This window comes from Hibiscus syriacus, unplaced genomic scaffold (assembly GCF_006381635.1).
Source record: "Hibiscus syriacus cultivar Baekdansim isolate YM2019G1 unplaced genomic scaffold, ASM638163v2 tig00110597_pilon, whole genome shotgun sequence".
Lineage (NCBI taxonomy): Eukaryota > Viridiplantae > Streptophyta > Magnoliopsida > Malvales > Malvaceae > Hibiscus > Hibiscus syriacus.
Window position 1 is genome coordinate 4080062 of NW_024062795.1, and position 72089 is coordinate 4152150.

At 34.0% G+C, this 72089-nt stretch overlaps 3 protein-coding genes and 3 pseudogenes across 3 annotated transcripts; 3 read left to right on the forward strand and 3 right to left on the reverse strand.

Annotated features, from left to right (window-relative positions):
* Positions 1-478: 478 nt before the first annotated feature.
* LOC120133948 lies at positions 479-2857 on the reverse strand (annotated as a pseudogene).
* A 26869-nt stretch (positions 2858-29726) lies between these two features.
* LOC120134371 lies at positions 29727-33646 on the forward strand (annotated as a pseudogene).
* A 1818-nt stretch (positions 33647-35464) lies between these two features.
* LOC120134372 (actin-depolymerizing factor 5-like) lies at positions 35465-36580 on the forward strand. Its single transcript, XM_039150804.1, has 3 exons — positions 35465-35569; positions 35663-35922; positions 36350-36580. The coding sequence occupies exons 1-3, from the start codon at positions 35549-35551 to the stop codon at positions 36498-36500; spliced, it is 432 nt and encodes a 143-aa protein (XP_039006735.1). The 5' UTR covers positions 35465-35548; the 3' UTR covers positions 36501-36580.
* Positions 36581-42370: 5790 nt separating this feature from the next.
* Positions 42371-45025, forward strand: LOC120134369 (subtilisin-like protease SBT1.6). Its single transcript, XM_039150803.1, has one exon. The coding sequence runs from the start codon at positions 42395-42397 to the stop codon at positions 44720-44722; it is 2328 nt and encodes a 775-aa protein (XP_039006734.1). The 5' UTR covers positions 42371-42394; the 3' UTR covers positions 44723-45025.
* Positions 45026-63863: 18838 nt separating this feature from the next.
* LOC120133882 (myb-related protein 308-like) lies at positions 63864-65033 on the reverse strand. The gene is made up of 2 exons (XM_039150375.1): positions 64553-65033; positions 63864-64470 (listed from the first exon to the last, which is right to left on the reverse strand). The coding sequence occupies exons 1-2, from the start codon at positions 64813-64815 to the stop codon at positions 63969-63971; spliced, it is 765 nt and encodes a 254-aa protein (XP_039006306.1). The 5' UTR covers positions 64816-65033; the 3' UTR covers positions 63864-63968.
* A 5463-nt stretch (positions 65034-70496) lies between these two features.
* LOC120133950 lies at positions 70497-71217 on the reverse strand (annotated as a pseudogene).
* Positions 71218-72089: the final 872 nt, after the last annotated feature.

Here is a 72089-nt window from a genome sequence, read left to right on the forward strand (position 1 = left end):
AAAGTATTTGAAGTTTAAGATTGTTTGATTTCTCAAAAATAAATTAAATTTTAAATATATATATTTTTTCTGCTTGTTTCACTATTAATTCAAAGGAAAGAAAGAGAGTAAACATGTGAACCACACATTTCATAAAAAATTTCTTTAAACGGCCTAAAAATAGAAACAAAAAGAAACAGTAGATACATATTTAGACGAAAAATAATGTTAGATATTCAAAGTGAAAATAAAGTATATTTTAGACATTTATTTTTTAATTAAATTATTTTTATTAGTTTTAGATTTTTTTTAATTGTTCACTAGTGAATTTATCAACTGATCTTAAAGATAAAATTATATTATTCTTTTTTTTAAATTTGAGTTCGAATAAGTAGGTAAAACGTATGAATAGATAAACTATAATATAATATAAACGGGGAAAATTGAATTCACTCTTTATTTTATAAGATATGTGTGAATTTATTTAATATATATACGAAAAAAAAAACATAATCAGAGGTGCTACAAATGCATGGTAAAGTGTTTAGTTTCATCGCTACGACTGAGGGAGAAAGTAGAATCTGCTGTCCTGCTCCCAAATCCAACATTCGCCTTATATTCACCCAAGAATCCATAAAAACTATACGAACCATACTCATCTGTCACCCCCTTCATCTCCCCACTTTCCCATTCTTTCAATAGATTATCAACCACGTCACCAGCTGGTAAATTCTTCAAATTCTCATCAGTCAAACACATTTGGTAGCACCCTTCAGGATGAAGAGCTGTCCAAAGCATTATTCCTTTCACCGACTGATGCGAAAACCCTTCTCTCAATACCTCTTCTAGGAAAACACCCTGCAACTCTTTACCGACTTTGCTGCTAATGTCTACCTCCGTTAGCCATATGGGGAGTCTGAGTGTAGCCAACTTGTCCACCACGGCTCGCATTAGAGGAGGGTTCGGTACCGTGAAATGACTCTCCAACCCGATTCCATCCATGTACATGCCGCCACGTTCGAGATCTCTTATCCTTTCGATGAATATGTCGACTGTCAATTTAAAGTCGCTGCAGGTTTCGATGACGTTGAATTCGTTCATGAATAGGGTTGCTAGAGGGTCTGCTTGATGTGCGGTCTCGTAGAAATGCAATGTTGCATTCGAGTCCGAGTCATTGCTCGTAAAAGTCCCAGTGGAGCATCTCATTGCTGATATCCCAGTGTATGAATTCTTCCTTGTATTTTCTCATTAAAGCTTTGTATCCTAGAGTTAACTGCTGATTTTAGCTCGGGTCCAGTAAGGTTCCGAACCAATGCCGGAGTGGAGCTCTAACGAACTCCAACATATGGTCTGCTGTGGTGTAGTTGGGTCTTTCCTTGATCCGGTTCTGTTGCATCCCATTTTAGTTCATTTTTGAACACTGCCGCATTGAATCGTTCAACAAACCAGTTCTGCATCGTCGAAGAAGGGTATTCATTAATTATCGATGTTATACGAAAAAGTATCACCTTCCAACATGTATTAAGACATGAATACGAACCTGATAGGGCAAATTTCCAAGAATGGTGCTTGCTATTTCAGAACCAAATGGAAAATCCTTTGAGACTTGCTCTATAGTTATTGCTGCACCTTGCAGCCTATTTCCTTGTTGGTCTGAGACATATATTGTTACGGCACGCTTCCTTTGCTGCAAAAATCCATCGGAAAGAGGAACATAAGAATATTTAGTATCGTAGATTAAGTACTAGAAAAGTGTCTGAAGAGTAATTACAGTATTAATTATATATTGCTGGTTGATCCTCCATTCCTCATCAGTAAATGGCTGCAACGAAGCGCTAGCAACCGTTATATCGATGTCTTTACCATCTGAATTCTGCATATCCAAGACAGAAGAAAAAATGAATCTTACAAGCAAAATCAGTGAAAACATTCATGAGCTAATCTTCTACTTTTGAAAGCCTTACGTATATTGTTTTGAATGCAGGTTCACCTGGAATACTAGTAATGACAAACTCGAAGGCGAACCAAGAACGAATCCACCTTTGAGAAACGACCAACATCCATCCTTAGCCAAAACAGTCCCTATGCAATCGTCTCTCTGTTTTCAAGCTTGCCCTAATCAGAGCTGAATTTGAACCTCGTATTCTGATCCAAGCTGTTATGCATCAAAACATACTAAGCTGGGGTCAGATCTAGAGTAATGTTGAGAAACATGTAGGGTGACACTTACATGTGCCAAAAATCCAAACCTTAAACATTGCCACTTGTAGTGGCACGGGCGTTACAGTGTGACAAACCAGTAAGTCACTAACAGATACATAACAGTTCACCTTTGTTGTCGAATACATATTCGTATTCGATATTCATTTGGTAACATAGGTTGAGACCGTGGTATAACGAGAGGGAATGGAGAAACAGACTCGAAATTGAAGTGGAGAAATTAACTGGAGAAACAGTAAGTGTTGCCCGCAATGAGATTGTTCAAGACAAAAGCTGGGGTGTAAAAACCAGTGGCAGTTTCTCCGATAATGCTCGGTCAGATTATCGGAGGCTCATTTTTCAGTATCCCTCCTTAGTATAATGGCTCCTCCGGCTGTGCCTTACACTGCAAACCAACAATAATCAATACACAATGGTCTCTTTGAACAAACAATTTCAGTATATCCATAGTTTACCTCAGAGTAAGCAGTAAAATCATATAATGGCCCATCTGTAGCAACAAAAAGAAAAAGAACCAACTTAAGTTTTCTAAAAACCCCATTAGAATGGTTTGAACAATGAAAAAAAGAGAGAGATAACCATATGAAGCAGCCAAGAAACAACAACTAAGAAGAAAGAAGAAAGCCCAAAAGCCACCAAAAACAGGAGAATCTTTCATGTTTCCTATCTTAAAGCATGAAACAGAAACAGCTATTGCAAAAGCATTGCCATTGAACAAATGTCGAAGCTTATATTATATCGTAAAAGTAGTTCTCTTCAATGCAAACCTAAAGAATTAAGGAGATTTTAAAGACGACGGAGAGTGTACTTAATTAAAAGGTTGTGGTGGGGACCACAAGGGAACAGTGACAGGCCTTGAATAGGATTTAAAAAACATTCCGAAAACGTGATTTCTTCTGCGATATAACGGTTTCGTCGCCGTTCGAGTTACCTGTTACACCTGTAATAGTGCCCAATAGCGTCCGTTACGGCCGAAATAGCGCCCGCAACGACCACAATCACGGTAAAACCCAAAAATGACCGAAAACGTGATCGCAATCACGATTTGAAACCCCGGCCTTGAACACTCCCGTGCCTAGCTCATATGTTTTACTCAAAAAACAAAATAGGGTTTCATTTGATGTGGAGTTATATAAATAGACCAAAAGTTGAGAATTCGTTTCACTTTCACAGGCTTGGACTCAACGTGAAATAGTGGGAGGAGTGGTTGGCTCTTGGCTTAATCTTTAGTTTCTTATGCATTATTGAAGATTTGGATTGTTGTTAAGAACTAAATGATGAGACAAATTTCAATCTAAGATTTTGGTTGGGTGCAAACTCTGGTTTTTGTCTGCAAACTCAAACTCTGTGGTGTTACCGTAACATGGGTTGCTTTGGGTTTCCAAATATGGTGCACAAATTTAGTGTTTTGTCTGCATGGATCTTTTCCTTTTTAAGATTTGTGTTGAACACGTTTTATAATGTTGGAAAAAATAATTTGGTTTTAGAAAATTGTTAAAATGATAAAATTAGTTCTAATAATTTTTACAAATAATTCATTGTTTTTATTTTTATTTTGAGCATTTCAACTCTAATATTTTAATTTTGGTCAAAATAGTCTTATATTAGATGAAAATTTTTAGTTGACTAACGATAAACATTGATGACGTAAATTTTTTATATATGTTTACTTGATGACATGATATATGTCACGTCACTACAGTGATGATATGATATGTATTATATCACCCAAAGCGATAATAAATCACATCACTTAGTAATGAAATGTCACTTCACTTAACGTGATGATGTAACACATACCACGTCATCAATTAACACACATATGAAAATGTAACATCAACAATATATATTGATCGTTAGTCAAGTTTTTATCCGATAGAGTCTATTTTGACAAAAAGTTTAATTGTTGGGAGCTAAAATATTATAGAAAAATAATATGAAATGAAATGATCATTTGTACAAATGTTCTAATTTTATCATTATATCAAATAACAAAAACATTATCTATGGTTTTAGATTAGATACTTGGGAAATGACTACCAAAATTTAAGGGTTTGATCGGGTTCAGATGGCGGCGGTATTGGCTTTTTGGATTTAGATTCAAGTTCATTAGGGTTGGGGTTGGATCTGGTTTTGGACCTGAATTCAAATATTGGGATATGCTTGTGGGTTTAATTTGAGCCAAGTTTTGGGGTGGATGAGTCGGTTTAGTTTCCGGCTTAATTAGACCTAAGCAAAAAGCATAGTGGTCACAACTCACAATTTGGAGACGGGGTAGTTTTTTTTGTATGATAATGGAGAATGGAGAACACAATTTTATCCGAGGATTGAAGATGGTAACTAAAGGAAAGTGACATGGAAATAGTTGTGGACAGCGATACCTAAAGGCCAGTCAGTAAGGCTGTTCATTCGATTAATTCGGTGGTCGAACTGATCGAACTAACATTAACCGAATTAATTGAACTTTTTTTTTCTTTAACCATTAATCGAACCGAACTTTTTTTTCAAAAATATTAACCGAACCGAATAAATTTCGGTTTCGAATTAACTGAAATTTTTTAGAATTTTCGAATTTAATACTTTTTTAATTTTCGAACAGATAATTAATTAGATTTCATATCGAACATATGAACACAAACCCAATCAGCTACCTTTTAGGTTCAAATCGAAAATGCCAATAGAAACTAATCTAAAGAAAATCAAAATAACTTAATCCCATCATTCGTTTGCCTTGCCCTTGTTCCAAGCAAACATTAACCCAGAAAACAAAGGCGGGTGATTCAGAACAAACAAAGATCCACATCTAATTGCCACAATGAAAACAGAGTTATCTCAGGGAACACGAAAGAACATTCAAAACCAACCATTCATGAAAACACCCAAGAAGGAAAACCACCCAAATCGCATGGAAAAAAATAAAGACCCATTAGTTTATTCATCTTGAAAGACAGCACAAAAGGAATAATTAACCCAAAAATCTTACCTCTCAATAGCCAGATTATTTCAAGCAAAGAACTCTTATTCTTTTCTTAAAAACGTGGGAGGTTGTTTGCTTTAACTAGAAAGATAAAAAGAAGACAATAAATAACAAGGCACATTGCTTCCTGTTTATTACTTTCTGTATTTGTTAGCTATAAACTTGTGAAACCACGTACTGCAAGTTCCTATGCTGTCAAACGCGTGCTCCACCTGCCCATGCTCGAGTCAAAAAATCCGGAATGCTCGTGCTCCACATTCAAGAAATGGCTGTAAGTTACACAAATCAAGGCATAAAATAATTGATAATCGAGTAGAAGGAAGTGGGGGCAGCATGGAGTGAAAAAAATAATAAAAAATATTTAAGGATTAATTCGGTTAATTAACCGATTTTGAACCGAATTAACCGTTAACTAAATATTCAAAAAATCATTAACCGTTAACCGACCGAACTAATTCAGTGACCAACAGAATTAATCGAACTAATTTAGTTCGATCGGTTAACCGAATCAGTTCAAAAATTTGAACACCCATACCAATCAGTCCTCCATTGTCAGACCATTTATTGCAACAGATTGCTCAATTGTTGCATTAACAATTTAATTGACACCAACAAAAGAAATGTCTTCCAATAGATCAATGAAAGACATCGGAAGAATTTGAACAAAATTCTCAACTTATCATCATACATCTTTCCAGAGAGAAAAATCATAAAATCAGACTATTCATACATATAACGAAATTATATCAGACCACAAAGTGTTCTTGAATCACTGATTACCTAATAAAATGATGAATCAGATAGCAGTGTGTATCACTCTAAAAAATATTTGTCACTGTTGTAGATACTCGATTTGTCCGGGGTTTTGTCTGGAGTTATGTCGGAACAGACTCGAAGCAATGGCAACTTAACCCGACCCCAAACCAGTTGAAGGCCCAACTCCAACCCACGTGGCTACTCTATGGAAAACAAGGATAGTTATGGGGGTTAACAAATGTTATCGGGAGTTAACCAAGAGAATCGGGGTCCATGATTTTAAACAGAGAGAAAGAAAGGTGAGGGTCGGTTTTTATTGGAATTAACCGCCATAGGAAAAGGAAGTGATTAACCACTGGAAACTATCTGGAGAGGGGATGACACGCAGAAAAATAGGAGAAAACAGAGATCATAGGGGGAAAAAGTGAGGAGAACAAAAGACCATCTTGTAATCAGAGAGTAAAAGAAAAAAAAAAAATTCCTTCTTCATATAACATCCATTTTTCAGCAAATACAAAACGCAAATTTCAGAAGCAATTGAACACCATTACGAAAACCAGAGAGCATTTTTTATTTTTTTATTTTACACAATAGAGCAAGAAGGAAAAACAATGTGTAATTTTTTTTCCCATAGTTAAAAATCAAACGGTGTAACAAAGGATTCGTCCTTCTTTTCCGAAAAGTATTAGATGCAATCTTGGAAAGTAAACAGGGGCTTCCATTTTGATATACAGAGCATACAAGGGAATATTCTTCGAGAGGTATTCAACCATTTCCATACTTCAGTAACTATTTTCCATTATTATTAAAAGCATGTTCGAGCCAAACAAAATGAAGAAGTAGAGAGATTACTTACCCTTAGTCTTAGAGACCATCCGTTCGTGTCGTCGGGATTGAGAGATGAGTAATTGAGATTTCTGTTTTGAGTGGTCAGAGTAGAAGGCCGTGTTGAATGGAGAGTGGCCATCGGCGAACGGTGGCCGGTGTGAAGAACTTGAAGCTTTCGTAGGAATAGAGGGAAGTTTGAGAGAAGGAGAGCGGCTGAAGGTTCTTTTTTTGCGTGAGATTAGCTTAGGTTTACTTTAGTTTAGGTTTTATATTATAACTTTAGGGTAATTTTCTCTCATGCCCCTATGCTTTAGCCGAATATTTCTACTTTAGTCACTTTAGGACTGCTTTTGAATTTACCTTTTTGTTATTTGTCCTGATTTTGATGTTTTCCCAAATTTAGGTTGTAGTTATAATTTTCGGGTTATTTAGGTTTAAGTCATTCATAGTTTTTTTAATCCTTGTTTTAATTCGATTGATATGTCTAATTATCATTTTATTTTAATTTATTCCTTAATTGAATTTGTGAATAATTTGAATCTAACCCCTGATTATTTTGTTATTATGATTTAGTTTCCTTTTTAGATCTATTTAGCCAAACTTTAAATTTTTATTATTATTATACTGTACATACAGCAACAGTACATTACTTACATGTCATAATGCATGTGTTTATTACACGTGTCGCTTTATATTATATATTATGTATATATTTTTTATAACTTATGCATATTGTTTAATATAGAAAACTATTGTGTTATAAAAAACGTGGGTGCATTTGCTTTGAAAGTAGTCATTTAATGCTATAATATATATATATAAATACTCATATTTTACAAAGACTTGATTGCTTGCATCTAGACGTGGCCATGATATTTTATTAGTATAGTAACATCATTTGCATAACTCGACATATTACATAATTGTATTAAGTGTAATACACTTTTAATTTAAAATTATTTTAAGTGGGTTGTCATAACGCATTTGAGGTCCGCTTTTAATGATTTTAAAATAAAAGTGTATCCCATTAGTGACGCCTAAAAATTGATCAATCACTTTAAAATTTGGGAATTGAAGAAAAAGAAATGTTCGGCTATTTAAATTTATCGAGAAAATGTTGTTATAGCTTTTAAGATCTGGTATCGATATTTGTAAATAATTGAACATTCTTTATTTTTCTAAAATGACTTGGTAATTTTAATTTAATTTATTTGAGTGTTTTTGAATATTATTAAATTCATATCTTTGTTTTATGGGATCAAACGTCAAATTAAGTTCGAATTTGTAAAGTTTATCGCAAAGACGTTAATTAATCGACGAGGTACCGATTTAGGGCATTGTGGGGGTGCTAATCCTTCCTCACACATAACCGACTCCCGAACTCGAATTTTGGTAACGCAGACAACTATTTGTCGTTTTAATTAAAATTATTTTTTTATTTAAAATGGCAATACGTTTTTGGGTGCTCAATCACACCCTAATCAAAGATTGGTGACGACTCCTCGAACCGTACGTTTTCTTTTAAAAAGGAATCCCAAATTGTTCGAAACAAGAGGTTTTCTAAAATCACATTTGTTTTTAAATTAAAAATCAATTGAAAGAGGATAAGTTAAAAATTGATGTGGTTTTCAAAATCTCACCTTTTAAGGAAAAATCGTTTCGACAGCTTGGCGACTCCGCTGGAGACTTTTTTTTAGAGAGTCACGCCGATAGTCGATTAATTAATTGTCTTTACAATTGAAAATTATAAATTCATTTTAATTTGGTTTTGATCCCTTGTTTGGTTTTTAATAAGTTTTGTTTGTATTTTGATTTTTTTTTTAATTTAATTCGATTAACTAATAAATAGTTGTATTGATTTGTTTGCTAATGGTTTCAGATTAATTGTGTGAATTTAGGAAATTTTGAGTGTCTTTATTGTGTGTTTTTTTGCTTTTCCTCACACATTGCACAGCTGCATTTTCATTACATGAGCTAAAACCCCGCTCCGTCCTATTTAAGTAGGAGTGAGAGACTATGCCCTCGTGTGGTTTTCACCTCCGCATGGGATAGTGGATCGCTCCTGAAGCTCACGCCTTATGGTCCTCGTGATGGTAATCACCTCCGCATGGACATAAGGAGGTGTGTTCTCTCGAAATTGAACTCGATTCCCTAAAGCCTGTGATGGGCCAGGATTGAGGGTTCGATAACCCAAGAGGGCACCGATAAGGACAATTCGAGAACATATTACTTTAGAACCGAACCCAGCATATAGTGAACATAGAGCCCGAACTTAGGTCGAGCTTAACCCGAACCTTAAGAGTCCCGTGAGGAGGGTACACAAGGAAAAGCTTTTTGAGTCATTTATTTTCACTTTTCGAATAAATGCATGCGAACTAGAAATCATGCGGTTAGGTTTATTTGTCAAGCAAGCATGCGAATTAGATATTATGCGGTTAGGGTTTTAATGTTCAAAAAAAATATAGGGGTAGATATCATGTTGGGTAGGATCTATTAAAGCATGATTAGGTAGTCAGCATGTGAGGGTAGGTTTTTATTTAATGATTATGATACTTATTATTTTGTTGTTGATATTATGTGCACTAATCCATTTTTGTTCTATGTCTATTTTATTTTGATTTGATTGCATTTGCATCTTCATGTCATCCAAAGGTGTTAATTCATAATTGATTGACTAATAAGAAGGTTGTACATATTGAGACAAGAAATTCTAAATCATGTAGTCAAAACCGGGAGATCCAAAGATGTTCAAATGATCCATGAAGAAGGACATCCGATGAATGAAGAAATCTGAAGCTGATTGAAGACTTCCTTTAAAGGAGTGAAGGCCAAGATATTCCCTCAGAAGATAGATACAGTTATACCAAGGACAAGAAGACCCTTCACAAAGACATTGTTAAAAAACATTTTTGATATTTCGATATAACAAATTAGGTTAAATGAATTTTAAGATTTTTACAAATGATTTTACAATTTATATTCGATTCAATTTATCGAATATCAAATTATTACTCCAAGTCTTTGAAGATCAATTTTAATCCTTACTAAATGTGTAAAATTGTGATTTGTACTTAAACTATTTTTGAAACAATTTTCACAAAGTATTTTGAACCAAAATCAAGCCTTAAATCAATTTTTCAAAGGCATGCACCGATGCATCAATATCATGCATCGATGCATCAATGAATAAATTGAAACATCGAATGCATTCCATGCACCGATGCACTCTCCATGCATCGATGCACTCTGATTTAATTAAAACATCGAATGCATTTGATGCATCGATGCACAATCCATGCATCGATGCACCAGGCTATTTTTCAAACATCGAATGCACTTCATGCATCGATGCACTAGGAGTCCAACGGTTAAAATATTTGAAATTTTACACTGATACACCGATGCATAATGGTCATGCATCGATGCATGAGACGCTCCCACCCAGAAAATTAATTGTTTTCACACAATGACGACTCTATTGACTCCACTAATTATCACCAACGTTCAGAATTGATTCAAGGAGTATTTAAACAAGTTTAGAAGCCATTGATCAACAACAAGAAACATTAAGAAACTAGAATCAAGAGAGAATCAAAGAGAAAGCATCAAACCTCAAGTTTGAGCATTTCAAGCCTATTTTTCATTCAATATTCATTTTGCTTTCAAGAACACTTTTGTGCTCAATTGTATTTATTCTTGAGTGTTCTTTTCTTTGTTCTAGAATTGAGCAAACAATCTACCTTGTGAGGATTTCCTTATAAGTTTGCAAATTTGTATTGTTCTCTTTGGGAGAGAGTTTTTCTCAGGAATTTGGGGTATAATTCTTGAGGGTTTGTAAGGTTACTCTTTGTCATAAAAAAAGACAAATTAGTGAATTTGAGGAAAATCCTTAGTGTGGATAGCTAAGGTAGTGGACGTAGACTTTGATTGAGAAAGTCGAACCACTCTAAATCACTTTGCAAATCTTTTCAATTTTCTGCAAAAGTTTCCACCGAAATTTTTAATTGCCAATTCACCCTCCTCTTAGCCAATTCCGTCGATCGATTAACTCAATAATTGGTATCAGAGCATCACTCATTTGAAGGTTTAATCGCCTCTTGAGTCGATTCGGGAAGAGTTACATCGATTATCAAGTCATCAATGGCCTCCGCTTCAAATTTTGACTCCAGTCTCGATTCGATGCCCGTCAACAAGCCTCCTTTCTTCAATGGAGCTAACTATGCCTATTGGAAGAATAGGATGATGTACTTTATTCAAACAAGTGACATGGGAGCATGGAATTCCGTAGAAGAAGGATACATCAAACCTCTCACTCATCCAAAGTTGTGGAGTGAAGGAGAGATAAGAATGTTCCAGCTCAACTCCAAAGCCATCCATATCATTTTTTGTGCTCTTGGACCAGATGAATACGGAAGAGTTTCATCGTGTAAAACCGCCAAAGAAATATGGAACAAACTTCAAGTCACTCATGAAGGTACCGATAAGGTAAAGAAATCTAAAATTAGTATTCTAACGCATAGCTATGAAAATTTCAGGATGAAACCAAATGAAGATATCAAAGCTATGACGGATAGATTTTCAACGATTGTCAATGGTCTCAAATCATATGGAGAGATCATTTCAAATGAAAAGCTTGTGAGGAAGTTACTCTACTCCCTCCTAAAATCGTGGCAATCAAAGAAGATGGCAATCATCGAGTCTAAGGACTTAACGTCCTTAACTCTTGAAGAGCTAATTGGGTCACTCCTCACTCATGAAATGATGCTCAAAGATGAGGTGTACCTCGACAAGATTGATGAGACACCAAAGAAGAAGGAGGATGAGAAAAACATTGGAGTTTCTCTCAAATTCACAAAAGATGAGAGTGATTCGAATGACGACGAAGACGACGAGAAAATGGCATTGTTTGCCAAACGGTTCAGAAAAATGATGAGACCTTATCGAGGAAGAAAATTCAAACGAAATGAAGGCCTCAAAAATGAACCGAAAGAGAAGGACCCAATCATTTGCTATGAATGCAAAAAGTCGGGGCATGTCAAATATGATTGCCCACAATTGAAGAAAAAGGGTCAATCAAAGAATAAGCACAAGGCTCATGTGGCTACATGGAGCGATGAAGAAAGTTTCGATGAATAGGAACAAGAAGTAGCTAATTTGTGCTTGATGGCATTCGGGGAAAATTCTAAGGTAACCTCTAACTCATCCAATTTTGATGATTTATCCTATGATGAGTTATTAGAGGAATATAATGGGTTGGCTTCGGATTATGAGAAATTATTTTTAAAATATAAAAATGATGTTTCAAAATTGAAAAATGAAAACAAACTCATATCCAAAACCAACAACGATCTTGAAAGTAAAATCAAAGATTTGCAAATCAAACTAGAAGAGTTTGAAAAGAAAAATTTAGATTTGCAAAATTTACTTTCAAAGATCAATGATGATCATCAAAAGAAAATTGATGATCTTAAAATTTATTTTGATAAAGTTGGAACAAAACATTTTGAAAAAGGTGGAAATTCAAAATCCAACTTTGTTACAAAAAGTTTTAAAAACTACAATCATAGAGGTCCCCAAAGAACTTCTAATGGAAAAATCGTTAGAAGTATATGGGTTCCTAAAAAACTCATTACTACTAAAGATAAAGATATCCTACACAAATGGATATCTAAGGGGACTAGGATTTTGGAACTAATGAATATGGACCCAAAAGAATTTGGGTACCAAAAATCAAAAATTAATCTATGTTTGTAGGGAAAGGAGCATTGCTACAAGGCACGGGAAACAAATTCAAATTCATGGTACCTTGATAGTGGATGCTCAAGACACATGACCGGAGACAAAAGCCGGTTCATTGAGCTTAACGCCAAAAATGGAGGAGAAGTGACATTTGGAGACAATTCAAAAGGTCACATTGAAGGTATTGGTACAATAGGTAATACCTCTTCCATACAAATTAAAAATGTTTTATATGTGAATGGATTAAAGCATAATCTATTGAGTATTAGTCAATTATGCGATAAAGGATTCAATGTCTTATTTGAAATTTATGGTTGTAAAGTCATTGACATTGCATCTAATCGGATTATGTTTGTTGGTCATAGAATAGGAAACATATACATGGTGCATTTAGATTCTTTTGATATGACTAATTTATGCCTAGTTGCTAAGGATGAGCATGATAGTTGGTTATGGCATAGGAGACTAGGACATGCTAGTATGAGTGTTTTGCAACGATTAATTCAAGGAGACCTAGTAAGAGGGTTTCCTAAGCTTAAATTTGATAATGATAAAATATGTGATGCTTGTGCTAAAGGAAAACAAAAGCGAGTTTCTTTTAAATCCATTAATGATGTATCAACTAGTAGAGTTTTACAATTGATCCATTTAGATCTTTTTGGGCCAACTAGAACTACTAGCTTGGGTGGAAAACAATATGCATTTGTCTTAGTAGATGACTACTATAGATATACTTGGGTTCTATTCTTAAGTACAAAAGATGAAGCATTAGAACATTTCATCACATTTTTAAAAATTATCCAAAACGAAAAAGGTTACTCTATCACTAGTGTTAGAAGTGATCATGGAATTGAATTTGAAAATCTTGGATTTATTGAATTTTGTAATTCTAATGGTATTAACCATAATTTTTCAGCACCTAGAACTCCTCAATAAAATGGAGTTGTTGAGAGGAAAAATCGAACTTTAGAAGAAATGGCTAGAACCATGCTTTGTGAAAATAATTTGCCAAAATATTTTTGGGCGGAAGCCACAAATTCCGCCTGTTATGTTATAAATCGAGTAATGATTAGGCCAATTTTAAAGAAAACTCCATATGAAATTTTCAAAAATAAAAAGTCTAACATTAGTTATTTTCATCCTTTCGGATGTAAATATTTTGTTTTAAACAACGGTAAAGAAAACCTTGGCAAATTTGATGCTAAAAGTGATGAAGGAATTTTTCTGGGTTATTCCTTAAATTCTAAAGCTTATCGTTTATTTAATAAAAGAACTTTAGTTGTAGAAGAGTCTATACATGTTATTTTCGATGATAATCCCCTTCCGAGAAAGGATTCTTGTGTTAATGATGATGTAGGAATTGTAAATACAAATGACGTTAGACATGACGTTGGAGAATCATCATCAAAGGAAGAAATAAAGGATGAGGAAACTCATGATCCCCTCGAGAATCCAACCATTGAAGAAAAGGAAGTATCTTATCCAAGAGAGTACAACTATGTCAAGGATGGTGAAGTTATAGGTGATCCATCTAAAGCGGTAACTACTTGATCTTCTCTTAGAAATATTTGTAATTATATTGCATTTATTTCATGCATAGAGCCTAATAACATCAAAGAAGCATTAAAAGATGAACATTGGATTATGGCTATGCAAGAAGAATTAAATCAATTTGAGAGAAGTAAAGTATGGACATTAGTTGAAAGGCCTAGTAATAAAACTACTGTAGGTACTATATAGGTATTTAGAAATAAGCTTGATGAAAGTGGTAATATAGTGAGGAACAAGGCTAGACTTGTTGCTCAAGGCTATACTCAAGAAGAAGGCATAGACTATGATGAAACATACGCTCCCATAGCTAGGATGGAAGCAATTAGAATGTTATTAGCATTTGCATGTTTCAATGAATTTAAATTATATCAAATGGATGTTAAAAGTGCATTTTTAAATGGTTTTATAAAACAAGAAGTGTATGTGGAACAACCTCCAGGTTTTGAAGATTCAAATTTTCCGGATCATGTTTTAAAATTGACAAAAGCTCTTTATGGTTTAAAACAAGATCCTAGAGCTTGGTATGAAAGATTGTCAAATTTTTTAATTGAAAAAGTTTTTTCAAAAGGAAAGGTTGACAATACATTGTTTTTAAAGAGAAAATGTAAAGATTTATTAGTAGTTCAAATTTATGTTGATGATATAATATTTGACTCTACTAATGATGTTCTTTGCCAAGAATTTTCTAAGCTAATGCAAAGTGAGTTCGAGATGAGCATGATGAGGGAGCTCTCATATTTCTTGGGACTCCAAATCAAGCAAAGAAAAGATGAAATCTTCATCAATCAAGCTAAGTACATCAAGGATATGCTCAAGAAATTTGGATTGGAAAATGGGAAACCCTATGTCACTCCAATGAGTTCTTCTACAAAGCTTAACTTGGATGAAGGAGGTAAATGTGTGGATGTTAAATTATATAGATCCATGATTGGTTCATTGCTTTATCTAATCGCAAGTAGACCGGATATTATGTTTAGTGTTTGCTTGTATGCTAGGTTTCAATCATGTCCTAAAGAATCACATTTACTAGCTGTTAAGAGGATCTTTAGATACCTTAAGGACACTCCTAGTATAGGACTTTGGTATCATAGAGACTCTAGCTTTAGCTTGCATGCCTTCTCAGATGCGGATTATGGAGGATGCAAATTAGATAGGAAAAACACCTCCAGTACTTGCCAATTCCTTGGAAATATGCTAATTTCTTGGTTTTCAAAGAAACAAAATTGTGTTGCATTATCTACCACTGAAGCATAATACATTTCAGCTGGTAGTTGTTGTGCACAAGTTTTATGGATGAAACAACAACTTTTAGATTATGGAATTGAAGTAAGTACTATTCCTATCAAGTGTGAAAATACTAGTGCTATTTGTCTCACTAAAAATCCCATCCAACACTCTAGAACTAAACATATTGAAATTAGACATCACTTCATTAGAGACCATGTCGCTAAGGAATATGTAGCTCTAGAATTTGTTGATACTTTGCACCAATTAGCGGATATTTTTACAAAACCCTTAGATAAGGAAAGATTTTGGACACTTAGGAGAGAATTAGGTTTAACTGACCTATCTTCACTTAGTGTTTAAAATAATTTTAGCACTTTTAATAAATATTGAAAATTGCTTATAATAATAATCTTTGATTACATTCTTGCTATCAGTTAGGGGAGTTTATGATTCTTAGTAAAAATTAAAATTATGTTCAAACAAAGTTTAAAGATTAATTTGATAGATTGAACATAATTAATTTTGATATATGAGTTGTCAATACCACTAGAGCCAAATAATTTAGCATTTTAAGTGTTTAAAATGGATTTTTGACATTTTTGTGCTTAATGCACCGATGCACTTAACAATGCATCGATGCATCCCTTTGAATGTGCATCGATGCATCCGCATGATGCACCGATGCATGCCTTGAATGTGCATCGATGCACAAGACCATGCATCGATGCATCCGTCGGGTTTTTGGTTAAAAACCCTGATTCTCTTTATTTTTCTTAAAACCCTTTAAACACTCCCTCAGCCGTTCGTCCCTCTCTATCTAAAAACTCCATTCTTGCTCAAAATCAACAATTTCTCATCGGATTCTTCAAGTTTTTCATCTCCCAAATATGCTTTTATCATCAAATCGTGCAAAACATCTCTTCATCCCTCTCAATCTGAAATTTTCAAGGTAATATTTCAAAAACCTCTACTTTATTGATTTTTGATTTTAGAACTAGTTTTGATTAGTTCTAGGATGAACATTATATCGGGCATCGATTGTTTGATGATTAGAAACTCAATTTTACAACTAATTTCATCAAAAACTCACAAATTTTCAAGATTTTTTTAATTTTCGAAAAAAAAATTGAAATTCTGAAATTAATTTTTAAATTTGATGTTTTTGATACATCTTATAATTTTACAAACATTATTTTCAAATAGTTTTTCAAAACCTTGCCCATTAGGATTCGGTTTAGAGAACCTTGAATTATTAAGGACTCAATTGAGTTTTGGGATTGATTATTGCACATACATGTGTTTTCAATTTGCAGGTTATATTTTTTATTCCGACTCCTTTACCATGTCTAATCCTAAACGTCCTAGGACTTCCTCTAGTCGTTCACATCGTCCTTCTGTTCCTCTACCTCCTAATCTCGTTCCTCAAACTTCCAGTGGCCTATTGAGTTCCTGTTTCAATATGCCAGAGCGTCGTAGAAATGACCTTTACAATAGATACATTGAGTCATTCCAATCCTATAGAATTTGGGAAGAACATATTCCCTCACTTCAAGCCATGAACAAAATTGACTTTGAATACCTCCCAATTCTTAAACAATGGAAGTTTGATAAACTTTTTTCGATTCAACCTATTGTCTTCCACCAATTAGTCCACATTTTATATTCCAATGCGGTCTGTATTCAAAATCAAACCCAATGTGGAACCATCGAAATTAGATCCTATCTTCTAGGACAGTACATTGTTGTTGATTCCGTAATTATTGCTTCTCATTTCGGGTTAGATGATGATGATGTGTTTGACGAAAAAGAATCTGTGGCTTATCCCTATACTCCTAATGCTAGTGTCAGTACCCTTCGAACCCATCACGACCGTTTCCTTCATTTTATTATTTCTTGGTGGTTTCGTCCTTCTACTGGTAGGTACTCCACTCTACGTGCTAGGGATTTATGGTGGATATATTGTATTAAAAATAAAATCAAAATAAATCTTCCACAGGTCATTTTTAGTCAACTAGTAGACATCATAAACATTGTTCCTTCTAAACATGTTGAAACATTAGCATACGGATGTCTACTTAGTAACATGTTTATCAAATTTGGTCTAGACGTTTCTCTCGACACTCCTATTCCTCTCCAAAATCAAATCAATCTCACTTCTTTAAAGAAAGCGGATTGGGTTCAAGATGAACGCACCGACCAAATAAACAAACTCCGGGAGCTAGTTCTTCTCGTGCTCCTCCTCCTCTTCCAGCTGCGGATGTTGATCCCGAGCTTCAAGGGATATTTCAAGATATTGATGATCCAACTAATGCACCGGAACCCGCTCGGCAAGAAGATCAAACACCACCTTATTTCCGATCTTTTTTAGAGGTATTTGATCTACGATTTGCTTCCATAGAGTCTCAGATTACTGAGTTTCAGAGGGAGATGCGTGATCGTATGGTTGCTCTGACTCTTGAAGTTCGAGCTCATTATCCTTCTCCTCCCGATCCGCCGATGGAGTAGATTTGTATTTCTTGTCATGCTTTCTTAAATTTAAAACTTGGATTGATTTTGATATTTCTGGTTTGTTTGTTTTTGGATACTTTGACTTTGATTGGTTGTTGAATGTTTGGACTTATTTTATATTTATGGATGCTTGAACTTAATATATATATTTGGTTTGGTTAAATTTTCTTATTTTTGCATTATTAGACATATATGACCAATTATCCATTGCATGTTATATGAATATTGATTTATGAAACTAATGGCTAACCTCTCTTTTGATTGTGATCTTAGCAGCTTATAATTAATAAATCAATTGGCTTAAGTTTTTCAAAACATTATTGTTTAAAATGTTTTATAGAGTCTTTTTGATTTAACAAAAAGGGGGAGAAGATGTGTGTCATAGTAAGGGGGAGTAATTTTTCAAAAGTTGATTTCAAAAATAATTTTCTAAATCTTAAAATTTCCCAAGTGTTTTGTTATATCAAAAAGGGGGAGATTGTTAAAAATATTTTTGATATTTCGATATAACAAATTAAGTTAAATGAATTTTAAGATTTTTACAAATGATTTTACAATTTATATTCGATTTAATTTATCGAATATCAAATTATTACTCCAAGTCTTTGAAGATCAATTTTAATCTTTACTAAATGTGTAAAATTGTGATTTGTACTTAAACTATTTTTGAAATAATTTTCACAAAGTATTTTGAACCAAAATCAAGCCTTAAATCAATTTTTCAAATGCATGCACCGATGCATCAATATCATGCATCGATGCATCAATGAGTAAATTGAAACATCGAATGAACTCCATGCACCGATGCACTCTCCATACATCGATGCACTCTGATTTAATTAAAAACATCGAATGTATTTGATGCATCGATGCACAATCCATGCATCGATGCACCAGGCTATTTTTTAAACATCGAATGCACTTCATGCATCGTTGCACTCTTAGTGCACCGATGCACTAGGAGTCCAACGGTCAAAATATTTGAAATTTTACACTGATGCACCGATGCATAATGGTCATGCATCGATGCATGAGACGCTCCCACCTAGAAAATTAATTGTTTTCACACAATAACGGTTCTATCGACTCCACTAATTATCACCAACGTTCAGAATTGATTCAAGGAGTATTTAAACAAGTTTAGAAGCTATTGATCAACAACAAGAAACATCAAGCAACTAGAATCAAGAGAGAATCAAAGAGAAAGCATCAAACCTCAAGTTTGAGCATTTCAAGCCTATTTTTCATTCAATATTCATTTTGCTTTCAAGAACACTTTTGTGCTCAATTGTATTTATTCTTGAGTGTTCTTTTCTTTGTTCTAGAATTATGCAAACAATCTACCTTGTGAGGATTTCCTTGTAAGTTTGCAAATTTGTATTGTTCTCTTTGGGAGAGAGTTTTTCTCAAGAATTTGGGGTATAATTCTTGAGGGTTTGTAAGGTTACTCTTTGTCCTCAAAAGAAAGACAAATTAGTGAATTTGTGGAAAATCCTTAGTGTGGATAGCTAAGGTAGTGGACGTAGACTTTGATTGAGAAAGTCGAACCACTCTAAATCACTGTGCAAATCTTTTCAATTTTCTGCAAAAGCTTCCACCGAAATTTTTAATTGCCAATTCACCCCCCTCTTGGCCGATTCCGTCGATCGATTAACTCAACAGACATGAAGATCACTTCGTATTGAAAGTAAAATGGAGACCTAAAGATTCAATTTAAGGACATATGGCTTCATAAAAGGTGATAAAGTACGCCGACAACTTTGGGTGCAATATTAGATTCCATGAAGAGTACGGCTCAAGGAAATGAAGAAATGAAGAATCACATTTATACTTTGACTACATGGTGTACTGAATTCTTGTTGTCTAAATGAAGGTTGTTCTATGGTGGTCACTTTTAGAATTAACACCTTGTGCATTTGCATTTGCATTCTTATTAGCATTAATTTCTTTAGTTTGCTATTGTTGTTTTTTTGTCATTTTGTTACCTCATTTGTACTAACCTGTTTCTATATTGTTTTTTCTTTTTGTCCACATTGCATGATCATGACATATTCAAAAGGTGTTGATTTGTGAGTGGTCATCATAGTAAAAGGTTTTCATGACGGACAAGGGGTTTCATGATAAAACAAACTATAACACAGTCAAGAAATGACATCCTGAGAAAGCTTCGAAAATAGTGGAGAGTTGCACACATAAAGATCATATGTCTGACGAAGAGCACAATGAGATAAGAGAGATAAAAGAGAAGATGTCCAAAATGATGGATAGAATAGATGTTTTGTCCAAAGAAAGAGAGACTTTTACAAAAGAAAAGAAATAACTCAATGAAAACAATCTCAAGGTGTCAGATAAACAAGTGAGTACTTTGGAACCTGTTGATTCTAGTCAATATGAGAAATCACACAAAATCATTGTTCGTATCAATAAGTTGTTTGGAAATGCCAAGGAAATAGTGGCAACTATAGAAGTTTAGAATGATGAAAAGAATCCATGCAGTCAGAACTCGTTGGTATTTGATAGTTTACTTCCAACATCAGGGGAAATAAAACTGGAAACTCCAATTCAACCCAAGTTGAGAGGTGGCTCTCGTTGTGATTCCATCCCAATATCATATAAGGAATTGTATGATGAACTGTTAGAAGCCCGAGAACTGGCCTCACATTATGTGAAACCTTTGCAGCCTCCATATCCAAGTTGGTATGACGTCAACGTTCGTTGTGAATATCATGCTGGGATTCAAGGACATTCTATTGAGATTTATTCTACCTTCAAATATTGAGTCCAACTTCTTCTAGATCATAGAGTATTGGAGTTTGAATTGAAAGGATAACCCAGTTTGAAAATGGATTATCCTGTTGAGTTTGAACCAAAAGTGACTAAAGGTAAGGGTATCAGTGAGGACATCCAGGAAGAAAATTTTTTGTCAAAATACGAAACTCTGATTCTCCATTTAAGGAGTGAAAATGATAAATTGAGTAGAGAGATGGAAGCCATACGGGATAGTTTTCATAGGATCAATCAAGCTTTTAAATTTGTTGGTATAGGAAATGTCCCAGAGTAGTGGATAATAGGGGTCACTAAACTTAAAAATGATGTTGAACAGTTGAGAAAGAGTTGCAAGGTGCACGAAGGTCGAGCCGAGAAGTTTTCTCATGATTTACAAATTGCAGAAAAAAGACGCAATATAGCTGTTGATAATTTGGGAAGATATCAGGCCAAAAATCATATGTTGAATAGGTCCATTGCCAATATAGAAATTTCATATCAACGCCATAAGCGGGAGAATGATGCTGAGTTAGAAGCCACTAGAGCCAAGAACAAGAAGTTAATGAAGATTGTGGATGATTGTAGTGATCTTATGCAAGAGCTTCATAACCACAATGACTTTATTGCAAAGAAGATTCAACAGCAGTGTCTACAGCTCCGGGAATCGACACTCAAGATAGAGAAAAGGGACAAAGTCATGAAAGAAGTTATGACCCAATCAAGTGATGTGGCTCAGAAATGGGTTGATTTAGCTGGCTTTGCAAGAGAATTGAAGTAGATTGATAACTCGACCCCCGAGCATGAGTGGAAATTAAATTGGCTTTTGAAGGAGATAGAAAAATTTTGATTGAAAGCAATCTGTTATATGTAAAGTTTGTTTGATGTATCGAGACCTTTGTGTTCAATGAAAGTTGTTTTAAGATGGTCACTCTGGAATAAAACCTTTTGTATTTGCATTTGGCATTTGCATTTGCATTACATTTATTTATTTAAGCATTTTACATGCATTAATTATAAAAACACAGAAATAATTTATAGAATGATATGTGACAGTAATCACAAGATCATTCATTCATACTACTTCCTCATCATCATGAATAAGCAAATGGAAACAATGGAGCAATCTCATAAGGGATCACAAGATCAGTTGCAAGAGCAGTTAGTCGGGTCACAACAAGATACGAGGAATCAAGCATCGGGTTCTTTGCAAGGTGTATCGAATCAAATGATCCATGTACTGGTACCACAGGCTGTTGGTAAAGAGAAAATGGAGGATAAAGGAAATCAATCTCATCAGATTGGTACATTAAGAGTGATAATTTGCCCTGTAGCATCTAACTCAGACCTAGGGATGAGCCTCGTCAATTTTGAGCAATTTGAAGACAAATTCAGGTGGTTGAATTAAGCCATTGAAGATATAAAGATTGTTAATGCCCCTCACAAGGAGTTAGAAGCTAGAGAACTCAGTTTGGTCCCTGATTTGGTCATCCCACATGAATTTAGGGTGCCTAATTTTGAGAAATATGATGGCACTAGTTGTCCCATAATTCATCTGAAGATGTTTTGTAGAAAGATGGAAGGGTACCTAAATAATGACAACCTGTTGATTCATTACTTCCATGATAGTCTTGCTGTGCCAGCTGTAGTATGGTATAACCGTTTGAACAAAGAACAGATCAAGACATGGGTTAACTTAGCTGATGCTTTTATGGGGCAATATCAATATATTAAAGGCTTAGCCCCAAAACGTCATGACCTTCAAAGGATAAGAATGAAAGCTACTGAGTGCTTTAAAGAATATGTCCTAAGATAGAGATGAGTGACAACACAAGTTCAGCCTCCTTTGTTAGAAGAATAAATATCATATATGTTTCACGATTCTCTTCCAGCTCCTTTCTTTGAGTTAATGCTGGGAAAGTCGATGAATAACTTCAAGGATCTTATGACAGCTGGGGAGTTAATTGAGGATGCAATCAGCAAAGGAAACTTGAAAGTCACTTCTAAACGTCCAAATGATCAAAAGGAACAAGATGATGAGGTGAATGAATGTTAAATCCAGAGCTCTCACAACCGCAAACGAAAAGGGGCAGCAGGTCACTCGAGACGTCCAAAGAAAGTCCCAAGATCGAAAAATGCTTTGAAAGTATTACAAACTCCTATCTCAGATCTGTATCCCCATTTGATTGAAGGTCAATACCTCACACCGAGGCCAATGAAAGTGTAACCAGACTGTTCTGCTCATAGCTATGATCAAGATAGTGTCTGTGATTTCCACTTGGGGGAATTGGGACATTCTACGGGAAACTGTAGGCCGCTGTTAAAGGAGATAGAGATGCTTATGGAAAATGGGACGTTAACAGAGGAATTGGTGGAACAGTGGATGACGAGCTCGAGTGGGGCATCAAAGAGCAATATGTAACATCCGTTTGAGTTAAGTGCCACGACATTAGATGGGTAATAGGGAATCCTAGGTAGGAAGAGATCATTTCATTCTATCATAAAGCTTTATTCCATTTGCAACATCATGTTTGAACTTATTTTTCATCATTTCTCAGTTTTTTTGTAATGATGTTTAAATAAATTCATGTTACTTTAACGATGGCGAGCATTGAATCAAATTTGCAACTTGATATTCTTTGAATATCAACTAAATTAAAAAACTCTGTAAATGGTCAGAGTTATTGTTCTTTGACAAAGTGACATGATTGAAACCTGATAAAACAAGGACCTTGACCTTATCCCCAGAAGATACAATCGAACACTATATTATTTTCTTGCAGGGACCGGTATAGCCTTATTCTATCATAAGGAGACGAGCAAGAGGCTTGGTATTCAGGTATGTATAGGAACGGGTAACATGGGGCATCTTTTGTGTATGATGTTACAAAACCAACTAGATTTCACTTTTGTTGATGATGTTCAAGGATGATTATGATCTATACATATGGAATAGTCGAGTAGGTGAATCTAGTTTAGTTCAGTTGCTTGGAAATTGAACTCTAACGATGAGATTTTCTGACTTTCAACAACACCTAGACTATGACAGGTTTTTCTTGACAAGCTTAGGAAATTGGATCCGTATACCCAGATTATAATATTACATGTTTATAATAAAGCTTGAGCTGTCCCTCTAGAGCAATTGGTTAAAAGCCCCGACTTTATGGACATAATTCAGCTAGCCTAATAAAGGTGATGATATTATATATATACAATAAAGCTAAGCTATTCCGCTAAAGCAATTGGTTATAGAGGAAACTCGAAAGCCTTGGCTTTATGAATATATTATATTCAAACCATGACCTTGATTGGATACTTAGCAATTCAGTGTATGCTCCACTGTGATTGTCAAGTCAAAGACTTTGTGATGAGATAAACCCTTCAGCTAGCCCGATAAAGGCAAATTACAATAAAGCTGATTTCAGCTAGCCAGGCAATGGCAAATTAAATCAATTTTATAAATAAGGAGTTTCAGTAAAGATGGACTAAGGGAGTCAAATAACACATGTTATAGTCAATTTCACATGAGCACTCAGAAATTTCATTTTTAGATCGATATTTCTGCAGTGCCTTGGTTAGAGGATTCTACGAAGCTGGAACAAATGGAAGATTTCAGAGAACTGAAATAGAAGTGTTCTAGAAAGTATAGTAATTGATTATGCTAGTTGCATCATTTTGTCCGCATCTGTTTAAAATACCAAGCCAAAAAAGAGGTGCATGTTAAAATGTTCATGAAGACTGAGAAAGAAGTGAAATTTTGGTGATCGAAACCTTAAAAAAAAGGAAGGAAGCCAACCTGAAGCCAACTCATCAATTTCGGCACTTGTCAAAGAGCTATAACTTTGAAAACATTAAAGAAGCTATTGATTCTTTTGATATTATGTGAACTCATGTTTGTGATTTGATTCGATTGTGGGCCTGAATTGAGGGGTAATGTTTTATAAAATTCTTTCATTCTTTGATCCCTATAATAAAAGAAAGGGGAAAAACATTTTCAAACAGGGCAATTTCAAGTGTGAAAGGTTCTTAAAGCTTGTGAGACTCATTCTGCCTCTGTTGAAGAAAGAATAAACGATGTCAGAGTCATGAAGCATTTCACAGTATTGAAAGCAAGTGGTATGAGAGATTAGAATGAATGAAGAATAGAACTTATTACATTTCCTTGTGACGTTGTCAATTACCCATCAAGAGGAAGATGATCTCATTATTCAGAAGGGGCACATATTACAGCTTGTATAAAATGCAAGACATTTTGTTAGAAGAATTGGTCAATTCTTAAGTGTTTGTGACAATGTGAAGAGACGCCTTCAAACTACTTGGCAATAATACTGTGTAGTGACACCAGAATGAGAACATTCAAGTTAGGATATGTTGGGCACGAAGAAATCCATGAGTACCCACTTTGGGGCATGACCAGAAACCTAGATCATGTCGGGATGACAAGATTCAGACCAAGAAGATATTAAGAATGAGTCTCACAACTTGAAGTGTCAGGGGCAAACTGTGAATTTGAGCAGAGCTTACCTTGTAAAGCAAACCAACCGAGCATCAATCAATGGCAGAGTCTTGAAAGAACAACTCAGAAAGCGTAATTGAGCCAAGGTCAGAAATAGGGCAACTTAGTGGTATTTCTGATCACAACAAGAAGTTGAGAGAGAAAACAATTTCTCTGAAATGAAGATAGAAAACGAAGACAATAAGAAGATAGAAGAAGATCAAAAGGCTCTTCAAAAATGCAAGTTGGAAATTATGAGTTGTTATACGGATATTTAAAGTAAACCCTAGAGAGAAATGATCAAGTAGAAGAAGACTAAGTTCGCCACTTTGAAGTCAAATGAAGATTGAATCGATATTCATGCATTCATGAGAACATCATTTGCATAAAAGAAAATGCATTACACTGATACATTTCATTACAGTCGTGTTTCATGCATAAACACATGGTTTTGACAGATCTTCCAGTGAAAAGATAAGATGCATGATGTTCAAATCCCGATAATTGAAAGGTAGAAGTTAAACATCAAATACAGGGAATCATGTTTAGAGAGGCAGAACCTGAGGAACGCAGGGGTAAATCCGTAAAGGAAGCATTACTTTGAAGCGGGGAACGAGGCCCGACCTTTAAGTCATTTTATGAAGTGAAATGAGAAGGATTTCTCATTAAAATATGAAATTTGAGATTTTGAAAAATAAGAAAGGTTTCTTATCCAGTAAACAATTTAAGTCATTTGGGACCATCAGTAAGTCTTTCGAGCATGATGATTAAAAATCCTTCGGGTCATCTATAAGCCTTTAAAGCAAGATGATAAGTCCTTAAGATGATAAGTCCTTCGGGCCATCCATAAGACCTTTGGGTAGGATGTTTTCACATGATTTTGAAAAATAATATAAAGTGATGTTTTAAGAAAATGAAACCTTTGAAAACTAAAAAGGATTTTCCCCAAAATTTCGCACTTAGTAAGTCCCTCGGGCCATCAATAAGTCTTTTGAGCATGATGCTTAAATCCTTAGGGCCATCAGTAAGTCTTTCGAGCATGATGATTAAATCCTTAGGGTAATTTATAAGCCTTCACAGAAGAGTAGTGAAGCAAACCCATCAGTAAGTGTCATCAGTAAGTCTTTCGAGCATGATAATGAAGTCCTTCAGGCCATCAGTAAGTCTTTCGAGCATGATGATGAAATCCTTCGGGCCATCAATAAGTCTTTCGAGCATGATGATTAAATTCTTCGGGTAATTTGTAAGCCTTCACCGAAGAGTAGTGAAGCAAATCCATCAATAAGTCTTTCGAGCATGATGATGAAATCCTTCGGGTCATTTGTAAGTCTTTCGAGCAAGATGATAAGTCCTTCGGGCCATTTTAAGCATTCTCGGAAGAGTGTTAGAGCAAACATCAGATTATTAAATGTGAGAGGAAAGCGAAGGTTCTCGAGTACAAAGAAGCGTATCAATTGATTAAAAGGAAATGCGCATGAGGAGTCATTAACTAATTCAAATTCCCAGGAAGAGAGAGAAGTTCAGATGGCAGTTGATTCTATGAAGATTCTCATATCTAGTTGTTGCGAGACAAGCTCCTGCAAAAGAAATAGATTCTCAAAGATTCTCTTAAATTTTAAATTTTTCGAGTATAATGTTTTTCAAATCTTCAAGCATACATTAATGAGTGGCAACATTTCATTTTCAGGTTTAACCTTCGAAGTTGAGCCTTCATGGGAGAATAGTGTAGCAGAATCACACCAGAAGATTGTTCGAGTTTTACTCCCTGAAGCAAAAGGGGGGATTGTAGGCAGAAGATTTTCCGAGTTCTACTCCTTGAAGCAAGAGGAAACGAACACATAGGTAGAAGATTGTTCGAGTTCTACTCCCTGAAGCAAGAGGGAATGAACCCGTAGGCAGAAGATTGTTCGAGTTCTACTCCCTGAAGCAAGAGGGAGTGAACCCGTAGGTAGAAGATTGTTCGAGTTCTACTCCTTGAAGCAAGAGGGAGCGAACCCGTAAGCAGAAGATTATTCGAGTTCTACTCCCTGAAGCAATAGGGAACGAACCCATTTTTAGAAGTTTGTTCGAGTTCCTTAATCCCTGAACAAGAGGGAGTGAACCTATCATTTGAAGATTTTTCAAGTCTAATTTATCCCGAAGTAACAAGTAACAGTGGAGTGGAGTGGATTAACTTCTTGAGGTTTTCGTGACCAGACAAATTCGATCATCTTTTGATCTTTGTCTTATTCTCGTTACACGACAATGAGCAAAGAGGGGCAGTTGTAGATACTCGATTTGTCCGAGGTTATGTCGGAACAGACTCGAAGCAATGGCAATTTAACCCGACCCCAAACCAGTTGAAGGCCCAACTCCAACCCACGTGACTACTCTTTGGAAAATAAGGATAGTTATGGGGGTTAACAAATGTTATCGGGAGTTAACCAAGAGAATCAGGGTCTATGATTTTAAACAGAGAGAAAGAAACTGTAAATGGGGTGAGGGTCGGTTTTTATTGGAATTAACCGCCATAGGAAAATGAAGGGATTAACCACTGGAAACTATCTGGAGAGGGGATGACACGCAGAAAAATAGGAGAAAACAGAGATCATAGGGGGAAAAAGAGAGGAGAACAAAAGTCTATCTTGTAATCAGAGAGTAAAAGAAAAATAAAAAAAGCAATTCTTTCTTCATATTACATCCATTTTTCAGCAAATACAAAACGCAAATTTCAGAAGCAATTGAGCACCATTACAAAAACCAGAGAGCATTTTTTATTTTTTTATTTTACACAATAGAGCAAGAAGGAAAAACAGTGTGTAATTTTTTCCCATAGTAAAAAATCAAACGGTGTAACAAAGGATTCGACCTTCTTTTCTGAAAAGTATTAGAAGCAATCTTGGAAAGTAAACAGGGGCTTCTATTTTGATATACAGAGCATACAAGGGAATATTCTTCGAGAGGTATTCAACCATTTCCATATTTCAGTAACTATTTTCCATTATTATTAAAAGCATGTTCGAACCAAACAAAATGAAGAAGTAGAGAGATTACTTACCCTTAGTCTTAGAGACCATCTGTTCGTGTCATCGGGATTGAGAGATGAGTAGTTGAGATTTCTATTTTAGGTGGTCAGAGTAGAAGGCCGTGTTGAATGGAGAGTGGCCATCAACGAACGGTGGCCGGTGTGAAGAACTTGAAGCTTTCGTAGGAGTAAAGGGAAGTTTGAGAGAAGAAAAGCGGCTGAAGGTTCTTTTTTTGCGTGAGATTAGCTTAGGTTTACTTTAGTTTAGGTTTTATATTATAACTTTAGGGGAATTTGCTCTCATGCCCCTATGCTTTAGCCGAATATTTCTACTTTAGTCACCTTTAGGACTGTTTTTGAATTTACCTTTTTGTTGTTTGTCCTGATTTTGATGTTTTCCCAAATTTAGGTTGTAGTTATAATTTTTGGGTTATTTAGGTTTAAGTCCTTCATAGTTTTTTTTAATCCTTGTTTTAATTCGATTTATATGTCTAATTTTCATTTTATTTTAATTTAGTCCTTAATTGAATTTGTGAATAATTTTAATCTAACCCCTGATTATTTTGTTATTCTGATTTAGTTTCCTTTTTAGATCTATTTAGCCAAACTTTAATTTTTATTATTATTATTATACTGTACATACAGCAGCAATACATTACTTACATGTCATAATGCATGTGTTTATTGCACATGTCGCTTTATATATATATATTATGTATATATTTTTTATAACTTATGCATATTGTTTAATATAGAAAATTATTGTGTTATAAAAAACGTGGGTGCATGTGCTTTGAAAGTAGTCATTTAATGCTATAATATATATATAAATACTCATATTTTACAAAGATTTGATTGCTGGCATCTAGACGTGGCCATGATATTTTATTAGTATAGTAATCTCATTTGCATAACTCGATATATTACATAATTGTATTAAGGGTAATACACTTTTAATTTAAAATTGTTTTAAGTGAGTTGTCATAACGCATTTGATGTCCGCTTTTAATGATTTTAAAATAAAAGTGTATCGTATTAGTGACGCCTAAAAATTGATCAATCACTTTAAAATTTAGGAATTGAAGAAAAAGAAATGTTCGGCTATTTAAATTTATCGAGAAAAAGTTGTTATAGCTTTTAAGATCTGGTCTCGATATTTGTAAATAATCGAACATTCTTTATCTTTCTAAAATGACTTGGTAATTTTAATTTAATTTATTTGAGTATTTTTTAATATTATTAAATTCATATCTTTGTTTTATGAGATCAAACATCAAATTAAGTTCGAATTTGTAAAGTTCATTGCAAAGACGTTAATTAATCGACGAGGTACTGATTTAGGGCGCTGTGGGGTGCTAATCCTTCCTCACACATAACCGACTCCCGAACTTGAATTTTGGTAACACAGACATCTATTTGTCGTTTTAATTAAAATTATTTTTTTATTTAATATGACAATACGTTTTTAGGTGTCCAATCATACCCTAATTAAAAATTAATGACGACTCCTTAAATCATACGTTTTCTTTTAAAAAGAAATCACAAATTATTCGAAACAATAGATTTTCTAACATCACATTTATTTTTAAATTAAAAATAAATTGAAAGAGGATATATTAAAATCGTTTCCACAACTGTGTTATCTAGGATATCACTTAGCATAAAGCTAATCAACCCTTTGCTGCAAAATTATCTGAATCTGAAGAAAATAACAATTCCAGGTGGTATTTCAATCTTCCCTATCCTACCACGACCGAAACCAACTCTTCTTCTTCTTCAACTCTCTGTTTGCTTCACTGAACAAACAGTCACACAAAACCAAAAAGAAAAAATAACCCAAGAAAACAAATTTAAATCCAAGAAAGTATATATCTAAAGAGGTCCAAAAATTCTTTCTATTAAATTACAATCCTTTTTCTCTAAAGTCGTCTTTGATACGTCGCTGCAAATGAGTAGCACGGAAGAAGAAACCGGCAGCACAACCAAACCCATATCTCTATACGACGCCGCTTTACCAACCGAACCTCTCCTCTTCAAACCCTCCACCAGCTCCACCTACCCATCTCCTCCAATCGAAGAACCATCTCAATTCGACCCGACCCAGTTCATCCAGATCACTTTCAATTCCGGACCCAGACCTTTCAAAGATCTCCCTCTTCCTTGTCTCAGTACTCTGCACTTACGCTTTCGGTATTTTTTCAATCTTCCATCGAAACGACAACTACTCCAGCGTTTCAACCTTCACCTACGATTCTAATTCCATTTCTTGCGTTCAAGACACTTACTTTTCATCAAACTCACTATGGGTAATTGAAAGTTCATTCTTTTCGTTGTCAAGCTCGAGTCTTTGGACGTATGTAGTATGGACGCTTGTCATAACTTTAGTTTTAAGTGTACCCATTTGTTTCCTTTTGCTTGTTTTACTCAAACACTACACCAAGCAGATCGTTTATGTCCTGCTTCCTTTCTATGTAATCGTCCCGATTTTCTTCGATGTTTATTGGTTCGTTGCTTGTACCTTGAGCTCTTCTTGTAGCAATACCTTCCCTTTGGTCTATAGGATCTTGGTGCTTGTTTTTGTTTTATTGGGAGTTGGGGTTATCGTTTGGATTATCGTGGCTAATTGGCATCGGATCGATTTGACCGTGAGGATAATTGGGGTTGCTTCCGATGCGCTTTCGAGGAACTTAGGTTCTTTCTCTCTGTTTAAAATCATAGACCCATTATGCCCCAATTGTTGTGTTCTTGGTGTTTTCTAGGTATAATGGAAAAATTGTAGCTAAAGCATCGAATGGGGAGTATACTTGTGTTTGGAAACAAGATAGCTGGGTGCCTGCATATTTTACATTGGCGATTTTGACAATGTTGTGGTCATTAACCACAATGGTGGAAGCTCAGGTTTATGTTCAGTGGCACCATTGCTCAATGGTACTTCTCAAAGGATGATGAGAAACCTCACCGAAGTATAAGATCTTTAAGGTAACATCCAGCTGTTTCAGCTTTTCTGAATAAAATCTATAACTTTTAATGTACTATGAATATAGACTCGATGTTTTGAACTTTGGGTGATGCTTAGATTACGCATACCGAATTGTATTTGATTAATTGTTGAAGATTATGACCTTGGTGATGAGCTTAGGATAATAGTAATGGTACATAGTTGATAACATCGATTTTAGTATGGTTTTTAGCTGCATGATGTATTCAATTATAGTGTTTGTACTTCAAGTATGGACGATCATTGTCGTGGTATTTCACTTTGGTTTGGATTTATGGATTCAGTTTGACGTTGTTTTGTGTTTGCTTGAATGGACTGAAGAATGTATTCATGATCTGGTGCGTAACGACTCTTCGAGAGTGTGCTCCTCTCTCCAATGGTGTTTCTTTGTTACGTTTTCTGGTGACTGACTTTTATCGTAGTATATGAAATTCATTCGGTTCCGGAATGCATCTCTATATTGGGTTAGATTGCCATGAGAAGAGAACCACTTCTCTAGTTTCTTTGCTGAAGTTGCCATGTTGAATACAGCATGTTAACTTTTTTTTTGTAGAATTGTTGAACTCTGTCGAGTAGGCAGAATACTATTCTTAGTGCTGGTAAGGTAGTTTCTTAAGTATATCTTAATGAAATATCTACAACACCACGAAGCAAATTGGACATGCTTTCGAGGCATCACTCATGTTGACTTTAAACCGTTAGATTTAACCTTTCTAACCCTTTTGTTCTATACACTTGCAGAAATGCATTTGGTCCTTCTTCTGGCACCATCTGTTTATCTGGACTACTTATCTGTGTTGTTCGAGTGGTGTGTGCTGCTGTCGATAGTGAGAGAGAAGATGGGCCTGGGGTAGTGAATCTTGTCCTGCGGTGTTATGTTAATGCCCTATTGTCTGCGATAGAGTTTCTTAACAAGTTCACCATCAACTTTGCCGCAATAACTGGCGTAACCTGCTCTCTGCCACTTTTGTGGAGACCGTATCAACTCGTTTGTTAGCAGGAGTTATTTTCGTCTTCTTAGCAGTTTACACAATTGTGGTGAGTCTCCCGATGCACTTCTTTGTTATCCTCCTACCTCTTCATTTCCTTGAATTACCCGACAACCGCCTGATAATCCAACACCCAACACGTATAATGCAGGCATGTGCTATCTTAAAGGGTGTTACTGATCTAGGGGATAATGCATACATTGTCGCCGTTCTTGTCTTGGTGCTGCTAATCGCAGTTCTGGGTTTCTTCGTACATGTGTTAGACAACGTGATCGACACTGTTTATATCTGCTACGCGATCGGTAGAGATAGAGGGGAAGTGTATAAGCAGGAGGTTTATGATGTATATGTTCAATTACCAATCACTAGATCATCCTTCCCTTCTAGAACACTTGGTGTATAGACATGTCTTGTCGGTATGTCATTTGGTTATGATGTCTGTATGTGGATGTTGACTGCTTTATTGTGCATGCCAATACCATCGTCACATTCAAACTGTGCATATTGTACACTTGTTTTAGGCTTGTTCAATAAAGGAACCAACCGTTTTAAAACGATGGAGAAAACATTTTCTCATATAAACATGTATTTTTTCACCCTTTGTCGTCATACAATAGTATGTCTTTGAATTTAAACTTTGTACAGAGAAAATATAGAGAAAAATAGGATGTAAATGAATTGAATTTGAACAAAGTTGTATTTATATTTGTTTGTTTGAATTAAAACTTTGAATTAAATCGTTTTAAGTTCGTTTAACGTTTACAAATATGTTTTGATTAATGCTCATGAACATATTTATTTATATGTTTGCAAATATATTTGTTTATATATTCAAAAATAATGAAATTATACTACTAGGCCTTAAACTCCTTAGGCTTCATAGTTTAAACTCTAAAATTTATCTTGTGTTTAATTTAATACCTACCTTCACTAATATTACCAACATTTAAAATGTACAAAAAGAGAGTAAATGAGTTTATAAATAAATTGATAAACGAGATTATAAATGATATTGTTCATGAACATAAATGAATCAAACACATTTTTATTTGTGTTCGTTCGTTTATTAAATGAACATAAATTTTTTATTCATACTCATTTATTTAACTTTAATAAATAAACATAAACAAACATAATTCATGAACAATTCATCGACTTTCTATTCATTAAACTCCTAAAATAAGAAAGCGTAAAAAGTCGAACAAATAGGGAGTAGTCCTAACTAGGTTGGGGCCAGCATTTATTTTGATGAGTGGCTGTAAATCAACACCAAAAACAAAACATTTCCTTGACTAGTTTGAGGCAGATTATTAAGCTCTGCGACATCAAATCGAAGGACAGTAATTCCATCAAGAAGAAGCTGATCACAAAGGGCCAAAAGCACCCACGGTGCATGTTTAATCACTCTCTCCATCATCCTTGGCAAAAGAACTATTATGGGTGTTGTTAGTTAGCATTTATAATTTTGTACTACATCCCAAAACTCGTATAGGATCGGATTAAGACCGAATCGTCTTTTCATTAACAAGAAAAGTCCATTGGCAAATGGACATTCACTAGTTTATGAAGAAATGAATGTTGAGTTGTCTGCACATTCTTTAGTCAAGTTTGTTGAACAACTCCAACCCTGGGGATGTGAAACCTTCGAATGGTGGCCGTGGGGGTTAAAAATATCTGCTTTGGATAAATATATTCATTCAATTTTTATTTATTTTTTCACTGGGGGGGGGGGGTGGCTCGTCTTCTTGGCTTTTACGCAAAGACCCCTTTTGAGGAATACAAAGAGAGAGGGCGTGTGCGATCCGACATGGGACCATCCTTTTTTTTTCTACTTGGATTATGTTTTCATTTTATAGTAATTGGAATCATCAAAAGTTAAGGGAGCAAAAATGAATTTTTCATTTTATTCACTAATTTTTTTCAAATTTAAGGATTAAATGATTAATTTTATCAAAATTGTATTGATAATTTTTGTTGAGCATCAGTACTCAAATATAATACAAGTGTGATAGTATTATTATTAAATTGATAATTTAAAAATAATTAATAATTTGAACATTTAAATATCGATACCCCTATAATATTTAAAGAAAAATCATTTGCAAATAGTTTAAAGAATCCACTAAAACTCGTATAAACTCAATATTTTTTTAATATAAACTCAATATCTCAAACATCAATATTTGAACATATTTGCATATACAAATAATTTGCATATACAAACATGTGTAATTACATGTACTTCCAAAACATGCATAATATGTTTAATTCAGAAACCGCTTACCAATCTGAAAACATCTTTGTATTAAGCTTTTAGAAGAAGCTCAAATGGAAAAAGAAAAAAAATATTTCTCTACCGAATAATATATGTTTAAAGATATCTTTCAATTATTAAACATTGAACACTCATACCCTCACATTCATAATGCTTAAACCCGAAACATCAATAAATAATAACAATTCATTTATCACCGAGATTACTTGATTTTTGTTATTTTGCTCTCTACCGAGTAAGTTTAATAGAAAAGTTTGAAGATTTATCAATAATTTTGTCGCTGGACCACACATATAAGCTACGAAATAATTCATATTCCATGTTGATAAGATCATTGAATTTCTTTTCAGTATTTCTAGGATTTTTCTCTTTAGCTTAAACGAATCAATAAGCCTTTTTTATTTGAATAATAAATATCTAATTTATTTATTAACATTTTTATTTAAAATTACATTCATTATTTGCTTCGAATGGACTCATTCCATCAAATTATTCAAAATTCATATTTATGAAAATTTGATATAAAATACTTATTTATTAAAAGATTTTCCACTTAACAACTATTTTTTTTTAAAAATTAACATGTTAAATAAATATATAATATATGGCTGTCCCTTTTTCCCATATGTATGGGGTAAGAGGGAGGTAAGATAGTAGGCTACCCCCAACACCAGGTTGAGAGCAGCTTCCGTAAGAGACCTCCGAATTATGAAATGCCTTCCATGGGACTCGATCCCACGACCTCAAGGTTAAGAACCTTGTGCTCTACCAACTGAGCTGGATGGTCATTTCTTAAATAAATATATAATAACTTCCTTAATCCTTATAGAAAAACATTCATTAGGAAACTCATTTTTTAATTAATCACACTGATATTCAATCTATTAACTGACTAATCTAGATTGAGTACTGCAAAGGTAAAGGTGACCCTCCAAATTCAGTTTTCTCTATTCATAAATGCCAAGATTAGAACCCCTGACCTTACTTAAGGGATTTAGTCATCATCCTACTAAACCAACTAGTTGTTGGTTTAGTAAACTCATTTTAATTAATAATAATTTGCACACATTTTCCACTGCAAAACCTAATCTACTAGTTGTAATTATTAATGAACTTTAGGGGCAATTTCTCTCCTCTTTCTTTATATAAAGCCCATCGTCATTCATTTCTCATTACCTTCAGTTTCAAGTTTCTGTAACAACAGAAGAAAACTGAGTTCTCTCAACAAACTCAACAACAATGGCGATGGCTTTCAAAATGGTACATCCCCTTTCTTCTCTTCTTCTTTTCATCTCATTTATAGCCTTAATTGAACGTAATTCAGTGTGTTTGGGGTGTTGTATTACACAACAGGCTACAACTGGGATGTTGGTCACCGATGAGTGCAAGAACTCATTCATGGATATGAAATGGAAGAAAGACCACAGATATATAATGTTCAAGATCGACGATAAATCGAGGTTAGTGAACGTGGAAAAAGTCGGCGGCCCTGGTGAAAGCTATGACGATCTTGCCGCTTCGTTGCCTACCGATGACTGCCGATATGCGGTCTTTGATTTTGATTTCGTCACCGTCGATAATTGTCGGAAAAGCAAGATCTTCTTCATTGCTTGGTCCGTCGCCTTTTCCATTTTTTTCGCCACTAATATTTAATTGCTCGCATTATGAACGCCACTAAAGTTTCATATCATAACACTAGCAAACAGAAAAGACCATATTTTATATCATAATACATGGCATAAGGTATACATACGAACAATAATTAGAGTATTATTTTTCTCTAGTGGGGTTAATAATAAGAAAATAATTGAGATGTTGATTAGTATTTTTTTAGAACATGTATTAATAATGCTACATAATTTATGAAATGGAATCTAAGAATCTCATTACTTTAAGAATATAATATTATTCATAAAAATAAACAAATTGAATCTCATAATTAGATAAATTATCCGAATTAATCTTAGATTCGAGTATTTTAATTTTTTATTTGATTTAAGTAATTAACCATGATCCGTTTTAATTAATGGTGGATTATAGGTCCCCAACGGCATCAAGAATTAGAGCAAAAATGTTGTATGCAACATCCAAAGATGGGCTGAGGAGAGTGCTAGATGGCATCAGCTATGAAGTTCAAGCAACTGACCCAACTGAGATGGGGATTGATGTGATTAAAGACAAAGCTAATTAGGGTTTTAATTACATATAATTATGTTTATCAGCATCTTTTATTTTAAATAATTACAACAACATGTGCCTTATTTTTTCTTGTTGTTACCTTTTTTCTTTTTCTTTCTAGACTTTTAGCATTAATATGTAAGTTAATCTTCTAATTTATACTAATCTTTTTTATGCCCCATGCTTGCTTATTTGAGAACAAATCATCCATTAATTTCATTTTCTTTTATCAATTTCCATGTGACACGTTAATAAAGTATATGATTCTCATTTTTAAATTAGGATGAAACCCAAGATAATAAAACATGATATTCATATTATTTTTCAATACGTTAGTTATATGACAAGTGGATCTTTGTATGAGATAACTCTATCTTCGAACTTGAAATTTTAATCTTTTTTTTGGTAGTTTCTTTATTTATTACAACTTGAATAATGAATAAACTTATTTAATTGAAATTCCTATCACGACGAGCATTTACTGCTGTAAAATAAATCAAATTTAAAGTAGGATAACATGCCGTATAATACATGAATTCTAATATAATAAATCAAATCTTTTCATCAGAACGCCAGTAAATCTAATCAATTATTTTTCATGCTTTGTGAGCAACCATACATATATGTTGACCTAAACATATACTTTATATATTGTTTAACTAATTCGAATTCAGGTATTATAAAAACTTATATGGATTGTTTCAAATTAATTTATTTCATTCATAATATTAGAGTTCAAACTTTGAAATTTAAATGTTGTTTAATAAATCTAATATCTCATTCCATCAAATTGACTGATATTTAGTGTAATTATTATTATTATTATATTTTGAATATAAACCATAGCTTCATTCATTAAAAGTAGCATCAGTAGTTACAATGGAAGAAGTAGAGAAGGAACAAGATTAAGAGAAATAAAACTAGCTAATCCTTTAGCGGCACCATTAGAAGCACGGCGCACATAGTGATCAGCGACGATGGGATGAGAGTCAAGTAAACAAGGATGAATCCAAGAACAGAATGGTCCGTGTGAGGATGTGCCAACTGCTGTTAAAAATTGAATACATGATAACACAACTTATTTCTTAGAAAGTTAAAGGTTGTACAAATAACCCAAAAATCAAAATGAATCCAGTCTTAACTTTCCATCTGGTACCTGTCCCGAAGGAAATGAATATCCTGAGCCATAGTTTACCACAAATAATCATTGGTTTGGCACCAAACTTCTACAGCACATTGTACAAATCTGTGTGGCTGTGTTTGCAGTCTCCTGTTTCTTTACCATTTTGTCTAATCAAGCAGTTTGGTAGCCCTTGACTTTAGGCTTCTGCTAATTAACCACAGATAAAAGGTTTGTGAATTCAATGATAGAGTTTGGCTTTGGTTTGCATTAACCATTATCATCTTCCACTAAAGAGACTTTGCCAGTAATTAACCCCTAATGCTTTAATCAGAGTTATAGTTTTAGGGTAATATTCCTTTTGACATCATCTGCCCCATGTCAAGTTTATGGTGCAATAATCATGCATAATCATTTGAGTTTGTTCCAAACTCCACTGCTTCGGCCAGGCCTTGTGCCTAAGGGATTTGACCAGCAAGATGAACCCTGCAATATATTGGGCCAAAAGTTTTTGTTCTTCGGCAACAGGTCAAGGTACCAGTGGCTTTATACATGCTCCTGTGGATCAAACTCTTCGTCTGTTCAATGTAGGGGTGTGCAAATCGGGTATCCGGATTTTTAGGTATTCGATTACCGGGTACCCGTAACATCTAGATCAATGATTTCTTGGCCCGTGTCTCAATCCGGATTTTGCGGGTACCCGTTTTTTTTTCATTTTCAAATTATTAATTTAAAAAAATATACATAAATTTAAATGTTCAAAATTTCGAATTACATACTCTAACATCCGAATATAAAATTTAAAAGTCCGAAATATAAAATCTAATAATTCATAATATAAATAATCTATTATATTATATATATATATAACAATAAAAATAAAAACTAATCGGATACTCGGGTAACCGAGCCGGATACCCGAAAAAACTCAATTTTGTGACCCATACCTGACCCTGGAGATGTCGGGCCGGGTACCCGACCCTGTCGGATACTTTTTTAAAAAAAATACTCAATTTTTTTAAGTTCAGATCGGCGAATCAAATTAATCGGGTCGAATATTTTTACACACCCCTTAATTCAATAATTGTCTTGTCACAGAATCTAACCATCTCTTTTCCCATGAAATCAGTCTCGTAATGGAATTCGATTCTCATGATGGAATATACACTAAAATGAGTGGGATTATCAGAAACTTGGTCCTTCCATGTGCCGATTCGACAACTACTCAAGGGTACTGTATGTAAGAATAGATTTATCCAATGTATTAAAATCCCATTGAAACAGTAACATCTCTCAACATCCCCCTAAATTGTACAGAAAGTCGGAGGTCAAGATATTATATATACTATTTTTGAATATAAGAGAATGTTTGTTTGGTTGCAATTAATTTTATAGAGATTGAATTCTGAAAAATAAATTGATTTTATAGAGATTGAATTCTGAAAAACATTTAAAAAATATTTTACGATATTTGGAAAATGTTGTTTAAATATTTTTTTCCACTAATTTATTAGTTTTTTAAAAATTATTTATTATAAATATTAAATATAATAAATAATATTATTTATCATAAAACTTAATATTATTATTTTTAAAATATTTTATTTATTATTAAATATTATTTTTATAATTTTATTAATAAAAATATTAATATTGGTATATTCTATTGAAATGAAAATATTATAAATGATATTAATTATTTATTAAAGTAATAGTGTTACATTATATTTTAAAAATATTAAGTATTATATTTTAAATATATTTATTAAAATATTATTAGATTATTATATTAATATTAAATATATAAATAATATTATTTATTATTAATAATTTAATATTCTATGAAATTAATAAATAATATAATTTTTTTAATAATTTATTATATATTATTAAAATAAAAATATAATATAATATATTATTATAATATAATTGATTATTTTTATTATATTATTAAAAATATAATATTATATTATTAGAAATATTAATAAATATATTTTAAATATTTTAATTAAAATGATATTAAAATATTTTATTAATATTAAATTCATAAAATAAAATTATTTTGAGTATTTATTCTTTAAAGTGAAAAGTTCGGAAAATGACTTAGGGAAAATCTTCCAGAAAACACAAAGGAAATTCTGTTGACCAGGAAAATATTTTACGTTGACCAACCAGTTTTCTACCAACCAAACACTGGAAAATATTTTTCGAAAAATAAATTACGTAAAACAAACATGAGAAAATATTTTTAAAAAAACGAATTACGTGAAACAAAAATAAAATTTCGATAAAAATTAATTCTGTAATTAGTTTTCCCCTAAACAAATACAACCTAAGCCTTCAATCCGAAATCAACAAGCTCTCGTAGCTTAGTTGGTTAGAGCATCCGTTTAGTAAGCAGAAGGTCTTAAGTTTTATTCTCAACGAGAGCATGCAACGTGGGACCCCATCTCAGAGGCAAAATGCAGAGTCAGCAGATTGGAACGAGAGCCACTGTACACAACTCATCCAGCTGAAAGCGGGCAAACAACGTGGAACCTACTTCATTGAAAATTAACCTGTCGGTAGATTTCCCATCAAATCCCCACACTTTATGTTAAAAAACAAATTAAACTACGTACCTTTTTCTTTTTTCATCTTTGAACAAAATTAAATGCCCCCTTGGCGCAACAACCGCTTAGGTGCCCATCAATACCTTTGACCTTGGACCTTTTCGTTGCCCTTTAACATAATAGGACTAAAATCATAGTTATACTTGTTATACCTTCGAACCATCATCTTTGTAAACTATCACCTCTTTGTCAATCACTAGAGCCTACAAAGAAACCTTCGAACATAAGCCTTTAAACAGTTATAGACTTACAGTTTATAGACAGTATTTACGAATAAAACATTTCAATCACGTAATTCGTCAAAATAAAATTTAAGAAATAATTAATAATAGTTTTATTTAATTTATCGATTTAAAAAATAGTTATAATGATCATAAGATTAATATGAATACACTAAAATTATTATAAATACTTTCAATCTATATTAAAATAAGAGAATAACTATACATAATCGATCGATCTTTCTTCTCATCATGATAATTCACTTTCTTCTTTTTCCAAATGTCAACCCATAACTGTTTTTTCACGTATTACGATTCTCTACCTAATCTTTGATCGTATACATTTTGTAAAATTATTTATTAATTTATAGAATGTATAACACATAGCATGTAATTGCAACTCCGAAGAGCCTGAAATTCATGTAAAGGGAAATCAACATTGGCGCAGTTAATCTGATGCGAAATCACTCCTTGGTATTCAAATTCACATTGTTAGTGTCGGTTGAGTGTTCATATTTGTATGATTTTCCTTTCCCAACCAGTCTTATTCAGTTCGGTATGCCTCTCATAAATTGTGTATTTCAATCCACTCATTCCTTTTTATTTTTAATCATTGTGTTTTAATTTAATCGATTCTTTTAAAAATTATTTTTTTACATAAATTTATTCAAGTAGTTTATTCTTTTGAAATTTTGTTTTATTAATTTAATTACCCTTTTTGAAAATATTTCTAGATTTAATAACGAAGGGGAGACCATTAATCCGACGGTCATCATTAATCATCATATGCCTTAAACGGTGAGAAATTATTCCGTCTCATTATAATACCATAAGCCCTCAACTACTCCGTTCCTCTCCTCGAAATCATAGAAAGCAACTCCCACCATTGCTTTTAATTATTAAAAATGAAAAGGAAAAGGAAAAATCTCACTTATATGATTTATAAACAGTCAAAGTTTCTATTTGGCCCTTTAAATACGATTCAATTTGAGATTTAGACCTTATTCTTTTTTTTAATGAGAAAGAAAAGGCCCAAGGACCAGTACAACCTATAAAGAACTAAGCAGAGGTAACGCCACGATATGGAAGGCCATGTCCCTCTTATAAAAGGTGAACAAAATTGTAGATTCGTACAAATAATTTTTTAACTCGATTTAATATTAAAATATTTAATTTAATTTGATTTTATTTGTAATTTCATAAATTTAATTTGAGAAGTTTTTAAATAAAATTTGAGTTATAAAAAAAGATTTAAATAATTCAAATTTTGAGTTATAAAATAAGATTTAAATAATTCAAAATTTGAGTTATAAAAAATATGGAGATATATATATGATTATAAAAAGTCAAGTTAAAATGAATTAGTATCATAATATTATAAATATTTATAATTAAATTTAAACAAAAAATTAAACAATTCGACTCGAAAAAATTCAAATAAAATTTGAGTTATAAAATAAAACCCGTCAACTTGACTAACTCAAAATTTTTAACCGGACTAGACTCAATCAAATGCTTATCCCTATCTCTTATCATACAGTTTATTAGATATAATTTGATCTATCTATTTTTGTAAATATCATTAATTAGTTTAATTAATTATTCTGTTTAAAATATTGACACATATTTTTTCTTTGAAAAACACTCGTTCTTAAGAAAAACAGTATCAACATTCTAGTCAAAATAAATTACGATATTAACTATTTAAATTAATTAACAAGATTATAAAAGTAAAGAGACTGGATTGGAAATTTGAGCATAGTAGAGGGACACAAATCAAATTGGAACCTTTTTAAACAGTCAAATGAAGCCGTTTTGTCGTTGATTAATTGGGGTTGAGGGATTAACTGCTGTTTTAATTTATTAAAAAAGTAAATAATATAATTAAATAATTAAATAATTTCTTATAACACTCTCTTCTCCGTGAACTCACTCACTTCACTCCACTCTTTCAATGGCGACGTTAATCTCCAGTTTTGTTCCTCTGTTTCTTCTTCTTTCGATTTCCTCTAGTTTCTGGATATCGTTTTCCAGTGATGAAACTATTAAAACCTTCATCTTTCGTGTAGATTCTCATTCAAAGCCGTCCATTTTCCCCACACACTACCACTGGTACACTTCCGAGTTCGCCGAGCCAACTCGCATCCTCCATACATACGACACCGTCTTCCATGGCTTCTCGGCGTCTTTAACGGAAACCCATGCTGCTTCCCTCAGTAACCATCCTTCGGTTCTTGCTGTTTTCGAAGATCGGCGCCGAGAACTTCACACAACTCGCTCCCCTCAGTTCCTCGGCCTCCGGAACCAGCACGGGCTTTGGTCGGACTCCGATTATGGATCCGATGTCATAATCGGAGTGTTCGACACTGGGGTCTGGCCCGAACGACGGAGCTTCTCGGACACGAATCTCGGTCCGGTTCCTGCTCGCTGGAAAGGGGTGTGTCAAACCGGAGCCAGATTTGTTGCTAAAAACTGTAACCGAAAACTAATCGGTGCGAGATTCTTCTCTAAAGGTCATGAAGCGGCCGCTGGACCGGGTGGTCCGATTGCTGGAATTAACCAAACGATCGAGTTTATGTCGCCGAGAGATGCTGACGGTCACGGAACTCACACGGCCTCTACGGCCGCCGGGAGAAATGCATTTCGCGCCAGCATGGGAGGTTACGCTGCCGGAATAGCAAAAGGCGTGGCTCCGAAAGCAAGACTGGCGGTTTACAAAGTCTGTTGGAAGAATTCAGGCTGTTTTGATTCTGACATTTTAGCCGCTTTCGATGCTGCCGTTAACGATGGTGTCGACGTGATTTCGATTTCGGTCGGTGGCGGAGACGGAATCTCCACTCCGTATTATCTCGATCCCATCGCAATTGGAGCATACGGCGCGGTTTCGCGAGGGGTATTTGTTTCATCCTCGGCTGGAAACGATGGGCCTAACATAATGTCGGTTACCAACCTTGCTCCTTGGTTGGTTACTGTTGGAGCTGGAACAATTGACCGGAATTTCCCGGCGGACGTTGTCCTCAGTGATGGGCGGAGGTTAAACGGCGTGTCGTTGTACTCTGGCGTGCAGTTAAAAGGAAAGATGTACCCCGTGGTTTATCCAGGAAAATCTGGGGAGCTCTCAACTTCTTTATGCATGGAGAATTCTCTTGATCCTAACGTTGTTAAGGGAAAAATCGTGATCTGTGATCGAGGGAGTAACCCAAGGGTGGCTAAAGGCATGGTTGTGAAGGAAGCCGGTGGTGTCGGCATGATTCTTGCAAACGGTGCTTCAAATGGTGAAGGTTTGGTCGGTGATGCTCATCTTTTGCCCGCTTGTGCTCTCGGGTCCGATGAAGGGGATGCGGTGAAAAAATATGTTTCGTCGTCGCCGAATCCGATAGCTACTATTGATGTTAAGGGTACTGTGATTGGCATCAAGCCAGCCCCTGTTGTGGCTTCCTTTTCTGCGAGAGGACCCAATGGGTTAAACCCTGAAATTCTTAAGCCGGATTTGATTGCTCCCGGGGTTAACATTTTGGCTGCTTGGACTGACGCTGTCGGCCCGACCGGGTTGGACACCGATCCGAGGAAAACAGAGTTTAACATTCTGTCAGGAACCTCCATGGCTTGCCCTCATGTTAGTGGTGCAGCGGCTTTGCTTAAGTCGGCACACCCTGATTGGAGTCCGGCTGCAATTCGATCCGCCATGATGACTACTGCAAGTATAACCGATAATACAAATCGGCCTATGATTGATGAAGCAACAGGGAAGCCATCCACTCCTTACGATTTCGGTGCCGGCAATCTCAATCTCAATCACGCAATGGATCCGGGACTTATTTACGACATTACTAATAGTGATTACGAGATCTTCTTGTGTGCTATCGGTTATAATCCTAAGTTAGTACAAGTTGTCACGAGGTCTCCGGTGGCTTGTCCAATGAAGAAGCCATTGCCCGAGAACCTTAACTACCCTTCAATTGCTGCATTGTTTTCAACCACATCAAGGGGTCCATCGAGCAAGACGTTTCTAAGGACCGTGACTAATGTGGGTCAGGCAAATGCCGTCTATGTCACGAAGATAGCGGCACCGAGAGGGGTTACCGTGACGGTGAAGCCGATGAAGCTGGTGTTCACACCAGCAGTGAAGAAGATAAGCTTTTTCGTGACCATAACAGCAGATAGTAAGCATCTGGTGTTGGATGATGCAGGAGCTGTTTTCGGGTCACTGACATGGACAGATGGGAATAACACGCATGTGGTGAGGATCCCCATCGTCGTTACTCAACTCGATCCTTTGTAAACCAGTAAGCTTGGGATTTCGATCGATCAATGTAGGTCTTGATCGGTATGAATGAGTGGGGTAACTGAGTTTTTAAGGTAGCACAAGTGTAGAACTTAGTGAAGCACTTTGTTCCCTTTTTGTGTGCTTTGTTTTGTTCATCTTTGGCAGGGGTAGAGGATTAGGGGAGTCCTTAAAAAAGAAAAAGAAAAAAGCAGGGTTTGAGGGGTGATTTAGTGCTGGTTTTTTACTTTAATTTCTCTTCATTATATATATTGTATTTATAAAGTTTAAGAAGATTATGCAAGACAGAATAGTTTGAAGTTATGAGAGAAAGAAGTTCCCATCAATGTTCAGTCAACTGCTCTGCTGACTTTTGTTTTGTTTTAAATCATTAACGGAAGCGGTAGTTGAAAAGGTTTTCACTATTGGTTTTCCTAGTAATTGATCGGTTCATGTATGGAAATTGGTAATGGTGGAAATCTAGCTGTTTTCTGCCTTCAGTCATTCTGTTTACTCCGCTAATTAAGGGAGGCAAGGCATTCCCCATTTCCATTGCAAACATCTGTAGATACATTTACTCGAATATGAGATTCTCTTCTAACATTAATACACGTGAATGTGTTCTTTTGTGAGAAATTATGGTTCATGGAGCAGGGGGACATTTTGAGTAAAGAGTGGGTGGAGCACATTAAATTTGTACACATCAGTCACTGTTGAGCCATGAAATAATATTAATGGAGTAGGGGCATTTTCTGTGGGACAAAATTCTCAGTTTCTATGTAATAGATAAAGTCCAACATAATAAGTGTCAGTTTGGGACACTTTTCTTACTTTTCTTTTTCAATTCCTTTGGCTGGCTGGCTGGCTGTGATGAATTAGGGGAATTTCTTGACTTTTGTTTGGAATGGAGAAGAAAGATCCTACACAAATTTGGACCCTAGCTCCTTTGTTTCCGGGGAAAAGGTTTGCTTGCAACTCACGTTCCAGCTTTTGTGTGTTTAAAATCCAACATTTGATATTCGCATGATTTAATTTATAAACTGAGATTTTTTTAATAATTTATGATATAATATCAAGAAATGACTATTTAGCTCAGTTGGTAGAGCACAAGGTTTTTAATCTTGAGGTCGTGGGATCGAGTCTCATGGAGGATATTTCAATATGGAGATCTCTCACGGAAACTGATCTCAACCTGGCATTGGGGGCAACCTATTATCTCTCCCTTATCCCATTACATATATGAATAAGGGTCAGTTAATTTTTTTTATGATATAATATCAAAATTAATCTTTAATGTTTGATTGAATACTCCTTTGGAAACTTCTTCTCCCGTAATCCTCGACCCCTTCCTTGGAGTGCAGCTGCTGAGTCATGACGCGAGGTTGTTACAGCCTCCAGCTTTCTGGTGTCCTCAGCAACTACCCCGGTCGTAACACAATATCAACCAGCGGTAAGGGATGTAAAATCGGAATCCAGTCAAAAGATTTCCGGGAGAGAGATCATCAAAGGCTGCATACCCAAAAGCAACCAGAGAGAAAGTAAAACGCAGTTGTTACAATCATGCTGAATAAAGTAGCCTTCTTCACTGTCTTGTACTCTGCTGGAGGCGATTTTACTGTATCATGCAGCAAGAACATGCCATGTTAAGTTATACGCAACATTTCTACGTTATGAAGTACGAATACCTGAGTTTCAATAAGGATTACATAGTAAGAATATGCAAAAGCAATAGCTCCAAGAGCTTGCGAAGTCCTCCATATCTTCTGCATATAAGTAACAGTTCCAGCATGTTCCGTGTTCTGCAAGGATGAATTTTGATGTTTGTTTCTCTTCAGATATCCAAAATGCTATACGGATGGCGCCGGTAAAGTACTATCCATGTTCAGTACCTGCAACTTTGCCAATGCCAAGTCCGACAACAACCATGGAATACATAAATGACATGATAGCTGCCACCATGGAGAGCCACCATGCATACTAAAGTTTGATATATGAGAAAACAGCACTTCTGCGATACCAGATTATATCATATACCAGTTACTCACACATGACACAATCTTTCCACCACTCCTGTGGAGACAGTTCGATCTCTTGATCGCCCTAAACAAGCACGGTACAAGGAATCACATCACATAGACTTGTTCTTAGTGCTTTGAAAGTAATGAAATTCTGAAAGCAGAGAAGAGTATTTGATGAATTTAGACAATATAACTCACATCATACTCACTGGTGCATCTATTGTATACCCAACTGCAGCACCAAACAAATTCAGGTACTGGATCCATTCACATGACATTCCATCTTCCAGCAATAACAAAATATACCAATAATATCGGCAGGATACAGTTATATCGTCATGATTTTTGCATGATAATAGCGCCGGGACAGTTACCTAAGTGTGCCATGACAGCTTCCATGTAGGTGTAGTTTCTTTGTGCGGTTATAGGGTCACCAAACCTATAATATTCTTGTGGAGGATGGAAGTGTAGAGATTGACAAAGGCGATAAGTACCAGGACAGTTGGTTCTGCAACCCAACCAAGCTGCATATAGGCCCAAGCGAATGGCAGAACACCAGGCCCGATGACCGCAGTTATAATGTGCGATGTTGTGGTCCAAAAAGTGTCTACATCCAGGTATTGGCAAAAGGGTTATAAGCATATTAGATTTCAAAGGAAGTGTTGGATATAAGCAGCAATTATATATATTATAGAGCTATGGTGCGTTCTGCTTGGACTTGTGCATGTAACACGTTTTCATATAAAGAAAAATCTCAGTTTTACACCCAAGTACATAACATAATAATTTTCGTATTAAGCATTTTAGCTTCCAATGTTTCAATTTTTGGTCAAAATAATTCATGTTGGATGAGAACTTTTAAATGACTAACGATCAACGCATATTACTGACGTGACATTTTCATAGGTACTTAATTGTTGACATGTCACATGCCACATCATCCAAGATAATGATGTGGCATGTTCTATGTCACCCAAGGTGATTATGTATCATTGACGTGTCAGTAATTAAGCACGTATGAGAATATCACGTTAGCAACATGCGTTAACTATTAGTCAATTAACGATTTTAATCTAATATGAGTCATTTAGACCAAAAATTGAAATGTTAAATTTAAAATGCTAAAGAAATTCTAAATTATTCATTTAGATAAACGTTGGAAGATAATTTTGGCATTATATTATAAATAAATAAATGAAGCAATGAAACTGAATGTTAGATAGTGACAGATCCACAACATTCATAGAGTGGACATGTGTCTATCCTGAAATTCGAGTTTTCTTCGGTTAGTTACATATTTTATTGTTGTCCATACCAGATATTTTATTTATATCTACTCTATTAAAAAAAATTATGTTGTTAATATATATGTAATTATTCTTCAAAATATTTCTAAATCTGTCACTTGTATCATACAATTGAAGTCCGTGAGGATCCATTGTTGGCCTCCAACAGAAATATACGCAAAGCAGTGTTGAAGTAAGCTCTGCGTGTGCATGTTATTTGCAGGGCCAATAGTCCAATTTCTCTTGAAATTATCACTAAGAATTTGTGTTTTAGCCCTAATGCTGGAAAAAGGTGTTGGGATATTTCTCTGTCTTGGTTAGTGCAGATTCAACAACCTAAGTAGGATGAGTCGTAGGGTGGATGGAGGTAATTGTTCTCCCTTAAATTCTCTTATATTTTATATATTTTCTATTAATAATATATTTTTTTCATCTAAAATTTTATAAATTTACTCTCTAACATAATTTTTTATGTCCGTCTCCGTAAGTGGACGAAGAAATCTGCTTGCTTGTAAGGTTCCCCTTTTTACATTAAAGTTTACCAACTGGAACCCCATAGATTGAGCTAATCATATGTTAGTATTACTTTTAAATCCCATTTTGGCACATACCTAATAATTTGATGTGCAAAATCTAATACACCATCGTCACAAATCAAATCTAACACCAAACCAGATATTTGTTTGTCTCGTACGTCAATACGAAAAATAATAATTCGAGAAAAAATATTAAATATATCATCTTGAACACACGTATATAATATTGTTCGTTCTAATGCAAAATTGAAATTCTTACTTAATCAACTTAAACCTAAATTACCCTCAAACATTATTAAAAAATCAATCATTTGGATTCGTCCAACCAAAACTTGATAGGATCATACCTCAAATTATCAGAACAAGTATTTCAAAATGATTGGAACTTTTAATGATTAGAACTCAAAATATTTCATACTCGTGATGATCCCGTCCAATAAACTCGAGCCTTCGAAATTACCAAAAAAAATTATTGATTAGGGAAAGGGAAGTATGTTCAATGGGTTATGGGTTAGTATTCAAATATTGTTACTTTTATTAGTCTGCTAATTCAAAACTTTACATTTCCTTAGCCAAAACTTAGTTCAACCGTTGGAGTTAATAAAATGTCAAATAATGGTTTTAGTTTCTCTACTACGTTCAAATTCAGTTAAAATTTTAGTTTGAGTCATTACACTTTAATTTGACATAATTGATCCATTTACTTTTAAAACATCATTACTGAGTCTAGATAATCAACATTATATCCAACGTATCATGTCGATATAGATTTTTTTTGTGTTGAAAGAACACGAAAAAAAATATAATAATCCAATTAATCCATATAAGACGTGACATTTAAAAAATCGAATATTTTAAGTTTTTAAAAGAAAAAGGGTTAGATAGATAATGTTGGGCAGGTAGGGAGATTTATGTGGACAACAAAATGGGGGTGTGGGGATAGCATTAGGGAATAGTTCATGCATAAGAAGGTGATGGAATTATATAAGTATTGCTTTGGGGAACCATCGCCTTCAAAACGAAGGGTGAATGCCCTCCACCTAACCATTTCCAGCCCCTAAACATCTCTATCTGCACCCACACACTTCCATATTCATTAATTGCTCTCTCACTTATGCTTATCCTTTTATGATCATTATTATTCATGGGCTTCTCACCAAACTCTGTTAAACTTTTTTCCCCCCACCAGCTAGGGTTTTGCTATCTTCAGCCCTAAAGATGTAATCTAAGGATGCCTTAAAGATGTTGGATTTAAGAGTTATAACCAGAATTTTCAGCCCTCAAATTAATTATTGTACGATTAGTTGAATCTTTCATGAGTTAATTGCTTTAAATTATTATGTTTAGTGAATTATACGTGACATGACAAAATACTTAATTTTGACATTTCGTCTGATAAAAGTCTCATATCCATTTTTTAACAACACACCTAATATTTAAAAACTCATTTGTTGTTAATTTAAATTATCTCTAACAATAGTTTTCTTGTTTAATAATATCTTCATTTATTTTAAATTATCAATTTAAGTGATCTTTTTAAAAAAAAATTAGCCTACATACTTCGACAGTAAATAAATAAAAACCTCTTATTACCACCATATTAAAACTCATTGATTGATTAATTTAAATCAAATATTATGGAAATGAACTCAATTGGATCATTTATAATGTCAAAATTCAAACCTTTTTATATAAATATCAAACATATTATTTTATTATATTATTTGATAATTAGTTCACCTTGATAAGTGTTAAACATTCATTAATTAGATTATGATATATGGATAAACATGACAAGTTTTACATCAATTAGATAAATAAATTGATATTTGAATTTAATATTGATTCATCGATGTTTTATTATTGAATTCCTGAGTAAAGTGGACGCATCTTACGTCTAAAATTTAATTTTTTTTATTAATTATTTATTTTAGTGATTACATTTATCTTGAAATTTTATTTATATTTTATTATATAAAAAGTTATATTATTAAAATATGTATATTTATCCTTAAAGATATTTTTGATTCACCATGCACATGAGAAGCTAATTATAAACCCCACTTGACTTGTTATATATAAAAAGTCAAATGTGTGGTCAAAGTCATATTTATCTGACAAAGCCATAACATGGTCCCTGTGATTGACTTTCATACTTAGAACCATACATTTCGACATTAAATTTGTCATTTCAAAATTTACTTTTCAATAATTAAATTTTAAAAAATAAGAACATCTTATTCCCTATTCGAAACTATCCGTTTCGAATGTAAATCAATTGAATTAGGGATGGATTTGGGCCCACCAGTGGTCCCATTCCCCATCGCCGCAACAGCGCACATTAGCCTCCATCCTGGGGCTTCCCAAACTCTATCCAACTACTGCCCAGGTTGGTACCGTTTGGGATAGAGATGTTTACCAATTCCCCCTTTTAATTACGGATTCTGCCCATTCCCCCGTTCCTTCAATTTTCTTTTTCATTTTACATAACACACAATTACTTTGCTTCACCTAAATTATTGCATGTGTGATGTATTCTCATAATAAACTAAACACTTATTAATGATCATTTCCATAATTAAACTAAACAAAATTAAATTCTCTTTTAGAGTTTCTCAATTACATTAGTGATAAAAGAAAATGTTATTTTTTTAAAAGTTTTAAGTTCGAGCAATTGCGTCTGTAAAACGTATGTACGTTATCAATTTATTAAGAAAATTCTGAACGTTCATTACCTTACAATCACTCCGTACAATTAAAAAAAATCATAACAACATTGGAATATTATAAAACTTATAAATAAAAAAATTAATATTTCTTAATAATTAAAGATCTCTTCTTCGTTATTTATTTAAAAATATTTTTAAAATCATAAGTAATTTTACTAAAAATAATAGAGAATCATTAGTTTTCTTATTAAAAGTGTTTTTGAACTTAACTGGAAAAATTCTTTTCAAAAATTAAAATTAATAATTTTTATTTTTAAATATTTTTGGATAAAATTATTTTTTTGTTTTTTATGTCATTGTTTTTATTATTAAAATAATTGAAAATTTTATCTATTTAGTTTTTTCAGATAATAAATATTAAATTTTTAATCAAACAATTCTCAAAAATAAATTATCACAATACTTTTAAAAATGACTATGTAAACTTGCGAAAATGAAAAACAATTTAATTATTCACTACAACTTATTTTGCAATTTGTACAATTTAATTATTCACTAATTGATTAATATATATCAAATACTGCAGAGATAAAGATGATCATCTCCATTCAATTTACTCTATTTACAAATATCATAATTTAAATATTTGTCATTTTTGTCTCATTTTATTAGACTAATTTTTTTGTTGGTATTATATTAATTATTTTTAACTGTGTTATCTTTTAGGAAAAAATACCCGATGGAAGCTTCTAATGACTCTACCAAACACCTTTGAAAATCAAGAAAATTAATTAATAAATAAAAAAGTAAGTCCCTTTTTCTATATAGGAAGGGCTACCAAACACCTTTGAAAATCAAGAAAATTAATTAATAAATAAAAAAGTGAGTCACTTTCCCAAATTTTATGTTCAATCTCTTTCCTCCCAATGTTGAATAATTAAATATTTATAGGTACCCATGCATAAGGATATGATTTTAATTTTTAACTAATAAAAATAATTAATTTTATTAAAAAATATAAAAAAAATAAAATTTCAAGAAAAAAATTTAAAAATTTAAAATAAACAATCAAAGAGTATGAACTAACAGTCAAATAATGGAAATAGTGCCATACAAAAAAAAAATTAAAAAAAGTAACCAAATAATTTGGAAAAATAAAAAAGTAGACAAACACCATTATCATTGATGAAAGATACATCATAAACATTAACATAAAAATGAATGTAACGATGATGTTACATTGAAAATTGACTATATCACAACTCAAGTGTAATCTAAGACATATCTTGAACAATTACGAGCACCTATTAATACAAGAGAATTAGTTAGAGGTTTCGTTTAGAGATTGATCAATAAAATAATAAAATAAACATTAATTGGAGATACAACATCAAATACAACTCTAAATAAAAGAAGAAAAAAACGTGTTTTAAGAGACGACAAAACAATTCACAATTTTCATTAGAAATGAGAGAGTTGTTAAATAAAACAACACAAAAATCTAAATACATGATCATTTTTGTGATCTTAAATTTTTTTAGAGTTTTTGTTGTAAAGATATTTATAGGGACGATATTGATACTCTCTTGATATACACCAAATTTTGGGTTATATGTTGAATGAGATATTATGTATTTATACTCTTTATGATCTCTATATTTATAAGAGATCATTCATTTTTTTATATGTAAAAGTAACTAATGTCGAACCATGTTAAATTTCATGTCTTATGCATATTCTATCTTACATTGATTATCGCTTTGATTATTTTCAAACTTATAAATTCTTAACATCATCAAGTATAAGTATATGATTTTATTAATTTAATCGAATCTATAATATAGTGATAAGGGAAGTTAAGTTGAAATTAAGTATTAACATTAGATTTGATTTAAACATAAATAATTCTCTTTTCATTTCCTTATCAAAATTTAATTAATATCCTTAAACATTTATTAATAATTATCTTTTCATTTCATTTCGATTCACATGTTAGTTTTTATTATATAAGAAGCATTATCTAGTATCTATCTTTTCATAAATTATTAGAAGTTAGATATAAAATTGGTTAAATGTTTGGTTATGTCAACACACATTTTTCGTCCTACTAGGATTGAAACTCCTAAAAATATGATAGAATTTTAGGATTCAAACTCCTAAAAATAGGATAAAATTTTGCTAGGATTCAAACTCCTAAAAATAGGATAGAGTTCTACTATTATTTAAATTCCTAAAGATAGGATCCACAAGCACTATAAATAGCCATTGTAACTCACCATTGTAGGACACGATTTACACACAAAACATAGAGGAAAGCACGAGAAGATACAAAGGCAAAGCTATTGTAAACGATTCGAAAAATAAATAAAAGGTAGTATCTTTTTTACTTTTGATTTGGTCTCTTACATTTACGTTTTAATTATTATTATTTTATTTATTTAACTTTATTTATAAGCACATTTCCCTTGTTACTCATTTTATTTAATTGTTTTGTTATTTTTCTTTTCTTTTTTTTTCATGTAATATTTTTTTTACATTTTATGTATTTCTTTTTTACTTTAGTATATATTTTTTTTTTTAGATTATATATATAAATATATTATTTTTTATCAGTTTTATTAATTTATATATATATTTACTTTTTAATTTTTTTAATTTTATATATATTATTTTTACTTTTTATTATTATTTATTTATTTGTTTTATTTCTATATTTTTTTCTTCTTTTTCTTCTTTTCTTTATTTTTATATTACTTACTATTTTATCTTTGTTTTCTTTATCTTATCTTTTATTTAATTTGTTTTCTCTTTATGTTAATTTAATTAATTTATTTATTTCTTACCTTTTTATCTATTACCTTTTTATCTAACATGGTTTTTTGACCTTCTTAAGGCCACACCTTTAAAACTATCTAAGGTAAGTAATTGTGATCGTATTTTTACCTTTTAATTTTAAATTACAATTTTCTTAATTTAAGACAACCGGCAAATTACGTAGTACCGAAAGGACGGTTCAAGGGTGCTAATCCTTCCTTGACCGTAATCGACTCCCGAATCCGACATATCTTTGGTAAGACGCAGATCAGGTAAGATATAAGGTATCCGATTAACCTATTTATTTTTTAAATAAATAATCGGTGGCGACTCCAATCACATTTTTCAAGTCGAAGCCCAATTCCGGGGCCCAACCGAAAGACGGTTACGACAGCTTGGCGACTCCGCTGGGGAACTAGGTAAGCAAGTCAGGCTAAGGTAATTTCCAGTTGTCTTTTTAACGAAAAGGGTAAGTTTAAATTTTAAGGTAACATTTCGATCCTTATTGCTTACTTTTGATTATATTTTTCGAGTAAATAGTTGTACTAATCGTTTTCTCATGATCTCAGCTTTCCAAACATTTTTCATCTAAGGCTCTAAACCCGAGCTCCGAACCCGTTTTAAGTGGGGGTGAAAGCGACGCCTTCGTGTGAATTTATTCACCGTATGGGCCTAGCAAGTAACCTTCGGGATTCATATACCTTATGCCTTCGTGTGAATTTATTCTCCGTATGGGCATAAGGGAATGTTTCCTCTCGAGTTTAACTTAGTCCACACAAGCCTGTGATGGGTTTAGGACTAAGGGTCTGGCAAGCCCAAGGGGGCACCAGCAAGGAGAACTCGGGTACCATTTTTTAGCACCTAAACCGGGAGACCATGGAGAATTAGAGCCCACCCCAAAATCTCATTCCAAACCCTAGGCTGCTTTGTTTCCTGCTTTAGTTTCTGTTCAAAGCATGCGAACTAGACACATATGCGGTTAGGATTTGTTTGAAAGTAGCATGCGGGATAGAGATCATGTCCGGGTAGGAATAATAAGCATGTGGGGTAGATATCATGTGGGGTAGGACTTTCATTTTTATGATCGTTTTTTATTTTTTTTTTCACCTCACTAACTCTTTTCATCTTTCTTTTATTTTATTTTCATCACTTGCATCATAAAAGAGGTCATTGATCCACTAAAACGTGTTTGTTAAAACTCGAATAATCAGAATCCATGGACAAAGGTGTTGTAATACAAGAGATTAAAAACCCCGAGGTACGACTATGGTCCGAGAAGACTCAGAAGGAAAAGGGAGACAGTCTTCAAGGAAGCTATGTGTCAGTGCTGGTTAGCTACGCCTCTATCAGCCTAAAACAGAACAATGTACAAGAGCTTCGAGATATCTGGGATAGTTGGAAGAATGATCGGAGACAGAAGTTCAGCCAACGGTACGGTGACATTGCACTCTTGCTTCATGTTAAGACTGATGAGCCCTTAATCAGAGTCTTGGTTCAATTTTTGAACCTGGGATACAGTTGCTTCACTTTTAACCAGGAGGACATGGTACCTACCATCGAGGAGTATACTACACTATTGCACTGTGAAAGCATTAAACTGGAGCGAGCCTACATCAAACACATCAAGAGTCAGCCTTTCAAGAACGGACTGGCTAAGATTGCAGGAGTTGATGAAAAATGGGTGACTGACCGACTCCGAAACAGAGGTAACGGGCAAGGAATTGAGTGGATCCACATAAGGGAACTAATGAAGGACCACCGTGATGAATGGAAGACTATAGACCTTTTTGCACTAGGTCTGGATGGCTTGATCATCTTTCCAAAGGTTTTGGGATGCATTGACGCAGCCGTGGTGGAACTGTTTGAGCAACTTCCGAAACGAGTCAACCCAGCACCGACCATCTCAGCCGAGACCTTTTGGTCTCTCAACCATTACCGAAGAGCTGGTGGAGGTAGATTCATTGGATGTGTTCAGTTCCTTCAAGTCTGGATTCACATCCACTTCTGGATTCACATCCACTTCTGAAAGACTAATGGGGTTGCCTATTGTAGATTTATCACTACGTATTCACCTTTGAGAGAGTTCATCACCATGACATGACATGAAGGCGCTTCAAAAGAGAAATGGATGAAAGTCTTCACTCATCTTCAGGACCGGGATATTACCTGGAGAGCCCCCTGGTTGTTCCTCAGTGATGTTCTTTTCAAGTGTGGGAATTCTGACACTATGACCCTATTTGGACTTTGAGGTGCAGTTGGGTATGCTCTGTTGTTGGCACTTAGACAGTATGGGGCACATCAGTTTGTCCCAACAACATATGGATTATCTATATCAGAGTTTATGTATCACGGTGACAGTTATAAGAAGATGATCAAAGAAGCAGTCGAGTCATGGAAGAAAGTATCTCGGATGGATGTCTAGAAGATTTAGTCCGAACATACCTTTTATTGTTTTTATATCTCTTACAAGATAAAACATTTTTGTCTGAATAAGGATTATTTATGATAATGGACACTTTTCTGGATCAATGCCTCGAACATTTCATGCATTCTTGCATTTTGCATTTTTGCCTTTTTGCATTTTCATCTACATTTTAAGCATTTTCACAAACATGAAATTAAGTTGTGAAGGGCTCGATGAAGCGAATTTAACCACATGGAAGCAAGATTGTAACAGTAGGAGCCTGATCAGCTGATTGTAGGACAAAGCTTGCCAGGATGATCTAAGAAAAAAATCCCCATATCCTAAGGGCCACGATGTTGAAGCTGCTAGCTGTTACCACGTAAGAAGCCCCAAACATTCCTCTGAAACCTGTAAGGCGCTTGCCGAAGAAGGGGGCATGGCATATACCATTTGCACTTAGAGGATTGTTTTGTTTGAACACGTCTTTGATCTTTCGCTTAATCTGTTAAATGATTGAATTTATGCTACTTTCTAAGGTAGAGCAATTGAACAAATTTTAATCTTTAGTTCTTCGAATATTAAATGAATTAAGGATTCTTTTAATTCTTCAAGAATTATAGATTTTTTGACATATGACAAGATTAGACATTTCTTATCCTCTCTCAAACCCCAGAATAAAATACCTTGATTCTTTGCCCAAAATAACTCATAGTCATTACCAAAAAGACCAAATTTTGACATTACCTCCCTTTGAAATTCTTGAACATTGCCTTTATCTTTTTGATACACCCATACCTTTCTTTGAGTCAATAAGATCACACCACTGTCTTTTTAGACTCAAAATTGACATTTTAACCCAAGGCGTTGAGTTGTTCATCTGAACATGAGCTTTATTCTAAAGACACAACTTGGGGCATCTTGCGGGGAGCTTGAACATTGAGACATCTGGGGAAAAAGAAGAATTCATCCGAAATAATTCTATCACACGTTAATTACACTGTTTTCATGTGAATAGAATTAATCCTGAAAATCTATCCCCCTGGGGATACCTTTCCTGTGAGGACTTCCATGTATGAAATGATGAACGGCTTTCTTTCTTTATCCCTTCACAACAAGAGAAAATATATATCCTTTGTGTCCCCTTTTGAGCCTATAGTATTTTTCTTCTGATTCAACCCTAACCAAGGATCACCCTCCACACTGGGGGGCAATGTGGAAGAAATCTGCTCACATGAGTGAAGACATCAATCTAAAGGAGTTACCAAAAGGTGAACCAGATGCCAAGTGCAAAGATTCAATCAGAATAAAAAAGGCAAAAAAAAAAGTAGCAAAAAACAAAAGCAAAAAAGAACAAAAAGAAAAAAGAAAAAGGGACAAAAAGCACATGCAAAGATTCCCTAAAGACAAATGGCACGTCAAGATTCAAACTACGAGATTGATCAAGCACAATCATTCCCGAATCACTTCACTCGAAGATCATAGAGCATTAAGAGAAAGAGACATTTTGAGCAAGACAAGATTGAAGGCATCAAAATGAATTGATCCTTGGTTCAACACCCTGAAACACTTGTTTGGGCCTATTTATCCTTTTCTTTCATAACCATGAACCCTGGCCTACATTACGTGCCTTAAAAGTCCTTTCTAATCATACATGGATTTCTAAACAGGAGAGGCTATCTTCAGATTTCATCCCACCCATCAGGATTATTCTTTGTTTGCAAAAAACAATGTAATTAATGTATGATAGAGAAAAATAACAAAGGGGGGTTCAAGACGTAAATCCTGAATAACATCTTGAAACCAAAGGAGTGTTCGAGTTGAAAACCTGAAAAGGCGGCTCGAATATAAAAATTGTGCAACTGAGGCGATCACACAAATTCATCGATAAGGCATCACACAATCCGAGTGTGACCATAAAAGCTGGGAGTCGGAGAACACTTCCAGTAGATGAGCATGTAAGCTACCCTATCAAACCTTTGAGCATCAAATGTCAAACCATTTAGCATCAAATGAACAAAAATGCCAAACCTTTGACCAAACACAATAACCTGAGACTTTTTATCCTTTCTTTGCTTGACCATTTCCCAGAAATAGCTTTGATCTGGGCGCATGTCAAATAGCTATAATTTATTGAAGGATTGACATTGTAATTAATTCTTTGATATCCGATGAACTCTAGTTTTATGATTCATCTCAATTGTAAAACCATGAAAGTGACAATATTTTCAAAACTTTGGATTAAACATTTTTCAAAACTCTTTATTGATATTTTCAAAAACTTTGAAAATAAAAGAGAAAGAAAAACATTTTTTTCAAACAAGACAGTCTCTCTAGAGTGGATCTTGGTAAATGACATGTGACTCTTAGACACAAAACTCATGCTCAGAATCAATGCTGAAGCAAGAAATGAGGAACATTTGGGGCATCTTTGAAGATTCAACATCAAATATTGGGGTATTTTTGGATATTGGGGCATCTTTGGGGATTCAACATCCTAATGCAAATTATCAGACCTTTTTCAGGAGATAAAACATAACCAATTCATGTTACATGCATCTTATGCATACATTTTATAACATCATATTTGTCATTTTTTTCCCACATACACAATTTTTGCAGCTTTTAGAGTCAAGTTTCGACTTCAAGACGAAGGATACTCGATTCAAAAGCACCTTTACAAATTGATATCGGTTGCTTAGCTCAGCAGCAAGAAGCTACACTTCAACCAACTCGACAGATAGAAAGATCGACATTCATTTTCAGATTCGACATTTCCAATATAAATTATGTCTCGCTTGAGACAGTCTCATTTAATGCAGATGATTATCTCACTTGAGATTGCTTTTTTAAAACAGACTTTGTCTCACTTGGGACTGTTTTACTCGAAAGAAGATTTATTTCACTCATGATTGTTTTTCTTAAAACAAGATTTGTCTCGCTTGAGACCGTTTTCACTAGAAGAGTTTTGCCCCTCTTGAGACAGTTTCCCTTGAAACAAATTTTGTCTCCCTTGAGACAGTTTCTCTTGAAACATAAACATTGAAAACATTTCCCTTGAAATAAATTTTCGTCTCTCTTGAGATAATTTCCCTTGAAATAAATTTTCGTCTCTCTTGAGATAATTTCCCTTGAAACAAAATTTTGTCTCTCTTGAGACAGTTTCCCTTGAAATAAATTTTGTCTCTCTTGAGACATTTTCCCTTGAAATAAATTTTGTCTCTCTTGAGACAGTTTCCCTTGAAACTAAATATTTAAATATGTTTTCTTTGAAACAAATTTCGTTCCCCTTGAGACAGTTTCTTTTGGAACTAAGTTTTGTCTCTCTTGAGACAGTTTCTCTTGAAACAAATTTTGTCTCCCTTGAGACAGTTACTCTTGAAACACAAAATCTTCAAATTTATTTCCCTTAAGACATAATTTTGTTTCCCTTGAGACCGTTTCTCATGAAACAACAGATATCTTTGAGATCGTTTCCCTTGAAACAAATTCTATCTCTTTCAAGACAACTTCTTTTGAAGCATCATCTGAACCGTTACACTCAGCTCAGGCACATACTTGAGATGGTCGAGAAGCATTTCTCAAATCAAAAATAGAATGTGCACATCAGATTTGAACATTTGAAGAATTCAAGATCAGGGATCAAAATTTGAAGATTCAAGAATCAAGATTCCAGACAGGCAACTGGAGATCGAGATTTCTCTCCAGAGCCCCAAGATAACATATGTTGCATATACATTTTAGGCACACCTAAGAGCATTGCATACATAGCATCACATATATGCATAACTTTTTCAGGTTTTAGCTAGAGTCAATTTCAACTTCGCGGCGAAGGATATTGAACTCAAAGCGACACAATTTGCTCGAGAGTGGATTTCAACTTCACGACGAAGGATATCTAGCTCGAAGCCAAACTTCATAATAAAGGGGTCTCCACGGTTTCAACTTCACGGCGAAGGGAATTGTGTCCACCCGCAACATAAAATACTTGGAGTTCAACTTCACGACGAAGGGTCCGCTGCTTGTCAACAACAACTTCTCAATTTCAGAGCCAATTTCAACTTCACAACGAAGGATATTGGACTCCAGACAACGCAAGTTCAACTTCACGATGAAGGGACCGCTGCTTGTCAACAACAACTTCTCAATTTCAGAGCCAATTTCAACTTCACAACGAAGGATATTGGACTTCAGACAACGCAAGTTCAACTTCATGACGAAGGGACCGCTGCTTGTCAACAACAACTTCCCAATCTCAGAGCCAATTTCAACTTCACAACGAAGGATATTGGACTCCAGACAATGCAAGTTCAACTTCACGACGAAGGGACCGCTGCTTGTCAACAACAACTTCCCAATCTCAGAACCAATTTCAACTTCACAACGAAGGATATTGGACTCTAGACAACGCAAGTTCAACTTCACGACGAAGGGACCGCTGCTTGTCAACAAAATTTCATTCAGATTCAATTTCAACTTCACAACGAAGGATATTGGACTCGAGACAACACAAGTTCAACTTCACAACGAATGGACGGCTAGTTGTCAACAAACAATTTCCCGGTTCCAGAGCCAATTTCAACTTCACGACGGAGGATATTGGACTTGGAACAATGCTACTTACTTGGATTTCAACTTCACGACGAAGGATATCCAACTCAAAGAAAGATTATCTGCCATCAAAATTGTCGAGTTCGACTCCATTCAGCTCGATGACACATCAATCGCACTACTTTCCGGTTGCAGTCGAGGTTTTCAAGTCGAGAAGAGGACCTGGGTTAGCCGTGCCTTAGTGACAAGCAACCATTTTCAAACAGCATAGCTTAAGTCAAGAAAAAGCTATCTGTCAATGAAGATTTCTGAGTTCGATTCCGATCCAAGGTCTTTAAACCGAGAAGAAGACCGAAGGGTAACGGGAAGCCACGTGCAGATTCAAATTCCGAACTACGGCTTTAATTTCATATCATTTCAAGATGAACTCGACTTCACGATGGAGGAGTCATCCGTAACTCAATTCGACAGGGAGTTATTGAAACATCAGAGTTAATTTTCAACTCCACTGAACGAAAAGTGTGTCTTTTAATCTTTGCCCTATCCCCGTTACACGACTATGGGCAAAGAGGGGCAGCTGTCAACACACATTTTTCGTCCTACTAGGATTGAAACTCCTAAAAATATGATAGAATTTTAGGATTCAAACTCCTAAAAATAGGATAAAATTTTGCTAGGATTCAAACTCCTAAAAATAGGATAGAGTTCTACTATTATTTAAATTCCTAAAGGTAGGATCCACAAGCACTATAAATAGCCATTGTAACTCACCATTGTAGGACACGATTTACACACAAAACATAGAGGAAAGCACGAGAAGATACAAAGGCAAAGCTATTGTAAACGATTCGAAAAATAAATAAAAGGTAGTATCTTTTTTACTTTTGATTTGGTCTCTTACATTTACGTTTTAATTATTATTATTTTATTTATTTAACTTTATTTATAAGCACATTTCCCTTGTTACTCATTTTATTTAATTGTTTTGTTATTTTTCTTTTTTTTTCATGTAATATTTTTTTTACATTTTATGTATTTTCTTTTTTACTTTAGTATATATTTTTATTTTTTTTAGATTATATATATAAATATATTATTTTTTATTATCAGTTTTATTAATTTATATATATATATATATATTTACTTTTTTAATTTTTTTTAATTTTATATATATATTATTTTTACTTTTTTATTATTATTTTATTTATTTGTTTTATTTCTATATTTTTTTCTTCTTTTTCTTTATTTTTTATATTACTTACTATTTTATCTTTGTTTTCTTTATCTTATCTTTTATTTAATTTGTTTTCTCTTTATGTTAATTTAATTAATTTATTTATTTCTTACCTTTTTATCTATTACCTTTTTATCTAACATGGTTTTTTGACCTTCTTAAGGCCACACCTTTAAAACTATCTAAGGTAAGTAATTGTGATCGTATTTTTACCTTTTAATTTTAAATTACAATTTTCTTAATTTAAGACAACCGGCAAATTACGTAGTACCGAAAGGACGGTTCAAGGGTGCTAATCCTTCCTTGACCGTAATCGACTCCCGAATCCGACATATCTTTGGTAAGACGCAGATCAGGTAAGATATAAGGTATCCGATTAACCTATTTATTTTTTAAATAAATAATCGGTGGCGACTCCAATCACATTTTTCAAGTCGAAGCCCAATTCCGGGGCCCAACCGAAAGACGGTTACGACAGGTTAGTATACAACATTGATGATGGACAGATTATTGCCAACTATTTGTATAATTTGGTACGTTATCCCGTTGTTCATGGAAAACCTAAGCTTAACGAGCTTTAAACCCTTTAATGGCATGACCACTGATTAATTATCATCATAACCTCTAATTTGTTCAAGTCCAATACTATGGTTAATAAAGCATTGATAATATTATGTATAAATAGATATGAAACTTGATAATCAAAATGAAGACAGTTTTTGTGTTTGGATTTAAATTTACGCATGTTTATAGATAAAGTTATTTAAATCCAAATCATTTAGAAAAAAATACTATTCATTTTGTTATTGAAACCACTCATTAGATTCAAGAACTAATTATATTTATATTTGACATTATAATATAATACTAAAACAAGATCTAAGTTAAATTTATGTCTCATAAGATATCTGTAGAACGACTGGTATTTAACTGACATTATTTCATTTATATTATAAAATTATAGCTTTTATTAGAGTGAAGATTGCAACCTTTGCCTGCCTTCATCAATGCCCCGTCTCCTCTCTACCAAATTCAACTTCATTTTCACTTGTCTTCTTCTTCTTCAATTCCCACACCAATAAAAGCTATAAGTGGATACGAATTAAATTAATGGTGGATAACATAGCTAAGCTAGTTTTGAAGAGTCGGGTTTGATCATTGATTCTCGAGTTTCAATTTCAATTATCGTTGATATTTATCGTGATTGATTATAGAACTAGAATAGTTAGGCAGGTAGGGGGATGATAAATGTTTTTAGGGGTTGGTAGGTACATGGAAGAGATGTGTGTAGTTTCTTCACGCATTTTTATTGTTGTTGTGAATGTGGAGAGTGGAAGAAATAGGTTGCCCACCACTCCCTTCTTCCTTTCTCCTCCTCTCACGGCTTATCCATTTGCCTTCCCCAATATCACAACAAGACAAAATCCTAGATTATTATTGGAAAAAAAAGTGAAATAAGAAAGAAAAAGCAGTTACATTGTCAAATGAAATGAAAAAAAAAAAAAAGTGATTGTAAAAGGTTGTACTTGTTCACTTCAAATTCACATTGAAAAGAAGAAGATGCATAAACATTCACCAACAATGATCATCTATGCTATTACTATATGTATATATTTGATATATAATGATCATACAAATTAGAGATATAAATGAAAGAGATTTAAAAACTAATAACAATCTCCATATCATTTCTCTCCAAATTTTTTTGGGGTTGTTGAACTACATAGTTAAGAATCCAAACTTCCCTGTTTTCAATTATTTCATTTCCAAGCTTCTATAATCCAATAAACCTGAATTCAACCCTAAGAAATCATAGCCACTGCTGCTGCTGTTGCTACTGCTATTGCTGGTACCAGCACTACTGTCGATGCTGCAAGCGCAGTCCTTGCTGTTTTTAGCCCCTATGCTGCAAATAAAACAAAGAGTTCTTCCTCCAGTTTTCAATGGCTCTGGTTGAGTGGTTTGATGGTAAGGAGGGCTAATTCTGAGGTCCAAATTCAAGTCTGGACAGCTTTCTTGAACTGGGATTTTCTTTTCTTCTTTGTTGATGAATCCATTAGGGTTACTAATCTTCTCTTTCTCTTCTTTGGCACCACTGAAAGATATCGTCGTTACATCCTGAGAAGCCTTATTGATCGGCCTGTGAGTCGCCGGGTCAATCCCTCGGTTCAATAACTTCCTCCTTATATGTGTGTTCCAGTAATTCTTTATCTCATTATCAGTTCTTCCTGGTAATCTCCCCGCTATGAGAGACCACCTATACAAATTCCATCAAAAACCATTCAAAAAAATTTCAAGCACTAAACATGGTAATCAAACTTGAATACATATAGACTTACTTGTTACCAAGAAGGCTGTGAAGCTTGATAATGAGCTCATCTTCTTCTTTAGTGAAATTGCCACGTTTAAGGTCAGGTCTCAAGTAGTTGATCCAACGAAGCCTACAACTTTTACCACAACGGAGAAGGCCAGCAGCTTTAGGTAGCGAACGCCAACAACCTTCACCATGGGCTCGAATGTAAGCAATGAGACGATCATCTTCTTCCTTGGTCCATGCACCTTTGTTCGTATGAGCTTTCTCACAACAAGGAGACCTCCCCATAATTCAGCAACCCAAACCCTTTTCAGCTAGTGTGGAAACTATACTACCACTATAATCTACGCTTGCTGTTCTGTTTTTATAACCTTTTGACTATTATACTCACGCACAAACACAGAGAAAGAGGGCAGTGACCCTAATTTTAGCTTCTAGATGTGAGTTGGTGAGGCAGGTTAGAAGGGAGTGGATGGTGGCATCTCTCTTTTTTTTTATATAGATATTAGCATCAATCATATATATATATATATAAAATAAAGTTAAAGGGGGGATATATATTAACTGTAGGGTAACCTTTAGGTAGGTGTAAAGTAATATTATATTAAAGTATGGGTAGGACAAAGTGTGATCTCTTCTCTCTCTTTCCCACCCCATCTTTTCCTTTTTTTCCCTCCCACCTTTGGCCACTTTGTCTAAATCTGTACTACTTTAGATTAATAGTTTAGTTAGCTTTCATAATCTATCCCAACTCATTATACTACATTTAACTGAATACATGCTCTAATTTACATATATTGATTAGTCTGATATTATTATAAGTAATATATATTTGAAAGACTTAAATATTTGACAATAAACGTTTAAATATACATGCAGATGATGTGTTCAAATCTAAAATCTCTAGAGATAATAATCATCTCTTTAATCATGAAGACCGCCTAATTTATGCTCTAACGTGTATATTTTGGATGTAATACATGATATTTTAATATATGTTCATGAATGTTGTCTAGTCGACTAGAGATCAAATCTTGAAGCAAAGTTAAAAGATGGGTATATTTGATGTGTTGATGGGGAAAAAATGTCCAAGTGGATAGGCCTATATTTGTGAATAAATCATGATAAATAGACGGTAGTTGTGGAACTTTATTCGATTGGTATACTAATACTATCATCATTCACGAGAAAGAGAGGGAGGGAAGAAGGGAGAGAGAAGAGGGTTTCTAGAAGACATGGAGGTTAGGGTTCAGGCATGATGATGATGATGATGATGAGAGAGAGAGAGGGGGGGGGGGCAGGGAAAAGATATACTCAAAATAGTCTCATATGATATGAGTGTGGTTGTGGTTGTGGTTGTGGTTGTCTTGTTTGTAGGCTTTGGGTCACCTTCCACCTTCCAATTCTCCCTTTAATATTCTTTTGGGTACTTTTAAACCTTGTGGTTTAAGTTTAGGCAACAAGATGGGCGGCAGAGGTTAGGGATGGGAAAGCTTGATTCTTTTCACCCTTTTTGTTGCTATCTTCAATCAATCTCTCCCCCCACAAATTTGCATTTAGATTTTTTTTATTTGTTGGAAATGATTACAAATAATAATTTATTTAAAAGATTTTTAGTGATTTAATAATGAATATTTTTTTTGTAAATATTATATTATGATATTTACGAATAATAATAATCTATTTAACTACTAAATTAGGTCAAAGTGTAGTAAAGGGGGGTGGTTTCACCTACTTTTTCACCTTTCTGACTGTCCTTGCAACTGGTCCTAACACTTTGATGTTGAAACTATATGGGCAGACCATTTTAAGAATTTTCAATATTGTCCCTAAATTTCTCTACTTTCATCTTTTTAACAAAAATCCAACTTTGCCTATCCATTTTGTTTTTGTTTGAACAAAAAAATTAATTAATTTACATTGGCTGAAGAGTATAAAAAAAGGATGGATCGAACATATACCTACACGCATGAATTGAATGGTGCCTAACCTGTTTCAATCAGACGGCTCAAATCATCCAAATCGGTTAGGTTGGCTTTTTAACCAAACGTCTCTTTCCCAACCCAAGTCATCCCTATTCTATTCCACAACCACATGACTCTCCTATAACACTTATAAGAGAATTCTTTGATTATTAACCGCTCAAATTATGGTTTTAGCCCTTCTATTGCACTCATATTTGAGATCTAGTGCCTGCATTTTAATTTGGTATCATTCGGACTTGTACTTTTATAATAAGGTAATCATAACAATTAGGGATGGGTATGAGTAAAGTTAGATCGGATTTTCGGTCAATCCAGCCCGACTCGAGAAAAAAACTCATTCACTTGAAATCTAACCCGAGTTAGGGGCACAAACCAAATTATCTCAGTAGTTAAAGAAAATTTTGTTGTTTCTAGAGGTCAAAGGTTCGAGCACCAGCGACTGCAAGAGTAATTAAACATTCATTGTCAAATAGTTGAGAGTATTTAGAACATATAATGCTTAATTTAATAAAACAAATAATAATAATTAAACGTGTTGTTAGTGAGAGGCTACGGGGCTGTTCGAAAATTACTGCATCTTCCACTGCTCTTGCTGCAGAGTGGGGGCTGTTATAGTTGCTTTCTTTTGATTTTCATGCTTGTTATTACGTGCTGATTTTATTTGTTTTTGGTGTTGGGTTGTACAGATTGATTCTTTTGGATGAATACAACTTTTTCATTTATCTAAAAAAGAAAAAAAACACATATAACTGTGATGAGTTAGAAAAAAAAACAGAATAATTAGCAGCGATAATTTAACCTTAATAACCCAACCAAAAGAGAATATATGAATGGGGTTTTATAACTACATGATTGATCAAGATCCTTAAAATGGGGGTAAGGGCTTAGGTTAAGGATTGCAATGATCAGGTTATGGTGACCATACAGCAGAACGTGGATATCATGTGCTTAGGTATTGAATTTGTACAAGAAGAGCTGTCCAAAAAGTGGCTCAAGATCATTACGTTACCTACCTACCTACCTTTTGGCTGCCCCCACCATGTGAGACCTTTTCTTTTTTTATCATTTTGTGGGACTCTTTTAATCTTACAGGAAGGTCTGTTTCAGATATCTAAATCCACATCATAACTCAAATTTGCTTTATTTTTCATGTAGCTTTGTTCTTCCTAGGATTCGAGTTCAGACATTATCCAATACGGTCCTGTCCTTTACAACTAGTTTGGATAGAGAGGAACTAGGATTGAACCCAAGTTCTGAAAGTTTCTTATGTGATTCTGCAGAATCACTGAAGAATGCGTCCTCATCCTTCAATGTGCATAAATTCTAAGAAAAATGTCACATGAAATAGAAAGGTATTGATGGCTTGATTAAAGAGAATATCATAACTTAACATTGGATGATGCCAACCACTTTAATCAATTTAAGCAGATACCAACCTAGGGAGTTAGGTACTTACTAGTCCAGGGAATCATAGCAGAAAAGATAACTGCATTTTGCAAAATGTCTCTGTCCACCATTGTTACTCGTTCATAGTGGTAGGCATTAGACAGTGTTTGACCCAATTTGGCTAAACGTTAGACTAGGATCACTCTGAAACATCATAGAGACACAGGCTAGTATCATGCTGGTAAGTGGTAAAGCAGAGAGGTTCTTTATTACAGCACAACCCCAGTTGAAGTAAAGGTTCCATCCAGTTAGATGAAATAATTGCTTACTGCTCATATATTGGTTCAACCTGAATCGAATTATTTCAAGTAGGTACGCAGGGTAGGCTCCAGGTAAGATTCTGACACTTATACCAGTGCAAAAGCTCAAACAGAACAGTAAAAGAAACACTCAGATCTACCAACAACAAGGTCTACCAAAAAGCAGAACAAAAAACCATATTAAATACTTAGGCAACTACATGGCATTGCAAAATAACAAAGAAGGGTGCGGAAAATATCCTTATCAAAGAGAATAATAGTTCGATATAAGTTGATAACATGTAGAAGATGATATTTGAAACTGTTCACTGAACTAATGGACTAATAACTGTAGTTTGGTTTCCACAGACACCCTATTACGTGCAAGAATTGATTATCATGATTTTCAACTCATTACCAAGAGCAAGAAATGTAGAAACTTTTGGAATTTGTCAACGAGCCAAATTGAATGGATATAAGCACCTATTAGAAACGCTAATGCATTTACAAAGTTTAATCCTACAATAGGGAGAGAATGAGATGATAGTTTATATACTATCATTCTCTCTTTTTAATAGGTTATTTTTTGTGTCTGAACATTTTTGTATCTCTTATTAAAATTATAAGAGCCTTTTGACTGCTGATTTTAAGACGTCTGAAGTATTGCAATGATCGATTTGACGGTTAATAGGATATTTTCTGGTCGTTTTTAGCTCCTTCTCTCAGTTTATAAATAGAGAGCATTTATGCTCATTTCAATTACCCAAACAAATTTTCTCTTACACACTTCTCTCTAAAGTGTCGTTCGAGTTTTCTCTTTTTCTTTCAAACAGGGTAATGGTGGAACTCCAATCATAATATATTCTATTAAGGTCATATGTAGTTCTATCTCTTCCATCTAGTTTAAAGAAACGCATAACAGAAGAATTCTAAAAGCAACAAAGATATGACAAGGATATCTAGACAGATCGTCCAAGTACAAAGTTGAGCAAATATTAAAGTTATGGATCATTTATCATCCAGCACAACCAACAAGACAACAACTTGGATTTAATCCAAGTGCAGTAATTCACATGGTGTGGCATATGAAAACATGCTGTTAAGCAGCAGAGAGTTGCCTCTTAAGTGTAATCAAACATCCTTAAAATCTACAACACCTGTCTAGTAATTTCATATGTAGCTTGGGTTTCAATTCCAACTATTTTTCTACATTCTATAAATTTAACCAGAGATACTTTTTTTTTCTTCTGCGACCATTAATATTAGCTTTCAACCAATTAACAGATTTTAGTGCCAAATTCAAAGATGTTTGAGGCTCAGAGGATATCTGGAAGAAGCGAAGGCAATGCGGCACAACAATTTCTACCCCAACCTTAATATTGTAAACAGCAGCAAATCTATGCATCTCGACACTTACCACCAACAAAAATGGATAAATGCAGGGTATGATTGTGTACTTTTGGATTACAGTAGTGACACTTGATAATTGCATCCCAAGTTTCAGTGTGTTAATGTCATATTAAAGATGCACTAATCTCCCATGGGTTCTTTTTGCGAGAATGTACCGTCCAACACTCGGTAATTGGTGAACACTCTCGTTTGGACTCTGTCGTTGAGCTACTAAACTGTTGTTTATTTTGTAAGCCGCACAAAGGATTTTACATCCGGCCTGTAATCACCATCATAGTAGAGAAAGCAACAATTAAAAATTGTATTGTTATATAAACGGAACATAAATTGCTTCCACGGACAGCTCGGAGGTTGGAATTAGAAGGGGCACACTATTGAAAGTTGTCACGGTCGGACGAGCTTCTGAAGGTGACGTTAACAGAGCATTTCGCCTCAAAAAACAAAGATGCATTACTAACAATTACTTTTATGTAAACTATAAGCTCTTTTTTGCATTGTAAAGTAATAGATTTCATGTCAATAGGAAAAATAAATCAGGTGACTGCCCCTTGTTTTGTTTCTTTCTATTCGTAATATCTTTTGGAAAGACTCCATGCTTATAATTTTATCCCTTTTATGCTTTTAATATTTTTTTTTCTTCTTATTAGCAGTTGAATTTGATTGTTAGTCGCGAGATAGAATTTCTTATCAGAAGCTATCATTAGCAGATTGGGGTGTTGATTTTCATTATTTTTAACAATTAAATATTAAATTAAAAAAATTAAAATTTTCAATTATAAATTCGTCCACTGACAAACAATTTTAAAATAAACTGGATTTACTTTGAATTTTTCAATATAATATGACAAAGTATATAACATTATGAAAATTATATGAAAGAATTGTCGACCTACAACTGAATCCCATACAATGCAAGTGCAAGCACTTGAAACCCTCCAAAAGCATTCAATTTTTTCAACTTTATGAAACATTGAAGGGTGAGTAAAGAATCAGATCATGTTTGATGGCTCGACCCAGTTAGACGAATCACATTTAACTCTCTCGTCACTTTATTCAAACTACCCAATAAGCCGAACACTTCAAATTATGTTTGAGGTCAAATATTTTGTCACCAAGAAGTCCCATAAAAGAATCAATATCATCCGGGAGTGATTGTTGAGTTAAAACCTTAACTAGAAATCCAAATAGGAACCGTGAAAGGCCGTTAAACCTCTGAAATAATTGAACAACCCCAAATTCCAGAACATCATGGCAAAATTTCTGGAATCAATACCCTTCTTTTTATTCTTTCTGAAACTCTTAAAGTTGAACTCCCATATGTAACAAAACGGCGTATCGAAGTCTGGCAGATTACCTTCATAGTCCGAAAAAGTTAAACCTAGCTGAGTCATATCCAAAATATCAATATTGGATTTCATGTACTGATAATTGATATGCTCGTCTCTTAATGCAATGATTTCTTTATCTGCTTTGAAAATAGTATTAGGATATTCAGTGTCGATTGAAACTAAAGGATACTCAAGAATCACACTTTGAATTAATCTAAATTCATATTCCAATTCATCTCGAAAGACTTGTCGAACAATCACTGGTTTTTTAGGAAGCTCCATGCCTTTGACTTGAAGGAAGAGTTGCGTTTTTGTTAGCACAGTGCGTTTCTATTAGCGGAATAAGGAGGAATTGCGTTTTTTCCTAGCAGGATGAGTTGCTTTGAAGTGATTGACTTATTTATAGAGTGCTGTAGGTGGGATTGTCTTAGGAAATGCGGATTAATATACGGCTAATATACAGTGTTACCGGATATATTAAAAGATATTTAATAAATTCGGTTTAGCGCTACCGGAAATGTTGAGTAATAATAATGTGGTAGGTCTAAATCATGAAGAAATATTAAAAAATTTGGCAACCGACAAACTTAACTTGTAGGTTTGTGTCGATCCAAATTTAAAATGTATTGATCCATATCAATATAACAGGTAAAAATATGATAAAACCGGTCACAAAAAGATAATACCAGTAAAGCCCTACCAGATATATTTAAAGTGTCAATACTTTAAAACACTAAATCGACACTTTGTGAATTTAAAAGAGAAGCAGTTTTAGCGCCTATAAAGTGTCGATACTTTATAAAAATGTATCGATCCACAACGATATAATAGGTAAAAATATGATAAAACCGGTATCAAAATGATAAAACCGGTAAAGCGCTACCGGATATATTGAAAGTGTCGATACTTTAATAAGTATGTGTAATAAATTATCGATAATTTCAAAGAAATAGGTAATTATCTTTTCGAAAGTATTGACACCTGACATAAAAGTATCAACACTTTGGTAGTTTTATCGATTAAATATAAATAACTTATCCGATGAAAATATAAAGGACATAGCTAAATATCCTCTGAAAATAGATAGAACGAACGAGTTTTTGAAATCGAAGCGCAATTGTTGTTGCATTTCAGAAGGCGTTTCTAAAGCGAAG

Excerpts from the sequence above, each read along its gene's own strand:
- LOC120134372 (XM_039150804.1), top strand. The coding sequence starts at position 35,549 with ATGGCGATGGCTTTCAAAATG. Across the intron at positions 35,570-35,662 it reads TGGCGATGGCTTTCAAAATG|GCTACAACTGGGATGTTGGT; the intron begins GTACATCCCCTT and ends ATTACACAACAG. Across the intron at positions 35,923-36,349 it reads AAGATCTTCTTCATTGCTTG|GTCCCCAACGGCATCAAGAA; the intron begins GTCCGTCGCCTT and ends GGTGGATTATAG.
- LOC120134369 (XM_039150803.1), top strand. The coding sequence starts at position 42,395 with ATGGCGACGTTAATCTCCAGTTTTGTTCCTCTGTTTCTTCTTCTTTCG.
- LOC120133882 (XM_039150375.1), bottom strand. The coding sequence starts at position 64,815 with ATGGGGAGGTCTCCTTGTTGTGAGAAAGCTCATACGAACAAAGGTGCA. Across the intron at positions 64,471-64,552 it reads CACAGCCTTCTTGGTAACAA|GTGGTCTCTCATAGCGGGGA; the intron begins GTAAGTCTATAT and ends GAATTTGTATAG.